Genomic DNA, 72089 nt, shown 5'->3' on the forward strand with positions numbered 1-72089 from the left:
TGAACATCGCTTGGTGTCATGCAGGAATGTTTCTGCAGCCCTTCATTTAGCTGAGACAGAATGGGCTGATGGGGCAGGACAGGTTGCTGGTGACCTTCACAGCCGTTGTCACCAACAGGTGCCCAGCACTGCCCTTGCTTTATCTGTAGGTTCAGCTAGCTCTGACATCACCCTACTACCACCACCTGTGAAAACCAGCCCTCCATCATGGCACCATGGGCAGCTTTTCCTGGTTTCTCACCTTGTTTGTCATGGCCAGTAGTTTCTCACGTCCTGTTCAACTGTCTTTGCTTCCAGCAACCTAGCCACCACCCTGCAGCCCCAATACAGTAATTTGAAAAAAGTTACAGTGATGTTCTGCTAGTTGAAAGAGATTCCAGAAACTTTGACACAAACCAGCTACAGCAGTTTGCCATGATTTCAATAAAACCAAGTGTGACTGAGGTGGTCTGCAGTGTTCTTATTTCACACTCAAGAAAACTGGAGGTCCTTGCCTTCAAGAGACAGCAAATTCAATTGTATGGTTGAGGAAACCAAAACCAAACATCTCATTATATATATATTTAAATTAAGTTATAAAAAAAAGATGGAGACTAATGAATACTATGGCAGAAAGAAATATTAAATTTCAGACAGCCACAAGAATAAAATTTGAGTCTTCTGATGGTAAAAATATGAATAAAAACCCCACAAACTGTATTTATTTCTAACCTACTCCATCCTTAAGGAAAAATTAACTTTCTGGCTTGGGCAGACTTACCCAGACCAGCTGGCCTTGGATATTCCAGGCTAAAATGGCATCAAGACATACCATGCAACATTTCCTGGCTGCTAGAAACAACAAATTCTGTGTAATTCTTTGAGCTTTATTTACCCACTTAGCCCTAGCAGACATCCGCTGTCATTTATTTCAATTTTATCAACTGATGTAGAACACATTGATTCTGTTAGTGCCAACTCTAATCTAGCAAAATGTTGTATTTTGCCAATAACATTATGTGTCAGCAATGGATTTTTCACTTAGTAGTTAACAATTTTCCCTGGCCACAGCTAGTGAATCCTTTCCTGAATTGTTCACCCAAAAGTATACATTGAGAGTGCCTCTATACCATTAATAAATAATATTTTGTCTTACAGGCTGGCCTCCCAGGTAGGTTCAGCAAGTTCCAAGGTCATGGTCCTCTGCTCCTCTTCTCCCCTCCTTGCACTATGCCCTAGTTTCATTCCTGTCCCAGTTTCCGCTTGCTCCATCTCTCATCCCACCAGCAATGCACTCTTTTGACACAGTCACACAGAATCACAGAATCACAAAATGTAAAGGACTGGAAGGGACCCCAGAAGATCATCTAGTCCAATCTCGCTGCTGGAGCAGGAACACCTAGATGAGGTTACACAGGAGTGTGTCCAGGTGTGTTTTGAATATTTCCAGAGAAGGAGACTCCATAACCACCCTGGGCAGCCTGTTCCAGTGTTTTATCACCCTCACTGCAAAGAAGCTTCTTCTCGTATTTAAGTAGAACCTCCTTGTGTTCCAGTTTGTACCCATTGTCCCTTGTGCTATCATTGGTTGTCAACGAGAAGAGCCTGGCTCCATCCTCGTGACACCCACCCTTTACATATTTATAAACATTAATGAGGTCAGCCCTCAGTCTCCTCCAAGCTAAAGAGACCCAGCTCCCTCATCCTTTCCTCGTATGGGAAATTCTCCACTCCCTTAATCATCTTTGTGGCTCTGTGCTGGAATCTCTCCAGCAGTTCCTTGTCCTTGAACTGAGGGACGAAGAACTGGACACAATATTCCAGGTGTGATCTCACCAGGGCAGAGTAGAGGGGAAGGAGGACCTCTCTCGACCTACTAACCACCTCCCTTCCAATACACCCCAGGATGCCATTGGCCTTCCTGTCCACAAGGGCACAGTGCTGACTCATGGTCATCCTGCTGTCTACCAGGACCCCCAGGTCCCTTTCCCCTACGCTGCTCTCCAACAGCTAGTTCCCCAACATATACTGGAACCTGGGGTTGTTCTTGCCCAGGTGCAAGACTCTACACTTGCCCTTGTTATATTTCATTACATTTTTCCCCATCCAACTCTCCAGCCTGTCCAGGTCTCTCTGGATGGCAGCACAGCCTTCTGGCGTGTCAGCCACCCCTCCCAGCTTGGTGTCATCAGCCAACTTGCTGATAGTATACTCTATTCCCTCATTCAAGCCATTGACGAATATATTGAATAGTACTGGTCCCAGTACTGACCCTTGAGGGACTCCACTAGATACAGGCCTCCAGCTAGACTCTGCCCCATTGACTGCGACTCTCTGGCTTCTTTCCTTCAGCCAGTTCACATTCAACCTTACTACCCAATCGTCCAGACCACAGTTCCTCAGTTTAGCTGCAAGGATGCTGTGGGAGACTGTGTCAAATGCTTTACTGAAATCAAGATAGATCACATCCACTGCTTTGCCATCATCTATCCACCACACTTCCTCACCTGCTTTAAAGCTGCTTTTCTATGCAAGACCCCCCCTTAAAAAAAGAAGAAAATCAAACCAAAAACCCTCAAACAAACAACCAAAACAAACCAACAACAACAACAACAAAAACAACAACAACAAAAAAAAAAAACAAAAACAAAAACAAAAAACAACCAACCAAAAATTCCCCAGCAACAACCGTGAATACTGAAATGGTGGAACATACCTTACAATCTTACATACACATCCCCTGTATCAAATGGCACCATGAATGTAACATTCTCCTTACAAATGGAAACAGTTTGCTCCATTGTTCCATATTTTACAACTTTTGATGTTGTCCCCTACTTCCTTCACTTCAAAAGGAACAATTTCACATCAACCTACAAAATCCTTTATCCTCCTTCCTTCTCCTTTTTTGTATTCCTCATGATACCAGTAATTTTGCATCTCTTTTTCACACATCAACTCCAGGATTAATCTATCCAGCTTAATCACTGAGAGAATACTGTTTTCATTGCAAACTTCTTACTTATCAATGGAAAGCGAATTCTTTTCCAGTTTGATTGTAGATTTGGGGTTTAGGTACACTCATGGAATGTCTCCACTTCTTCCCCTTTTTTTCTTTTAACTATGTATCTCATGTTTTAGATGGGTTACATTCAATCCTAAGCACATTACTAAATCCAACGAGTAAACTCAACATTATCCAGCAATGCTGCTACTTAGAGAATGAACATCTCAGTGTATAGTATTTGAAGCATTGTTTTTGAGGATAGAAATATAAACAAAAGAAGCATTGCTCAAATTATTTTACCAGTCTTGCAAACTGATTTTGGGCAAAGCAGTAAGTCACAAAAGTAACTAAATGCTATCAGAATTTACAACTTTCTCAAGAAGAGCAACAATTTGGGTGACACTACTGAAAGTTTAACCTAAACTATTTATGGACTTTGGAAAAAGTAATTTTACTGCCTTACAAATAATAATGAATTATTCAACAAGTAACACAAATGAGAATAAGAAAATAAGAATAAGGAAAAGCACAGCAAAAATAAGTTGTGATTTCAAAGATTATCTATAGCCAGAGAACTATCAAACAGATAGAATAAAGTATACAGAGTAGAATAAATACAAGAAACAAATGTTATTACTTCTTTTTCACAAGAACACAAAGGATTTTCCAGAAAATCAGTTACAAAATAACTGGCTTCTTTTTGAGGACCCACAGCATGGGCTACACTGGCAATAATTTCTAGGTACACTGGCAAATTGAAGAAATTTTTGGACCATGTTCAGGTAGCTTTTGATACTGAACAGTACCTCTCCTGTACAGACACAGGACTCGGCTCTCCTATGTTTAATTAAGGTTATCTGGAGACAAAGTATCAGGCTGTTAAGATCTGTCTATTGTACAAATTAATTTCCTAAACTTCCTTACCATTTTCAAATTAGACTCTAATTTTCCCATCTCTGCTAAAGACACAACAGGAATGTGCTCCAAGCTGCCCAGATAAATCCGTATTACTTTGAAGTGCAAATGGTGCCTAACGATAGAATTTTGTTTGGAAATAACAGCTAGAGCATTTAGCATTGCCTGGTCACACCTGAACAAGGAAATCCTTCCTGCAATAGGCAATAGCTAAGCAAACACAGGACTTCAATTTAGGTACTATATATTCTTTATAGCAGCTCACTAGCACTTCAGTGATCTACTCTGAGGAAGTAAATTTGCATCACATGAACTGTCAGTGGGAATAGGCCAGTGGTGATCCTTATATGAGAGTATCACTGTGCAGTGTGCTCAGATAGTTCTGGTTGACAATAGCACAGAACAAGACAGAAGTACAACAGAAAGCACTAATTCTGCACAGCTTACCAGAAGACTTGTATGGAACTAGCCATATATCACACAAAAGTTTGTTAAGTTTGTTTAATGATATGTTAAAATCCACACTATGCTATTGTTTTTGGACTGTCTGCCTGTTCTTGCAGTTTTCTGACATGTCAGAATAAAAGGCAACACCGTCAACCCTGATGATCCAGAGCACTGGAGTAATCTGTGTAACTGCAGTGATTGGTTTTGAAATCACATCAATGGCACAGAAGAGAACATTTACCTAAGTGATGATCGAATTCTGCATAAGATCAAAGGGTCAAGATACATGTGTTGCTGTTGCAGAATAGGTCTGGCACTGTGAACATTGTGGACAAGTGCTGCTGAGTCCCAGATGGCATAAACATAATGCTAATGTGATATGCGTGTTCTTCACAGAACCATAGCTTCACATTCTTTGAAGACACACACCACTGACATGAATTAGTGCAAATCTGCCCCCTGCAGTCACAAGGCTCTTGCGAAAATGTCTTTCATGTCTCCTCATGTTTTATATCAGCTGATCCTTGTCGTGATTCAGATATACAAAGGATATATGGCACAGATCTTTGGCATTCAGGGACTCTGATTTGGCAGGGAAGCAGGTCATGCAGGACACAGAGAGAAGGTTACTTTCATCACAAGCCAAGACTGTGGGAACTGTTCTAGACATTAGCAGATTTTTATGTAGAGTAAGTTCAGCATGGAAGATGCATAGCCTATTCCATGACAGCCAAAGTAAATAGTGCTGGCATGACTCCCTTATTTCTCTATTTTTGTGCTAGACATCAGAAACATTTGCACATGTGATGGTGACATTTATAAATTCAGTGCATAAAATATCACCTTGCTATTCATTGGCAATACTTACTGTTGCCAGTGATGCTCTTTGATAGTGACCAGTTAGGCCAAAAACTGTTATATTTCTTTTTAGGTATGTCATATTAGGGGAAGGCAGACAGAGAAAAGAAAACAAGACAGAACAAATCCATAAAACTCTTTTAAATATCAGGAGACTTCATTTGTTACAAAGTTATTGGATTGGCATTTTAAATCGTAGCCTAGTTTTCATCCTCAGGCAACCAGATGTCATAGTACAGCAAGAATTCCTGGGTATTTTGTAGTTTGGATCACCGCAGAGAGCCTTTTCCACTTCTCTCTCCATAGCAATTGTACAGGGCTCACATAGCTGCTCATAATCAGCCACAAAAGACACACAAGTATAGTATTAGAATAACATTGGAAAAGCATGGAAGTGTTTTAAATAAGAAAGAAACTTTCACTGTGTTCTGTCAACTTCAGAAAAATTTAAGTCACATAGAACAGTTTTTCCTCTATCTGATGTCCCGTCACATACACAGCCCCTAAAACGGAAAGCCAAAACTTTGTGATGTGTCATTATGTATTAACTCAGTTATATAAGAGGGATATTTGGCTTGTTGGTGTCTGTTCTGTGCACAGAACAAAGTTGTCAGGAAACATCTTTAATTTTAATAGTCTAGGGAATAGGGGAGGAGGAATGTCAATCAAAATAGTTTTTGTTCTTTACTGTGGAATAACACAGTGGTTCTCAATAGAAGTGTCTTTGGATATGAAATGTCAGACACATCAAGGTTATTTGGATGGTAAAAGTACAGTATCAATAAAACTACGTTTTCTTGAAGAAAAGGGCAGGGCAATCATGTTGCACAGGAAGGACTACATAATTATAGAATAATTGCCAGTCTCCTCCTGTACCCCTATTTGAAAAGAAAAAAGCAGAGTGAAATGCATAGTGTTTAAGGCCAGAAAGAATTGCTAGATTATTTTATGTGTTGTAAGCCAAGACATCTTAATATGTTTAGCTACTTACTAAACCTAATAATTTATGAATTGACTCAGTACATTTAAAAAAAAATCTCCATCTTTAATTCTTTTCAATGTTTTTAGAGAATCCAACGTACTTCAATACATTAATTTTTTGAACAGATGATTAGTGGTTTAGGGCCATTCCAAATTCAAATCTGCATAGCACCATCTTCCAGCTTTTCATCTTTATTGTACCTCTCCACAGAAATTTATGAAGTCCTTTTGTGCCTTTCCCTTGGGAAAGTAATTAAACATGGAAATCTGTTCATTACTTTGTAGCTTCTAAAAATCAGACTGAGCCCCTTGAATCTGTCATTCTAACATATACTTTCCAACTCCCAGACATTTGTATTCCTTCCCTGCTCTTTCTCTACTTATGCAACAAATTGACATATGTTGGAGCGGGATGGTTAAGGTACAGATATAGCTATAAAGGTAAGATAAACACTGTGATGCAAAATATTACAAAGGCAGCGCCAGTTTTATACCTCAGTAAAAAGCTTATTAACATACCTAATATGAACCTAGAACCTTCACAGAGTTTTCAGGATGTAATCCTTTATTCTGTATATATGGTCTGTATTCCATATTTCTAGATGTGTAGCCTTAGTTCTCCTAATATTAAAGTGATGTTAAAGCAGGCCTGTCTTATAAATCAGCCTGGGCATCAAATAATTCATGTGATTGCCACATGTTTGCGATTACTTAAAATAGTTGTTACCATCAATAACTTCATACTTCCAAATCATAAATCAAACATATTTAATAGGCTTAAAAACACTAATTTGTATGTAGCCCCTTTTCAAAAACTCTCTTAATTAATAGTGAGTTGTCATTGACAATTCTTTTAAAATGAGTCTATTAGCAATTTGTAATCTGTCTAAATGTGTCTTTGCATTCTACATGGACAAAATATAGAATATATAGAACATAGAAGACAAAATATAAGCGACATTGTGGAAATTATATACTTTATTAGAATGAGAAAAGTGCACATACTGCCTCTTCAAGAACAGCTGCTTGAATTCACTCAGTTCAGCACATAAAACTCATATGGATAAATATGTCTGGACTTTGGAGGGGAAAAACAGTAAGAGTCCTTACTGGATGTTGTGCCCCTAATATAGTTGTTGTCAGTTAGGATCTCATAAACTATGAGGCAATGAAGTAAATAAGCATGCTCTCCTCCCACTTCTAATCCTCTGTTTTTCTGGACTGGCAGCCTATTAAAAGAAACTACACTTTTTTCTTTATTCACATACCTGAGTTTGCATTGGGAGGTTGCAAAAAGGTAGAGAGCATATCTCTTTTAGCAAAGACAACAGCCACAGAAACACAGTGCAGGCTTATACCAGAATGCTTTTTCCAAAACATGTAATGGGATTGGAATACCTTGGTTAAAAGCTGTGATGTTACTGATTTTGTTGTGCCTAGGCAAGTCTCATCTGAAAGACCCTCTTTTCTCCCCATTCTCCAAGTCCCTTCTTTCCTATGATTAGATGCCAGAAAATAATATAAATTAATCTAACTTTTATCAGTGAGGAAGAGTGCTAAATCTTGAAGAGGGTGAGTCAAGACTCAAGGTCACCTCCAAGTCTTTTTGTTACCGTTGTCTTTTCTTTAGTTAACAGGTGTCAGGAATTCTATTTAGGAATGACAGATTTAGCACACAAACAGCTTCTTCTAGTGGAAGTTTTGATGAGGTCTCATCTTCCTTGAGATATTTTGCAAATATCATGTTGCAAGTTATTATTAGACCTTATGTTGATTTAAAAATAAAAATTCCACATGACAAAAATATTATCGTATGTGTGCCTCCTCTGGCTCAAAGCTAGCAATCATCATGATGGAGTAGACGTAAGTTATGAGATTTCCATGGAGGAAAGAACACTGGTCCAGTGAGAGAATGTTATAATCCAGCTGTAGCAATAATTCCAAGTAGCTTTCAGACAGCAAAGTCTTAATAAACTTAAACACTCGTGTGAGCCAGATTTATTGAAGCAACTTCACATATTGTGGCTCCGGTTTAGGGTTTTTTATTCTGGGCAGAGCCCCAGCTGGAAAGATGCCTTTGAATATGCACTCCCTAGTCCACCAGAGAGTCATCACATACAGAGAAAACGTCACATACCTTTTCCTCTGCTCTTCCCTGTCACCCCACTGCATGTATTACCAATGTTAAATAATAATATAGTTCACTATTTTGTGCTGGAAAAGTTAAAACAAACCAAAAGGACTGTGTTTTATTCACTGAAAGAGTACTCATGTTACTGAGCCTACATCTGAGACACCAGGTTTCCTTCAGCTCCCATTTGGGCCTGCCTTGAAAATCCAGAAATATTTTACAGTCCTGTTTATTTCCTTTTTTTTTTTTTTTAATTAGGAAAAAGATATGTATGCTTTAAATTTTGTATCTGCATACTTCATGATACATTTTGTCACTAATTAATGCCATCTTGTACTCACCTCTTTTTGGTCTAACATATTTTTCCCTATATTTCTTCCTCCATAGCTCTAGCATGTCTTTTATTTAGCTTTTACATTTCAGCCATCTGCAGGAGCTTTCGTCATTTCCATGATCATTTGTTTTGTCAAGAATATAGGTTTCTTTCCTCATCCCTGACTTATTCAGAGAAGTTCTTCCATTGGTATCTGCATTTCATTTCTGTTTATAAATTTAAAGGCATATAATTTAATTTTGGGAGTTCCAAGCACCATTCCCTCCTTTCAAACATAAACCAGCCTGGAGTTCATCTCTATTCTTTCCAGTAATAATTTACACATGGGAAAACAAAGCTTACTTCTCTTTCAAAGCACATTAGTCTTCACCATACTGTGAGGTCCCCAGGATCTCTTGAGTCTAGGGAGATTCTAGCTCAGTTCTAGTCTAATAAGCTAGAAGCCATGTGTGAAATACATAGCTTTTTCTTATGCTGATATGACCCCATGTTCCTTGCTTCTCCAAAAACCACTATTTCGATGAAAAGATAAAGAGTGTGACTCAGTGCTTCCTGTTATTATTCAAAGTGGATGATAATTAAAATTGAAAACTGAAAAGAAAGTTCTCTCAGATAGTTATTATTAGTGCTGCCTTCAAGTCATAATAAAAAACGACTGGAAAAATCTTTCAATCCAAAGCCTCTTTAAGCAGGGCAGTGACATTTACTTTGCCACTGTCCATTACATTTGCACTAGGCCTGAAGAACGTTATCCATCCTGGCCCGATGATATCAAACAGCGGGGAACAAACTAGTTCCCTCAGAAGACTGGCACTCAGTTTGGTGTCACACTTCAGCCCTGAGCCTGTGTATGGATTAACTGCAAGAATTCAAGCAATATCATGGTTACACTTATTTTGTTTGGGAAAATACCATACAGCTCTGTAAACTGATGAAATCCAGTCCCGTTCAGAACAGTTTGGCACCATATAAAATTAAAAGCATATTCCTGTTATTCAGATGGTGACTAAATATAAGCTGGTGACTTACGAGCTGTGCCAGTCTGTTATGTACCCTGGGTCTGTGCATGACTGGGCATGTTCAAACATCAGTGATAAGAAAGAGTGTTCTTATCTTTTGTGACTGGTTATGACTTATAAATACACTATGACTGCTTAATGTGTCCTGGCATCTGCACAATTCATGTAAGAGAGGTAAAAGTTAATCTCAGGATGTGTAAACATGAAGGAACTGTTCAAGAGCAGGTGAAATATAAGATCTTTTCCTCCCATCTTGCAAGCCTCAGTCTCTGATGTCAGTACTTTCATTTTTTGCCTTTTTTTTCTGGCATAGGAATGGGAGAGACTTCTTGAGACATAGAATTTAGGTATTATAGGAAGGCATCTTGTAATATTTATATTCATAATCTTATTGAGACCCATCATAAAAATGTTAAAAACTGCCATTAGAAGGCTGTTTTAGAATCTGACAGTTAATTTCATTAGGGTCTTAGACTTTCTAAACATCATCTTGAAGTTTCTCCATAGCCAAAATAATGATAAGTAGGTCACTGACCGAGAAATAAGGTTATCCATCTCACTGTTCAGCCACTAGGATTTCCCATATGCTACTCTATCTTCAGTATGGATACTGCCTCCAACATGGACTAGAATGAGGCTTGTAAACTTTGCTCTTACCAAAAGAACATGATGGCAAAAAGTTTGAAAAGCAATCATGTTAAGAATAAATACAAATGGCCCAGGACAGCAACCTTCTAGACAGGAGAACAGAGGGAGCAAATACTTCAACACTTGTGACTGAGGAGGTGGTTACAAACAGCTGCTGTGATATATTGTTGCCCAGACATAACATGATAGTACCTGCAAAAGCTGTGGGCTGGATTGACTGCTGCAGCATGGGAAACTGCACAATTTTGGTGCTGAAACACACTGAACAATGTAGAAAGAAGAAACAAAACAAATAGCTGCTAGCTATTTGACAACGAATCCCAGGGCAGACTTGGCCTGCTATTCTGTAGAGGGAAAAGCACTGGCCGTGGAAGTTAAAGGGCTCATGAAGCTGACACTGAGGGAAAGGATAGAGCAACATCTAATTTGAGGGGTTTAGTTTGAACAGTCAGTTAATCACAAGAATTGCAATTTGGGCACAGTAATCAATGTGTGTTCTCAATTACTCTAGGCCTGACCATAAAAGCCTCATTTCATACTAGGTTCTTTGTAAAGCAATCATATAAGCTTGCAATAAAAGACCTGAGACAAATGGGTAGCAAATGTTACCATCTCAATTTGATTTTAAATAAGAAAGATGAAGTAATTGTGCTTTGGGTTCTTGCCAAATAGTTAAACTTGATGTGTTACCAGCCAAATTCATTCATTATACCCCTTGGTTTTATGATATGCTTTAAAGTATTTTCTTTTCTACTGGGCTATATTATTACTTTCTCTTCATCCTCACAGAAGGTTTCTGTTGTTCTCAGTGGGTGCGTGATGCATTTTTGCACCTGAAAAAAAAATTTACCGCTTGAAAATGAAATACTCTAAAAAGCTAAATGCACAAGTTTCAAGTTCCAAATAGAAAATTATTTCAAGTTCAACAGGAAAATTACATGTATATGTTAAATAAATAACCTCTTCATAAATTTAAATAACTCCTCCTGAAAAATAGTTTATTTTTTATGTTCTTTATTCCACCAAAACTGCATTGCAGTTTTCCAGTCTTTATATTTACATTATTTGCAATTCTTTCCATAAGTGCCAGTACAAATGTAACTGATGAAAATCCAGAATAGTCATACAAATGTTCCTGAAAGCAAGGTGCATTTCTGAGCAATTTTTTCTGATGTGCAATAATATATATGCATATATTAACAAAGCTTCATAATATAAAATATCTTCCATGGCAAGTAAAACTTCCTCACTTACAGCTTATTCAGGTTTCAGTTACACAGACTTCTGCATTTCAAGTTAGTGCAAATAATGAAAGTAAGAGCCTGAGCAGAATGATGTAAATACAATGGAACAAGAGAAACAGCATAATTTCACCGACTCCCTGCATATGGTTATTACATTTAATCAGTACATCATTAGTATTCTGTATATACAATGTCTTTAAATAATTGGCTTGTCTGAACTATAGGCAACAAATTTACAAATTAAAATAAAATAATGTTTCACACAAATATGGAATGTCTGACAAATATATGAAAATAAAATGCATCTAGTAACAAAATGTTGTAAATCAAAAAGGTAAAAGATGTCTTCTCTGTCTTGGAAGATTTCAAGGCACTTTCTTGGCAAATCAGAATTCTCTCCTTAGTAGAAAGTCTGCAAGAGAAAAGGACATGCCATTTTATAACTAGTTTCAAAACACAGAGGCAGACCACTTAGTGTAATTCTGTTTATAAATCATGATTCCCTGTGGGCTACATAAATCTGAACTCCAGAACGCCAGTGGATCTTGCCCTCCTGTGAACACTAATGAGTTTTGCCATGGCAAATCCTCATCATCGTTGCTAAGAGGTTTAAGTGGTCCATGCTGCTGCATCTTACAAGAAAAGTTTCCTGTGTATGTAGTCACGTGAATTTCTAAATTCTGTGTTTCATCAAATGCTTAACTTTCATTTGCAAGAATCTGAATTGCAAAACCAAAACCAAAACCAAACCAAACCAAAGCAAACCAAACCAAAACGAAAAGGCTGAGAGCCGTGGCAGCCGGGAAGGGTTGAGCTTTGAACCCTGGTCCCGGAGCCGCGCCGTCGCCTGCGCGATTGTCCCGGCAGCGCCCCGGGGCGCGGCGCGGGTCCCCGCGACGGCCCTTCTCCATGGTGCTGAAACTGGCCGCACCGCTCCCCTTCCACCGCCCACCCCTGCGGGAAGATCGGCTTTTCCAAGACAAAACTTAACTTCTGACAGAAATAGACCACGTTTCCTTTTTGTGCCCGTGCACTTACAGGAGGGGGTGGAAAATATTTGCATAATAGCATTGCAGTTCTTTTTTTTTTTTTTTTTTTTTTTTTTTAGGAAAATTAAGCCTATTTCAGTACATGCAAGAGAAATGTTTAAAAGCAGTTGTCAGTTCTTTGAGTGGGAGAGCCTCCTGCTTCAAGGCAATGGAGAATCTCCAAGACTCTCTCAGATGTTAAAGCAAAGGCAAATTCCCTTACAGTAAGCAGAAACTATGACCCTGTCTTCTCTAAGCTAGTGTGAGGGTGGTGAGAAAAAAAGATCCTTTTGTGCCAAAAGGTGGAGTAGAAGCAAACACAGAATCATGCCAGAAATGCAGTGTTATTGAGGGATGAACATATATAACTCCTGTGCTGTCCTGTGTATTTGGAGGGGAGAGCAACTCCTGCTACTCTTCATCTTTCTCAGGAAGATGTTTTCATTCCAATAAGATGTTGGATATGAGCAAACATGAAGATCTGAACCTGGTTTATCTCTAGTGGAAACAACACTCTACTTGTTGGAGCAACAGGGTGAGGGAGCACAGAGGCAGCTGGGAAACACTCAGATCACAGCTCTACTTTTTAATTTAATGATTTATCTATTTTTAACAAAGTAAAGAGAAAGTCAGCCTAGACACAACTTGAAGTGAACACAGTGCACACGAGTTGCTAACATTGCTTACCATTTAAACACTCTCTTCCCCACATGTCATCTCTTTGAGTGTATTTTTGGCAGGCAAATTGGAACACCTGGATTTGCAAATCGCAGCAAATTCTGATCCTTTTTATTTAAAGATGGAAATAGGAAGAGACAGATGCTTCTGTACTGTGACTATAGAGGCAGATCTTTTGACTCATCCTCTTGAAAGAAAAGGGAGAAAAGTATTGGAACACTCAGACGCTTCTCTGGTAGCTCTGAGCCATCAACCCAGAGATGTAAAGGGATATAGATGAGGGAAAAACACACACTAAATAGGTGACAGTGCAGAAAATGAGAGTGCTGGGATGTTTTAGAAAGCTGAGATTTGAAAGAGAACACTAAGAAACAAAGAGGAATTTAGGCTCCTCAAAACAACAACAACAACAACAAAAATATAAAGAAAAGGGCATTCAGAAAATACCCTTAGTCATGAAAACGAGATCCTGGAAAATTAATGAGATCCATAGTCAAGTCTCTGGTTATATTCAGTCTCTGATATATTCAAAACCACCTGCAAGACCTGGAAAGCAAGGACCCCAACAGACTGAAAATAGTTAAAAAAATAAAATAAGAAGATAAATAAATGAGGTCATTTTTTCTCAGCACTGGAATATCACCATATTCTTCAAAGCATTTTCGCACAGCCACCAGAATGAATCCCACCTCCACTTGGAAATCAAATCAGCTAACACTGACTCATATCCTGCTCTTCCTTTCTTTTTCTTGATTAGTATGAATTGAAGTCTTGAAGCAAGAAGAAGTGACATACTCAGCTTCCTCAAACTCCAAGTTTACAGTATTTGTCAGGAGGAGGTGGTGAAAGGAAACCATCTTTGAAGAATTTTAAATAAATTAAATTCACTAATTTTATATATTTTATTGGTATAACCAGTGCAGTTTTTCAAATTGCCTTTGAAAGTGTAACCATCTCACTGATACTCAAATAAATGGAGAAAACAACTCACTTGAAGGTGTTCCCTTTATCAGTGACAATGCTGTTTAATTAACACATTTAATATGCATTTCATAAACAAGGATGGACTGGTTCCTTCCACAGCCTGTTCCTTGAAGCCTTCAGATTTGTCATGTCTTTATGTTCAGTTTACTTCCACCACCATAAAGTGTTATTGACTTTAGAGAAATTGTCAGGAGACAATTTGGAAATGAAAAGTGGTCCCAAAGACGAATAAAGTGATACATTATCTATGAAGATTGCATTGGCAGACCCGAGACCAAGATATTCTGCTTCTTCCACGGATTAACAACAAAGCCCTCTCATGGAAAGGCCTGAAATAAATGTTGATGCAGTCCCCATGCATTTTTCTCTTTCACCAACCAGTGTCCTTTTCAAAATTTTGAACAGTAAGAGGTGACACAGAGCATAATTATGGACTATGGTGCCACGAGTAGGACATTATAGTGGGACTTATTTCTGAGGTGTCTGTGCTTCTATGTATTTCCATGAGGACCCAGTTGGTCCTTAGAGCAATGCCAGACCTGAATTAAGATGCATTCCACTCTGTTAATACCACATTACTATATGCACACCTGATAACATGGTACAAGTGTGAAGTAAATCACTAGACGATTCAACAAATAAGAAAATGAGTGGGAAAAATGATACTTACATAGCAAACATCTTAGGACTGTGTACACAAAGGGCTCATTGCTAATCTCGTTAGCAACCTTGCACACCTTTTATAATCTATAAAACAAAATTACCCACAGCAATAATGAATCTTAGTTGCCAGATACCCTAAAAAATGCATAAAATTAAGTGTAGAATATGTACTACAATTTCAGACACTCTATGCATTGAAATCGTTCTCTGATGGAAAATCATGAAATTATGTGTGCAAGATGCAAAATTAGATTGAACCTTATTCTAGACAGAGCTCTAAAGGAAATATAAGTGATGGCAGCAATTATTTTTCCACCTGATCATTTTCTTCTAAGCTATAGAAGCCCAGTTTCAACCTCCAACTTTATCTTAAGGAATTTAACTCACTAACTGGGAGGCTATTCTCACCAGTAGACTATGAAGCAGTTTGAGGTCAGACTCTTTCAAACTTTTTTATTGTACCATTTAGTATTAACATTGACAGAAATCCATATTTTCCATAGTCAAGTAAATGTCTTAATCATCAGACTGGAGATACTAGTGTCCTATTTGCTATCTCACTGGTGTCCTTGGTTCAAATGGTCACCCTTTCTGATGCAAAGATCTAGATCTTTGGTAACATGAAACACTTAGGTGCCATTTTCTTCCCTTACTTGATAAGTATTTTAATAAAACTTAACAGAAATTGTGACAAACAACAAGAGACTGAATGCTAACCTGGGTTCGGTGCTTCAGGGAATGTTTGTACAGAATATAACTGTGTTAGTAGGAGAAGAAGTAGCTCATCTAGAAAACCTATGGTGGCTAAGGTGTCCCTGAAAGAAAATATCAAACTCCTCTGAAGGGGTTGGAAAAGATCCTGGCTATCATCAGCCTTGATAGCTGTTCTAAACCCTGAGTGCTGTATAAAGTGAAGACAATTCTGAGGATTTAATTCTTCTTTTCAGATCAACAGAACATTTCAGGTTGAATGAAAATCATTGCTGTGAGTTTGGCTGACAAAATGGATTTAAAACCCCCTGCTTTGCTTTTAATTGCATTTTTTTGTTGTACGTTTTGTCTTGCTAGTTGGTCTTAAAAATCAGTTCTTCACACAGTCCTAGCCACAAGTTTGTTTTTAATTTTAGAGAAAAGTTATTTAATTAGAAGAGAAATATTGTGCCTGTGTTTCTTCATAAATAAATGAAGTACTTAGGCAACACAGGAAGATCCAAATAAAACCCATACAATGTGGATCCATGTATTCAAGGTATGCAATATGCAAAATGCACAGTATTTTTGTTATGCAGCATGTAATATATATATGTCTAACCTACTCATATGTCTACTTACAAAGTTATGTGTATGTCTTTTGAGGATCAGCCATGGATTTCTACATTCCAACTTCTGATCAGTGTAAGGGTGGACAGAGACGAGATCTGCTACATCCCCTTTTAAAGGTCAGACCCTTTGAGGTGCTGAGCTTTGGTGAAAGAGCATCTCAGCTGCTCACAAAAAGTGCTTACCATCTTTCTAAGTGATGCAGACAAGAAGTGTCATTATTTTTTCATGTTAAATCCTGGAAAATTTCTAAAGCACCTCAGTCCACAGTGTGCACTTACACATCACCAGTGTTTCTAATTAAATTGTATTACTTCTTTTCCACTCACTTTATTTTAATTGTCCGTTGTCCTTTCTAGGACAATTTCCAAGCAAAATGGAAATCCCTTAAAGAACAAGTTACTTTAGGAAACACTGAAGTAACTTATTTTTAAGGGATTTCCATTTTGCTTGGATTTTTTTTTGTTTGTTTCAGGGCGTTTTGTTTGTTTTATCCATTTAATAATATCTTAGGACACTTTTATTTTTCAGTCTTTGTGATAAAATTACATTCAGGCTGTGTTAAAGCAAAACTTCTGTGACTCTCTTACTGGAATATTGTTTGATAAGAACTGCATGTATCAATAACAGACATGATGAAATAATTGATTTTTTTTTTGTTCTTTAAGAGTGAGCATATATTAGAAAATTATCATCACAAACTGAAAAATGCTCAAAATCAAGTTATAACCATACTATTGAGGGTTAAGAGAAGGTAGGGAGTTGTTCAAGTTTTACCTTATTGCCTGAGTTACTAAGTAGAGCTAAAGGGAGCAGGAAGGAGAATATGGCTTCATATCTGCCCTCTGCACAGCCTGTTTTTTCAGAGTGCAGCTTTCATTTCATTTATGTTAGTCTCACTTTGAAGGAACTCCATTATATGAAGTGCAAGTGCATAGATAGAAAATCTTTGTATATTAGAAGACCTTGGATATATCCTGTACTATAGTTAAAGAGTAACAGTTACAAAAGGACCAGCATATCAAACACATAGTAGGAAAAGCAAGTTTCTTTAAAACAAGTATCTCAGCTGGCATTTCAAGGTATGTTAATTACTACTTACAAGCTGGTGTTGAGCAGTCCCTTGTGTTGTGATACAGTCGATGAAAGTGCTTGCTACACTCTGATGAAAATGTGACTGGCCCTGTTTGAGAGTAAGCAGGAGTTAACCACAAGCTTTCAGCGTCACTGCTCTGCAGCTTCAATGAATTATATCAACGCATAGAATTTCCATGTGTTTTGACAAATTTACATTTAGTCTTTTATTACACTGTAAACAATTATGATGCAATACAATAATAATAATGATACTGAAATAACAGAAAGAAATACTATTGCTACGCTATTATGCTCATGGTCTTAATAACAAAAAAATGGAAATGATGGACTGGATTAGCCTTGAAATTCCACTAATTCAATGTTAACAATAACGTTTCTTATATGGCGAAAAATAGAATGGTGCCACTACAAAAGAATTTTGTTTGCTCAGTAGTCAGTATTCAAATGTAGATGGAATTAAAATTTTATTTCTAAAGATAAATAAAAGCAACATTTTATCAAATATGAGTTTCTAAGTCCTGGAAAGATGAAGTAGCTTCACTTACTAATTCTTCTAGTTTGCACATAGATGGTATATGAAGTTCTTAACATACAACATGGGTGTTGAGGTAGAAAAATGACAGCTGAACCTGATTTCTAGGAACCTGATTTCTTAAAGTAGTCCTAGCAAGAAAGTGCAGACATGCAGAGCGCAGTACGTGTTTCAGTGTTTGGGTGAGGCAAATCCATGTGTGCCCAGGGTGTAGCGTGCTGCATGTCTGTTCTCTCAGCCTGTGCTCCCTTCTCTGGATATCAGTGTCGTCTGTTTGCATTAATATTTGATATGAGTACATAGCCACTGGTCTCCAAAACATGGCTCAAAGGTAACCAGTTGTGAAAGAGCCCTTCCATGATTGCTGATGGCCCAGGGAAGGTATTACTGATGGCATCTGAATTCAAAAGCAGAGCAAAAATGCATTATTTGCATCATGTAACCTGCTTAGCAACATAACCACTTGACAGCTAGGGATGAGTTTCCTGTGATTTGGAGAGAAAACACTGACATAAATTGACAGTGACTGAACCAAATAAATTTAACTTGCATCCCCTAAATTCAGCACAAATAGGAACCCTCAGCAAGAACAGATTTTTTTCAACAATGCTACAAAAGGATCCACAGGAAGCAGGCTGTGTTGACTACACTGTCAGAGGAAGATAAGCAAACATTTCAGGGCAAAACTTATTTATTTTGTCACTTGAAAGGTGGATTATCAGCCTGGTAAAACATTCTAAGACAATTATCTCTGAATAGTGGAGCCAAACCATCACAAGCTTGAGAGAAGATTCCTTTCTATGTTAGTGAACACACTTGGACATTAGATATAGTTTACAGTAATATGTGGATTTAATGAGATTTTTCAGCTGTAAATAGGCTTTTAAACAAACTCACAAAGCAGTCCTTGCAACTTTGGACAAGGAGATTGTTGTCTTTTTTTATCTGAGTGACTAGGCTCAAGAGAAAGTATGTAATTTGAAATTATCCAAGACACATGGAGATAACATCAGCTTTTGTCATTAAATAAATTCCTTGTCCCCTCAGATAATATATGGTTTTCTAGCTTTCTTCCCTGCCATCTAAAATAGTCTGTTAATTTTACTTGTGCTTTACAGAGCACACTGTGTCAGCTGGCTTTTCAAGCTGAATTGATAAATAACTTTATGACTTACAAGATTATTTATGATTTTTCCTATAGTTGAGGACTGTTACATGTGGTTCTTATTTGGTTTTAAAATGTGTCTACTATTCTTGGCATACTAAAAGTGTACAATAATTTTCTTAACCCTGATACTGTAAAGATAATGGACTGTAAAGATAATGTTGATTTCTCCTTCTCTTTTATTTTTCACAACTTTATTAGTTTAGGATGTCTTAACTCTTGAACATATCTGAACTATATCTGAACAGTTTACATAACTGAGATTGATAGAAAAAAGATTTTGATTTGAACAGAATCAAGAAAGTTAGGCTGTATTCTAAGGAAACGTCCACAGATTACAGGACCAAAAAGAGCTATAGAAAACAACAACAATAACAACAACAACAAACAGGCAGAAAAACCAATCACTGGAGATCTTAAAAGCATAATTAAAAAAAAAAAGGTAGGCAGAAAATCTAAACCAACAAAGAAAAAACTTCAATGATTTTGGAATGAACTTGTTTTCCTTATTCACTCCAGCTAATTCTAGTCAAGTAATTTCAGCAATTTTGATTATAGATGCTCAAGTAGAAAAGGACTATTAATTTAATGAATGGCTCCAGAAACAGGCCTTCAAGTCTTTCATGCTCTTTTTCTTTTCTATGATTTAGTATTCTCAAAATACCTTCTGTAAAACTCATGGTTGTTTTTCATTGTTGTTTTCGAGTAATAAAACTTATTCTGTATGCATTATTTAGCTTCTCCAGATTCTTATGTTGAGCTTTATATGGTAGCTGAGCAGTATCCAAAGTTAAAAATGAAAAGGAAATGGACTGAGTATTAACATAACCAAATCTTTCTTGCCTGTCTTCCCAAGCAAGGAATTTTCAGTATTCCTGTGCTACATAGGATAGCACAGTTAGAATCCATATGTTCATTTCCTTCTCATATAGACTGAAAATTGTAAGGTTCCTAATTACTCTTGTTTACTGTAAGAGTCAAGGGCCAGCTGGTGTGGTATGTTTCCTGTAGATGCTGTTAGGTGGCAGTTAGCAGTTGACAGAAAGTTGCTTAAGGTTGTGCTTGTCCTAAAGGATTGAGGACACCTTCCGCAGGTGAAAGACACAACAGATTCTTTTCTTTCTTGAGAAGGACTGCCTGAAGTTTCCAGCAACGGGAAATGCATTTTCCAAATCTCTTTTTCATGCTCCTTCTGCCAATTATTTTTCTCGTTCTTCTAGTTTTTATTTTACTAATCCCAGTAACATTTAAAATCATCTACAGATTTGCAGTGTCATACTCTGAAACCTTCACTTTTCTGAATTCCAGAACATTTGGAACTGGAGAGAAAAGAATCAGCGCAAGGATCTTGCTGTTGGCAAATGTTTTTGTTTATATTCACAGGGTACAATATTTTTCCAGTTACAAAATAAAGTCCCAAAAGTAAATGCATTATAAAACTCCATCTCAGTTTTCAGGTATCAGTACTTGAGTGTAATCATACTAAGCTTTCATATATGAAATAACAAATTATTTTTCTGATTCATTTGCACTGTTTAATCCTTCCTTGTTCTATTTGATTGCTTTGTTAAAATGAGCATCCACATGTGTACATCTTGAGACAGAAGACAAAAATTGTTTCCCTGATACAGTGAAAACTTAAACATTCACATAGTTCTGTTTCTGAAAGATACATGCAGTCCAATGGGGAGTTTTAAAATTAGTGATCTCAAAAATAAATACAGTAGGACTGACAAAAATTATGCAAAAATTACATATATCTAACATTAAAAATGTACTGAATTCTCTTATTAAAATATTACTTGGCAGAGATAGCAGAAAGGTGCTCACACATACCACATTTTTAACACCATACTGCAAATTGTTTGCACGTAGATATACAATGCATTATCTATGACATACAGACATATACATTCAGTACCTAAAACTATTGACCTTGTAGTGTAGGTGCGAATCAACAAGCAATAATACGATGAGAGAAATGAAACCATAGGTTTTAAATCATTAATGTTTTAACTTACCTTGTTTTGAAAGATATTTTAGTCTATTCAAAGAGAGATTCAAACACAATTAGAGTCTGGAAAAAAGTTCTAGTCCTAAAAAATGTAAATTTAACTTTATAAATGTTAAACTCAATGCAGAACCTCAAAAAAAGTTAATGTTGTGACTCTTATGACTACTTAGAATATGCATATGTAGGTAAATTAAGAGCAAGCAGCTGCCTTACCTGTAAAATGTTTTATGAATTTGTCTTTTAGACTGGAATCTCTTGGCAAAATCTCTAAGGAGAGAAGAAAAAATGTATGTAATATAGGAATTACAAAAAAAGCTCTGAAAGCATAATATGCTATGATGTCTGCTGTAAAGAGACCCAGTAGCTTCCTAAATTAACTATGAAATTGACTTTCATTGTTTGTTTGGTTTGTTTTTATCCTAATGTGTGTAAACAACATTGTGAGACATTTCAGGTAATTCACAGCTGAATACCAAATGATCATGCTACAATACACTCTATCAGATTTTCTGACAATAATTTCTATACATCTTAGGTCTGATTTGAGCCATATTTTACAAAGATTTACATAAATAATAAATAAATTATAATAATATGACAAGCATTTGACTACCTGAGCAAATTATGTAAAATACCTAGATAAATATGAACTAAATACCATACTTTGGGCTTTGAAATAACAGATAACTGAGGAGAATTCTCTTTCAGATCATCTAAGATAGATATGAGTGATCCATATTTCCATTGCACTGTTAGTCAAAAAACAACACTCCTCTCCTAGGAAAACTGCTGTGGATTTTAAAATATCCCCTTTCCCTACATAGTAATTTTCCAAAAAGTATAAGAGAAAATACAAGTCTCAGAACAGCCAAAGGAATCAGGCAGAACAGAAATTGGAGCTAACACAAAAACTGTAATAACTATTCTTTTTTTACAGTGTGATGCTGTCTCTGGCTTATCACGGAAACTTTTGATGCAAGTAAATATTCTCAGAATTAGTACATTTTCCCTCAATGTCACAGATTTTCCACTGAAAAACTGTATAAAAAAAATATCTTGCGTGACTGCAGTGATTATTGCAGACAGTGACTGTATATAACATCTGTGTGTCACGTTAAATTCAAAAGAAATGCCTTTCTTAGCACTAACACAAGGAACATGATTAACTTGACACATTAGAACCTGCAGCTGAAGTTATTCACTAAAAATATTTCCTTACCACTAATATAATTGAAAATCTTTGTATTGTCCTACTTCTTTTCCTTTCATGCTACAGGAAGGTGTTGGTTATCTGCCAAAATATTTTTTTACTGTTTTAGGCAGTTTTTCAGAGGTTACATGAGTGTATTTTTAGGCTGGGATTTTAAGCTAAAATGCTGAAGTCTTTACTGCAACTCAGCAAGGTTAGTGGACCAATTTATTAAAGAATTTTTTGAAATCTCAGTTTTAATTTGTTTTGTTATTGCAAATGAAAAATTACCTCTTGCTAATCAAACTTAGAGTTTTAGTGACATGAAATGTCAGGTAGTTTACAAACCCATGAAATGAAGCATACAAAAAGGCAAAATAGTGAAGCAATCTATACAAGTTTTGAATGAGATGCCTCAAGTGGACCAGTACTGACAAATAACCAAAGCCTGGTGAAGGCTGGGCTAAGAACGGGCCCTTCTTCCTCTGATAGAGAACATTTAAAGCCAGGTCCTTTCAAAGTCTGTAGAATTTGCTGTAGGAACAGTAGCTGCCTTTTGCCCCATAAATTTTTTTAGGAAAAGTCAATAATACAGTATACAGCCAAAACCTCACCCCTAAATGCACATAAGGTAAAACAGGAGACAGATTTGATGCTCAGGCAAGGAGCTAGGCATTGCAAGCATAAAATTGCAGCTGTAGCTGTGTCAGTAAGCCTGAGAAGGAGTGCTGCAGTCTCTGCTTCCCACGAGTAACCTACATTGTCCCAAGGTTCATGCCAGCCGGCTACGCTTGCCCCAATAGGGAAAACTGGGTCAGTTGTGTGTTGGTGACTGGCTGAATGATACTGACTGTGTGCCTGTCCCTCTCCTGCTGCGGCTGCCATCCCTCCAGGCAATAACCAGCTTTTCAACATGTGCCCACGGTTCAGCTCTCTTCAAGCGTTCATTTTTCTTCATAGTATACAGCATTTGCTTGGTAAAACACAATCAGTGAGCCCCTAGGCCTCCACAAAGACAACCCAAGCTCATTTGTATAAAAATCACAGGCAGCACAGATTACTGGAACACTTCTGTCCACTGGCTCTAATGGCAAGGACAACTCTGCTTCTACTATGAGTTGCCCAACACAAACACTATTTTTCTTCATCTTGCAGCAGCATAGCCAAGTCCTCCTATCTGTAAATAACTGTGAGGCTGAGTTCTCAAAGTACTTAGTGTTTCAATCAAACTAATGAACATCTTTTTGGAACAGAATATGTATCACTGACTCCTGACCATATCATGCTGCAGCCAGGAGCAAGATCCCAAGTCTGCACAGGATGCTTTTATAAGGCAGTGAAAAATTATCAGGACAAAACCTCTAGGCCAGCTTTTGCTGTCTTCTAACAAACTCTTAGTTGCTTCAGTCACATTTCATGTGGGATCTATCATCTATTAGGAGAGTTTAATATAAATTCTCACAATTTACAGTCACATCCCCACAATGCATTTAAATTCCTTTGACATATTAATTTCACAAGTGAAAAGCAGAAACATGGATATAATAAGATAGATTGGCAAAGCATTACTAAAATAAAAACACTTGGAAGTTACACTGGGCAAAACCACAAAAGAAACAGGAAAATAAAATAATAAAATATTTTATGTGTGAAACCCACATGAACAGGAAATATTAAGTGGAGTGGGTATATTAAACGCATTCTTGCCTCAAGACGATGTTACACAAACTAATAAAATGCAGTGAGTATATACCCCATGGGATAAAGTAACTGTTTTTAACTGGCTGAGAGAATATTTGGACTGTGTCATTCTTGTGCCCAGGCTTACAAAATCTGTACTGCTCACCAGAGAGAGTAAATATGAGTTAAAAGGCACGTTTGCTATTGACTCTGGGTTCATCCTGGGTATAATCTCAGTTTATAATAATAAATAATCTTAGTTCAAGGATTAGTTTCTTATTTACATCAGGCAAGACACACATTAGATACACACTTCTATGTGTGTCCTTAGAAAATTACTCATTTGGGGCAAAATGCTGCCCATACTACACCTCTTCCACAGACAGCAATGGCCATGGACAACTATCATACGGTGGTAGGACAGATCTTTTACTGGATCTTCTGTCTAAAATGCTAGCAATATTTATGGCAAAATCTAGGGACAAGACAAATTTAGAGGATTTTCCAGCCCTGTTTCACAGAACAGAATGGTGAAGTTTATACTGAAAATTTGTTTCTAATTCATTCATATAGTTAATTTTCTCAAGTTGTGACACTACGCAGAAGGTCTCATGCCTTTGGGTAAAAGATGACAGGATCTGCTTGGGTTTTACACCATGCTGGGATAAAAGAGATGATTGGGAGAGCTAGTAAGGTCTGAGCTAAGCAGCAATGAGCAACAGCTGCTCCAGTTCCCCACTCTTTCATTTTGTTGTAAACTTTCCAAACCTGATTTAAATCACTTTTGTTAAGCTAATTCCCTAGAAAATTATTCTGTGCACTTTTCAGTTGTTATTCAGCACCTGGTAGCTGACATGAATGTTTAATTTTTCACTAATTTGGACATGATTAAGAGAGGTAGAAGACTAAATAGGCCAGAGCTCTGGGCTCAGGCATATGCTCAACCTGCAGGATAAGACATTGTTCACTCATGTTGGGTGAGGCTTTTTACTTTTCTGTGCCTTCAGTCTCTCTGGTTTTTGTCTGATCAGACTGCAAAGTTGTGACAGCATATCATTCTGTAACATAAATACAACCTGCGCTTGTGGCACTGAAATAAGCTAAATCCATACAACAGTTTGTTGGCTTGGGACATGAAAATTCCACATCCCCAGGTGATAACACCTTGGCAGAAAAAAATCAAGATCTCAGTTTCTTTATGCTCCCAACAGGCAGCCTTTGTTTATTTTTAACTTATTCAGGGAAACAGTGTAAATCAGCCAGCAAAAATTACTCCTGCTCTTGGCCTAGTGCAGGCCTATACCTACAACATCTTACTGCAGGCTGTACTGTAAGCAAGGGTAGAAAATGTGAAGTAGCAGAGTTCAGGCTCTGCTTCAGTGGCCAAGCCCCTTAATCTTTCTATGTAAGAAAAAAAAGTCTTCATCAAGAATCACAATATTCCCTTTTTGAAAGAATATTCATGCAACAGAATACAAAAACAACAACAAATAACAACAACAAAAATACACACCAAAAAACAAACAAAAACACAAACCAAAAGCAACACCAAAACCAAACAAAAAAAGAAGCCAAACAAAAAGAAACAACAATCCAAAGGTTCCTCAATTACTAACAAAACAAACAAACAAACAAACAAAAAGTAAAAAATCAACTCTTAAACTATGAATGGAAAAAAACTTCTCTACAGTAAATGTTCCAGGAAAATGTAAGTTTATCCAACAGAACATAAAATCACAAATGACATTACTTATCACTATAGCTTTGTCTGCCACATAAATATTTCTCAGATTTACATGCAGCTGCTAAAGTGCGCTCCACAACATGTTTAAAGCTTAGCATTTTTAAGCTGGTTTAATACTTATCTGTTTTATGGAATATCCAATGTTAATTCAGAATATTCACATATCTTAATTCAGAATTACATAGTACAACATTCCTTGGAGCATCATGTTACATGATGGAATAACAGGCTTTTCTTGATTTTATGTTGTTCTGCATTTCAATAACTTAACAAAATTAGGAAGTTCAGATTATTATAATCTCACAGAAATTTGTTTCCAATACAATGCTTAGTTCAAAATACAGTAAATAGCAATGACAATATATCTTATATCTTACAATGGTAATATGGTCCTGATCTGTTTTTTTATTCACTCTGGTAAAGCCATTTTGAGTTAATGTAACTGCCTATTCTTTAGAAAGGGCCATTCTCTAGAACTACACTTCTTACTTTGCTTTTTATTCTTCTCATTCATATTTTTTCTTACTTCATAATTCTTTTCAAGCTGAATTAATATTAATACAAGGCAATACATTTCAGCAGGTCTTGCATTACCAAGCTTATAAACAATTTTTCCAAGGCTAGTATAGATTTATCTAAATTTTACACAACTGTCACATGCATAATCTCATTAAAATCTTAGTTTCCTTATATTGTGTTTAAAGATATTTTATAACTGTGGCATTTAGAAAACAAATGTATTGTTGTGTATTTTCTTCTTTCTATCTGTAAAATAGCAGAAGAAAACCGTCAACAGTAAGATGCAGCTGACTCTTGTGTTCTAAACCTGAATGTAGGCTTCTAAAAATGTTGTTTTGGCATGAAAATAAAGTGATTTTTTTTTTTTTTTATGGTGATTTCATGTCGTGAAACTGTTTACAGTTAATACAGTTAAAACTGTTAATAAAGTTTTAAATAAAAGTGACATTTTGAAGGACAAAATTATCCAAAGCTTCAACTTAAAGAAAGGCTATATTTGTTCATAGTGTAGAAATAAATCTTGCAGTGGTAGAAATATCATGCTTCTACAAATATTGGAACACTGCCAGCAAAACTGTCTCGAGCACCTATATAGACGAGTCCCATTTATTTGGATGGAGCTTATTTTTACTAGAAACACTCCACAGTGCCTAAACAGGACAACTCTTGTCTATTCTGACAATATTACAAGGTGAAACACTAGTAGTAGTAGGTTTGCATACATCCAGCCATGCCAAGAAGGATTCAGTTTATGTAAAAATAAAATGTATGGTGATAAAAAGGATAGTAAAATCTTTCAAATGTAAATGCATAAAGAAACTGACAAATTATCAAAAGAACTTAGGCAACAGACATGAAACTAGATCAGAACAAGATAAAAATACCTAAGTAAAGTGATATACTAGAAAGATGAGCAAATGGAATGACATTGCAGTGCCAGGATGAAAGTACCCTCAGTATGATAGTCTTAAAAATCCATAAAATTTTTACAAAAGAAGTGTATTAAATATATATACACATTTGGAAACCTTAATGACCCAAATCATCTTTCCTCTAAATGTCTTAATTTATATATGTAATAATTTCTACAAATGTTAGAAAGAGATGTACAGACTCAGACTAAAAAAAAACAACAACACACAAAAAAAAAAAAAAAGTTTTGCTCAAAATCAAAAATTACAATAGAAAACTGTGTAAACATAAGACACCCTAGCAGAGAAAAAACAATTGTAATATTCACTTTGTTCACTTTGATAAGTGTATCATATGGTGTTGAATAAAGCGTAAGCTTTTGACTAGAATCTCACACATGGGAATCATACAGTAAAACATCCTGTGAATGAATGGAGCATCAAGCACGCAGTTTCTTCAGTACCCAGGGCCAATTAAAAGCTCTTAGTTTCCTACTTTTACTGTCATACTTCAGCTGTGACCAGATTGCACGAAACTCTTACTTCTAGGCCCATGGCTAGAAAAGGTTCTCATCTTCAAAGCTGAGGGTTTCCAGCAGCTTTGACTGTGCTGGAAATGCTATTTTTTTAATGCTGTTATTTCATTGCTACAAGAAAGGTATTACTTTTTGTTCCACAAACAATAGCCATATTAATATACATGGTAATATTTCTCTGGATTCTCACGTGGTGTCTGATACAGAAGAGACACAGAATATGCAGTTCTCTATTGAAAATATGTGACATTTGTACTCCCTACTTGGGACCACCAGTTGATTCTGGGGTCTGTCCAAGAGTGCTGAAAGACCTTAGGAGAAATTTGTGGTTCTGTTACAACTCAGTTCACAGACTGATATATTTAATGTTTTTTCTATTGCAGTTTCCCATAGGGAGGCAAGAAAAAACATTGCTTTGTGCAACAGGGAGCAAACCCTTTCATCATTAAAATCATACATCATTAAACATTTTATATTATTTGTTTTTTAAATACCTACCAGATGACAAAATATCTTCTTAAATGACGTAATTTAATTGTCTTAGCCTCTTCATCTGTGGTTTCTACCACATAAACTGTATTTCAGCTTTTATTTTCTTATTTTTCTTCCTGTTTTCCATAATTAAAAACTTTATAATAATTTCTGATTGATTGTCTTAACAATTTGTCTGCTTATACACACACCCCCCCTGCTTTCCCCCAATAGATCTGCAATTCATTCCTTTAGACAAGGGAAAATATCTATTTGTGTGCAGTACTCTGAGATGTCACTGTATTATTACCTCTGTTAAGTAAGACACACAGTTCCCACTTACTGGATACTTTTATTTTGAGACTGCAATGTGTACATACTAAGTTCCACAAAGCATAGATGGAAAATGAGTCAATGCTCCAGGCAGATACATTCCTTCCTGTATGTAACACCACTGCCTGAAATCCAAAACTTAACAGACTCTTCCAAGTACTGTGTAATAAAGATTACAATAAATTAGCAAAATTTTTTGCATTTTCTACCACTGTCTGCCCTAGCAGTTGAAAAGTTATCTGGTATCTTAGTATTTTCTGAAAAAAAAGCACCTCAAATATATCTCCAAATCAACACTGCTTGGATTCACAGAGATGAAACTGCTCAAGAGACAATCCTGAATTAATCTGCAACTGCATACCACTGCCATCTGCTGAATGTGGACTATGCTGAATGTACTCACGAATACCTTTCTGCTTTGTGACTGGAGTTTACTAGGCTTCCCATTCACTCCATCTAATGTTCTTGAAATACAAAGTGTACTCTAGAGCTTAAGGGTTACAGTAGAGTGCAATCAAGAATTTATAATTAATGACTTGGTCAATTTATCTTCTGCTTCTCCAAGACTAAACATAAACCGTATTCTAATCTCTTTGGATTTATTTGCTCTCCATAAAGCCTTTGTTCACTACTTTAACGTTATTTATAGAGAATATTTGGAATGCACACTGCGATATGTGACTGTACCTCATCAGTCAAGTCCTAAAATGCTAGTTCTGCTCCCATATTAAATAAATGCTTCCATGCTTATTTCCTTGTCCAGATCTGAAACAGTGCTTCTAAGGATACTGAAACTAGTGACTGTTTATTTTCCCTGATATTCATTCCAGTAATATTTTTTCTTATATGAGCATGGCAAATAATACTCCTTTTAAATGCTGAGTAATTGATATATCCTCAAGTTCTCCCAACTTTAGTTATGAATACAATATCTGGTGTTACATACATAAACTTGAGAGTCTGTATTCTGTAACATTCATCAGGAATTTGAGCAATAAATTGGACAGTGACAACAATCAGTTTAGAAATACTCCAAAGCAAAATCCTAACAGAGTCTGCTTTCATTATGACTGATAAGGTTTAGCATGTCAGTCACCACTGGCAAGTGGCAGAGTAATTCCTAAATGTGCTAAAGATGGGCATAAAAGGAAGCACCAGCTTCTAAAGCTCAGCCAGGCATACAGTCACAATTTCTATTTTTTTCCCCTCTTCCCTCTGCCAATACATCACATGTAGTGCCAACCACTCATTCTTATCCCAGAGTCTCTATTCACCTATGTCACATCTCTCTTACTCATCCTTATCTACATCAGTTTCTCCCTTAAACCCAGGGAGATTAATATTCACATTGCATTCACAGGAGAGTAACTATTAAGTTCTATCAAAATTGCAGCATTGCAAACAATGAACATGTTAAAAATGCACATAGTATTGTACAAAGGGCTCCCTAAAACTGATGATAAAAACAGATAGGAATATTTTCTACAAACCATAGTGAAGTGAGAAAATTAACACATTAAACAGTATTTAAAGAGTAAAGGCATATTGCTTTCCTGATTCAGCATGCCTTACTTTTGTCTGTAGAGCTATATGTGTCCTCGTAATATTTGTCTGATGGATTGACATCTGTGCACCAGAGTTTGAAGCAGATTTGAAGTATTTAGTATTTCTAGTTCTTCGTCCTTTGTATGGAATGGAACTTTTTTTTTTTTTTTCTTAAGATTTCTAAAAATAGTCTTGAAATAGTTAAAGTGCTGCCTTTTTACAGTGACTGGGGTCAAATTGCACTCTCACTGATGCCTGTGTAGTCCCCCTCACTCATCAACACCCCATTAATGTAATTACAAGGGAATTATAGAAGAGATTTTGGACACAAATATTTTTCATCTGTATTGTTATTACAGAGACCCTCAGGTGGGTACCAAAAAAACAGATTACTAACTTTAGACATTTGATTTCAATTAGATATATAGCCTTTATTTGAGTGATGGGGCAGTAAGCTTTAGCAACACTAAGATTCTGTACATACTATAGTATAATACAATACAAATAGTAACACAAAAAAGCAAAGGTAATGTGACTTGAACCTTTTTTCAAGAAGAAAGTAATATTTTTTATCTCTGCTAACTGATAAATGGGCAAGACAAGTCTTACATTTAGCTAGGCACATTCCAGTTCTTTGAAAAGGTTATGAACAAGATTGTAGGACTTGTTTCCTGAAATAGCAGATGGCTGGATTTAATAAATCAAATAGGTTCCAGCCATATTTCTAACTCTGAAATACTAGCTTTAATTCAACAAAAACTATCTGAGTTATGTTCTATGTGCTCTTATACCCATTGGATCATGGCCTATGAGCACCTAAGAGAGAGGAATTTCTCCTGGAATCCCTACTGCTCATGCCCCTGTGGAGTCCTTTTGATTAAATGTTAAGTGTCATCTAAACACCATGCAAACTTGTAAATGTATGACAATGAGCCATGCAAAAAGTGCTCTTTTACCTGAGAAGAAATACGTTTGTTTGCTATAGTATCTTATGGCTGACTTCCTCATTCTTTGTTTATTGCAAATCATTAAATGGAGTTAGTTTGGGAATTACTTCAATTTATTCATTACTACATTACAAAGGAGTACATGGGATTAGAAATTAAATGTCTCAAGCTCCTTGCCTCATTTCTAGCACAGAGTAAATCCATAAGTAACATCCTATTGATTCAGCTAGCTTTTATGAAAATAATGTCCATTATCTAGCTCCTTTTTGGATGTTTCAGATTGTAAACCACTGATGTTTTCAGGAAAAGTAACTAAACATTGGTGTACATTACAAGACAGATAATTTTAAAACAGCTCACTTTTTTTGATCTTTTCAAAACTCTAGAACTACAATTGTGATGCTGCCTCAGAAGGCATTATGTGCTCATTTGTATTCTAAATTTGTGTTCATTTGTATTCTACATTTTCTACAGTGCTGCAGTTTTCTCTCCATTCATCTGTGGTAGGAAGTGAATGAAACTGAAGTTTGTCCTCTTTTTCATTGAAGTGAGACCTTTAGTCCCACAACCCTTGTACCTTTCTATTTCATCTCACAGGACAGAATCAAAGTAGAGTGTTCAGGTCAAAGCTCCTGTGCCATTACAGCTAGTATCATGTTACTCTTGCCAACACAGTCCCTTCCCAAGCACAACCTGTGGGAGGTCTGCGTTCTTTCATGCAAGTGAAGTGAAGTGACACAAAGTACTCTGAGACAAACTTTTGTCTCTAGACTTTTTTGTGCTTCAGGTGAAAGAAATCTTTCAAAAAGTCTTTCACAAAATCAAAACAGTGAGAGGAAATGAAGCAAATACATAATAATTTTACTTGAGTTTGCTCTTCTTCATTTTACTATGCTGCTACTTGAGAAGGATACAGAAGTTCTTTCCTTTATAACACAACTTTCTGACTTGAACTGTACTGTGAGGACCATCTTTGAGACACCATAACTGTTCATCTTGTCTCGGTTTCCCACTCCTTGTGATCCACATTACTGTATTGTACAAAAGTGAAAGAACGTGTGACAGTACCAGAGAGGAGGCTGGAAAACACACCTGGAAGCAAGAGAACAAAAGTAGGAGAAAGAGGCATGGAAACATTCTAGACATGAGGAAGGTGTTTTTTACAATGAGGGAGCCCAGAGAGATGGTAGACCCCCCACCCCTGGAAACATTCCAGGCCAGGCTGGACAGGGTTCTGAGCAATCAGGTCTACTTGAAGATGCCCCTGCTCATTAGAGGAGGGATGGACTAGATGACCTTTGAAGGTCCTTTCCAACCCAAACTATTCTATGATTCTATGATCTTGTATCACTTGTAACACCTACACAGGATACAAGGCATGGGAGAAGGGCATGCACTTATCATTCCTACCTTCACACATCCCTAGGTCATTTCTTCACAAGCTGTGGAGGAAAATTATTTTTAACTAAGTCCTTCCAGTAGTATTAGAAGCAGAAAAGGTCACAGAATCACAGTCACAGAATCACATAATCACAGAATGTTAAGGATTGGAAGCGACCTCAAAAGATCATCTAGTCCAATCCCCCTGCCGGAGCAGGAATACCTAGATGAGGCTACACAGGAATGTGTCCAGGCGGGTTTTGAATGTCTCCAAAGAAGGAGACTATGCAACCTCCCTGGGCAGCCTGTTCCATTGTTCTGTCACCCTCACTGTGAAGAAGTTTCTTCTCAAATTTAAGGGGAACCTCTTGTGTTCCAGTTTTAACCCATTACCCCTTAGCCATTTCCATTATCCTATTATCCCTTGTCTACCATTGTCCCAGTCATGGGAGGGTAATAAAGACCTGTGCATATCCACAGGAAAGACCCAACCAGCTGCTGCCCCTGTTCGTCCCTGCCCATGCCCTGCTCTTGCCCAGCCATTGCACTTCGCCTTCTCCCCTCCCTTGTCCTCCACTTGGCCTCCTCGCCTTGGCTGGTCACCGCTGAGCTGTGAGTGGGAACTGAGAGTGACAGGAATAGTTAGCAGTGATCATTGCTATGAAGACAACTAACGGCATGAACAGTAATTCCAGGGAGGCCTTTCTACCTCAGCAGAGCAATGACTATTTACAGCCTAAAAGGAGTTGCCAGCCTCCAGTTCAACACCCTCTTAAGGGCAACAGATTATCCGTAGAGTTGGCTCCTCTGAGCCTGGGCACTGAACTGTGGAAAGGACATAACCTGAGACTAGAGGGGGCTAACTCACTTGAGCTACAGAAGAAGCATACAATCATGCCTGAAGTGTCAGGATAGGCAGACAGGGAATGGGGAGAATAGCTTTGCCTATGGTAAACTATTCATGGTTTTCAACACTGGTAATATTATATTCCTCCTCTGTTCCTCAAACTTTGATTTTTCTTTGCTTAACTCATAATTTCTGAAGGGAAAGTAATTGCTCACTAAGTCCTCAGACACTACTTTCATTTCTTAGAAAAATAAATCTCACCTTGTTGCTGGTTGACGGACTGCAGTAATGGTAATCATGGGCTTGAAGAGTCTGAACCCTGGCTGGCCATAGAACAGAGATGTTTGCCACCCTCTGATGCCCTCTGTGGTGTGAATGCAGAAAATAGCACACAAAAACTGCCCTATCTAAATCAGAATATCAGTACCTTCCAAGTATGTCCAGAAATACGATACTAAGATGGTGCTCCGTTCATTTATAATGTCATCAGTTCCATGCTGTATCAACAGTCATTCATCATCCAGCCAGAATCTGTAGAAATACATGTCAGTCTCCAAATTGGCTGTAGATCTTTCCAAACATTTTTCTTTCTGTCACTTGTCTACCAATATTTCACTCTGTCAGCAGAACTACTTGAAGGCTCTTAGCCAGGTAATGGAAATGTACTTTAAATTGCGCAGTTGAAGCCTTCTCCAAAAATCTTTCTTGCTGCATGTCAGATTGTCAGTCAGCTCCAGGTAATTTAATTTTGTTTATAGCTAAACAATCCTTTCAAATTTGCAACTGATGCTGCCTTTCTTCTGATAGTTTCCTCAGTCTTGCAAAGCCTTCATGATTAAAGATTTTTAAAATTTATTTAATTGAAAATTTTAAAATGCTAAAGGAAACATGCAATAATGTAATGATAAAGGAAAAATGTTTTAATTTATTCATACAGGTAACAAACATCTCTTCTATGTTCATTAAGGAAGAAATAAATAATTTTTTTCTATAAAGTTCTAAAGCTTTCAGAAACAGTTTTTCAAGGGGATATTTTTAAGCTCATATCTTTGAGATAGAGCACAAGTCTGATTCTGAGATTGTCAGAGCTGTAATCTGAGACTACATTAAAAGGAGGAAAGTATATGTACATCTCAGTGTATGTCTTTGAAATTGGTTACTGTCAGAAACCAATATCTAAATCCAGAGTTCCAGTTTCCATGCTTAGAGTCACAGCAGCCATTGTTTCAATGTCAAATTTTGAAATAAAAATCAACAGCAACTAAGAAAATGCATTCTGTTTAGAGTCTTAGTTTATGTCTACAGTAAAACATAAAGCAGTTGAGTACAAGCAGCTCTCTGGATTCCCGTCTGGTACAAGAAATTATTCTAGGAACTGTCAGACACTCAAATAATATAATTTTGAGAGCTGAAAGACACTGGAAGGAGAGTATGGCCTGATTCTGTTCTCCTTGGTTTCAATAGAAGCAAAAACAGGTCCTCAATCTGTGTGTAATTCACATGATCTACTTAGCTAAACAATTAAGTCACAGCTCTGACATCTGATATTTATTTTAAGTTCTCTGAGCCAGATTCTCTTCACTGAGCCAACCCTTTTTTTCTATTCTGGTGGCACAAAGGCTATAACAACTGTGGATTTTCCCAGCTGGAGATTCTCCCAGCATGAGTAAGTCTCTACCTGTCTGGCAAAACCAACTTTCGTGTTATTTCCTCCTCTTTTCCACCCTGAACCTTTGCCATCTTCTTATACAAAAGAGGCTTAGTTAGAACCCTCATTACCATGCTTCAAATATTCTTAGCCTTAACTCTTAAAATTAAACTTAAATTAACTAAATTTAACTCTTTAAATACTTAACTCTTCAAATTAAAGCTATCTGATTAATTTTAGTTTAGAGGCTGTTGTAACTAAGATGAAAACATAGTCTGCTATGATGCTCCTTCTGTGGTATTTCAGAGGGCACACAGTTGAGGACCTGTCCAAGGCATGTTACCAATGAGACGTCTCAAATGCTCTGAACCCTTAAACTATAGGTCAATCCTATCTGTGAAGGCCATGCTTAAGAATTTAAACATATTGCAAGGTCATCCTTAAAGTAAAGACCCTCAATTCAAGCCAGACATCTTTCTAAACCCTCCTCTCCATCCCAAGAGAGCAGAGGCTGTGTTAAGGGGTACATCAAAGACATGTTCAAGTAAAAAAAAAAACCAAACAAACAAAAAACCAACCAACCAACCAACCAAACAAGTTTGATTAGCATATTTGTTGACCATTACCTGAGTGGGGAACCTTGTGATTAATGGCTGATGCTTTTACATTATTTTAGGTGATGTGCCCAATGACAAAATCTTTAAATAACACTAGTTTAATGGAGATTAAAAACATGGGATGTAGATTATTGCTGCTCTTGTTTGAGTTTACTTTAGGCAACATCGCAGAGTGGAACTGATCTGCTAGAAAATGTGAATCGCAGTGGAACAACACTAAACCACTGTGAAGATAACACCAGTTACTTATACTCCATCCACCCCTTTGAATATGTTTACTTCCTTAAGGAATTGGTGAAGGATTCGACTCTAGTCTTGAGATGGACTCACATCCTAATCACTTATGCCTGTGCTCATGTTTCACTACCTAAAATCTGGAGCTCTCTGGAACGGAAAGCTCCTCTTCTAAGGTCTTAGCTTCAATGAAGACTTACAATGTTCAGTAAATAGCTACCTAGCACATTTGACTTCCAGACACGCACCATGATACAATGGCCCAGCAAAGCAGGTCCACAGCTGTGTATTAAGATTTTTGGCCAAGGAAATTACTCAACCTGGGAGGTAAACAACATCAAAGAGTGTAACATTCAGAATGCAGTGGCCCCTTCTGATTCAATGCTTTCTAATCAGCCATTTTCCAATAATTCATTAAGACTGGAACAAAGAGGTTGAAACACTGGCTTCTCCTAAGGCTTCAGCCAACCGTAATGAAATCATAACAGGATATATTTACAAGGTTGAATATCTTGAACTCAGCTATAATAATGTTTCTTACTAATTCTTCAATAGCTGCTCAGAAAGCATATTTGTATTAGTTAATCCTTGCCTGTGGAGACCTTTATATTTGTTTTGCAAAAGAACATTAAGAAGCATGGCTTTCTTTTTGTTTCCACTCTGTAAATCCCTGTTTCCATCAGAATATGCTGTGGGATCAAGGAATAAGCCAAATGTAGTATATATGATTACTTTTCTGCTATTATTATTAGTGAGCACTCTAGAAAACAGTTAGAACTGGAATGTGTATAGATCTAGATTCACATATTCTGACAAGTGTTACATTTGAAAAAGAAATAATAAAAAGCATTTAGCAACTATGCTTTGCATGGCGAGCCTCTTGAACAGCACCACACACATGTATAATTCAAAAGCACCCTTTTTCTTCTTTTCTCCTCTGTCAGATGTGAACATGGAAAACACTGAAATACATATCTTATTTGAAAAGCAAAATAACAATTACAGACCTGATGCATGACTTTATGCAAAAGAGCTCTTTTTTTTTCTAAGAGATTCTAATAAGCACGTTAGGTTATCCCTTGAGCAATTCAAATAGGAAAATGTATGGCATTATGAAACCCTCGTTATTTTGAATACTAAGCTGTGAATACGTACTTCACTCTTTCCAAGAGGAAAGATGTATTACAATACTAATTGTTCACCAAACTACAAAAATATAATTCACTGAAAATAATGAGAGATATAGGTGAGACTGATCAAACTATTCAAGGCATTATTTACTGAAACTATCTTTTCCTATTCATAGGTTTTGGTTTTTGGTTTTGTTTTTTTTTTTTTTCTGTAACAGATAACAATTTCCATTCATTCATCTATCAGCTATTTGAAATCATTAAACTATCAAGGCAGATATTTCATTTGAATCCAGAAACTCCAAATTACTCCTGGAAAGTTATTGGAGAGCTCTTGACTGAAGGCAGAACCACTCTTAGAATGAGATATAGAGACTACACAGTTATAAATCTGAAGAGGAAATTCACTTCTTGCAATTCTGCAGCTCTGTATGCAAGTATTCTGTTTTAGCTATCATGGCTGCTAATAAATGTAGATTCTAGAATATTTGCATAAATTAAACACAAGAACAGCTGCAATACATCAAAAGCAATATATGAAATTGTCGAATCATTTGAATGAAACTGATGACATGTGCTTAACTGCATACAAGCCAAACTCAGCAGTGACAAACATAGGCAAACTCTATCTAAGTGAAAGGAAATAGAACTGAGTTTGCCAGAGCTTAATTAGACCCTGCTCCTTTTGAAATATGAATAGGCTCCAGGTTGATTGCTGTGCAAATTGTAATGTTCAATTGTGCTCTATATTTCCTGTACTTATTTTAGAAATGTTTCTATTTCTTTCCAAATTAGAACAGATTCAGAACTATCATAATAGATTAATAATACACTGTTTCTCCCTTATAAGTACTTTATTCTAAACTGCCATCTTAAAGGTGTTCCCAGTGAACATATGCAATGTTTATACTCAGGCTAAGGTCACTTTACCCTCTCACAGTTACATAAGGAGACATTTTATTAGTGATAATGGGGATCAAAATGTTTTCTTTGAGTGCCACATATAAATGCATTAAAGATAGTGAGCTATTTAGACATAACTGATACTGGAGAGCTTATATTTGAGGATCAAAACCAGGTGTAAAATACATGCAAACCATACATTTCAGTGGGCCAAAATGGGTTGAGCAGAAAGTGTTGGCCTTAAATAAAAACCAGAAAACACTTTCCATATCCTGGGAGAAAGCAAGTTTAATGTTTTTCTGTTTTTCACTACTACTCTCCCTGTTATAGTATTCTGGTACTTGGAGAGTGTAACTGCAGAGAAAATCAACTGTTACCCTCAATATTCAAGAGGATTTCTGTCTATTTTAAGATAACATTTATCTTGTTAGTATTATTTAATCTCCATATTTACTCCTTGTTTCACTCCTTGCTCTGACAAGAAAGGTATAATTATCCCAGACAGAAGTAAAGAAGCAGCAGCAAAACTTCTCTGAAGGTTCTGCTCGTTTCTGGGTCAGTGGACTTCAGTATAAATGTGCAATATGGATCTGCTCTAAGGATTTTGAAAGGCCTGACTGCAGCTTAGATAAGGGATCCTCTATATTCCCACGCAGCTGAATCATGTACATACACATGGCAAAACACCACCATGCAAGTGATGCAGTTACCTTGTTCATGAGCAATACATCTAGGTGTTAAATTTGCTGTGCCTGTGAAGGTCTTATCCAACACAAATTATTTATTTTGTAGTAATCTCTTTTCTGAAAGTCTGAAAATCGCCTGACATCTGGAAAAGTGTCTTCTTGATGAATAAAAGGAGGAAATCTGTGTATATTAACTTTAAATGCAAACTTGGGGATTTATGATCTAATAATGGGAAGCACAAATTCTATGGGGCTTCTTGCTAAATTAGTACCAACCAACAGGTCCATTCAGACTTTAGGCTCACAGCATAAAACGGAGCCTGCTCTAGATTTTCTTCCAATCCAGAAGATTTCTCAGGACACCACAACAAATCCTCATATTTATAAGTTTTGGCCATGAGTCTTTGTCCATCTTGTAAAAGGTCTAAAATTGTTTTTCCTAAGTTTCCTTTGTTGAATAGCCCAATTTTTCTGTGAACCTGACTGAGAAGGATAAGGATGTGAATCTGAAAACTCTTTCATGTCTAAAAGATCTTAATGCTAAATTTGGAAAGAAGACCTTCTTGTAATATTACAAAACATTCCTACTTGGATTCCAAGTGTGAAGAGATTACACTTTTTCTCTTATTTTTTCTCTTATTTTTTCTCTTCTTTTTTTATCTTCTTTTTTCTCCATAAACTGAACCTTGTCTCTTGTAGGACAGTACCCCACACAGAAATCAAGATAGCTGTCTGAGACAGAAACAGTCTAAATGTCAGTACCCTAAGGACACTGAATTAGATAATAATAAAGACGAGATAAGTTCTATGATTAAATATGTCACAAGACATTCTCTTTCTACTCCAGACAAAATTTGCTAGAGCTCTAGAGTAGCTGACACCTCACTGCATCTTGATAGGATCAATATTGTGAGATAGATACACTCTATTTTTAATGTTTTACCCTGCTTGATTCTGGGAATTCTGACAGAAGCATCCAGAAGCTCATGTACACCATTACAGTTCCAAGACAGCAAATAATCTGTACATGGCAGCTGAGAAACAGTCAGAGATTATACAAAGCCTAAATTGAAAGCCAGCAAAAACTGATGCCTACAGCAGTCTGCATGAGGTGCTGTGGGTCATCATTTCTATGGTAATCAAGGGACTGGCTCTGTCACTTAGCTACAACACTGTTGCTATTGTGCCTTTATCTAGAGATAAGAGACCCATCCGTTGTACTAGTACTGGATGGTGACAAAATTATAAATTTTTCTTAAAAGTATTTTTCTGAAATAATTCTCAAGCATAGCATAAAAGAACAAAGTTTATTTTCTTGCAAAGTTAGAAGATTATTATGATGTTCATAGACGTGTATGTAGATGTAAACAGTCTTGTATATGATTAAAACTAAATAGTAAATTATTAAAATGTCAGTGACAAGTCTCTCACATTAGGTATGCTATGTCATTAACAAAGAAAAAGCAATTACTCTGTCACGATTACAGTAATAACATCACAGCTATTCCTTCAGCTATTTTAATCCAATGGGATTTAAGGGTTTTACTAATCTAGTGCATATATCCAGTACTGCCACATATACTGATAAGGATGCATTTCCTAATGCTTCATTTCAAAGGTTCCTTCTACAGAAACACATCATATATAGCTTGACATCACATACAGTAAGGGTTAAGGAAAAAATGGTGCCTAACTGCTTTCCAGCAGGCTTTATTTTGCTTCTCACTTTTATGTTACAGTCTCAAATGAAAAGGAAAACATAAGTAGAAAAACCTTCATTAGATTTGCATCATGTTACTCCTGAAATTTTATAAAATCTGCAAGGAACATGACAATAAATACTTTCCTCATGCAACTTGAAATATATTTTCCTTCAAGCCAAAGAGGCAGATTCTGAATTATGTAGTAAAAGAAAATGTACTAAAATGTAATCTAATAAATTTACTTGAATTGACAAAGAAAGATTACCAAAAAAAGTTTAAATATTCTTAGTATGTAAAGTTGTGCCTTACCATATGTGCTTTCTGATTTTGTAACCATTTTAATTGGATTTTTAAAAACAAAATATTAGGATTAAAAAGTAGCCACAATTTGTAGCTCCAAACAGTATTTTCCATTGATGTCAAAGTCTGTATTAAACAAACACATTTTTACGTGCTGTTTTAATAAAATCAGTAGAGCATTGCACATCAATGACTTTTTGCCCAGCAGACATAATAAAACATAGGAGAATATAAAAATGATCACTAACCAATCAAACCTTTGGATGCTTCATGTGTTAAATCTTGTTTATACCCTAAAGAATTGCACCCTCAGTACGTAATCAATAGTTAATCAATTCTCTCACTGGAGCAACTGTTTTCCAATTAACTGACATTAAAAATGCCCCAAACACAAATGAATAGCCTGTAGGACTTCCACTGAAGTGGTAATGTCTAATCCACATGTGACAAAATATAGCATGCATCCTTAAATTGAATAGAAAAGCCTAACCATCAGCTGAGGCTAACACAGGAGATCGGCTACACCTTTTCCAGCAAAATCTTTCCATCATGTCTTCACCTGATTTCTGGTCATTTTGTAAGTTTCGTTTTGACATGTTTTCTTCCCCAGAGCTAAGTTTCGGTTGTGGTCTCATAGTCAGAGAGTATATGCAGTGGATTAAGTGTCAAAACAAACAAAATGTCCCAGAGGATGTATATTTTTCCAACTAAAAAAAATTGTATCTCACTCTGTATAATACTGCTCATGTGTGCATACATTCACAAACCACTACATTATTTTCTAACAGTCTGCTTTAATAATATTTAATTTAATTTATTTAATATTCTCCCTCATCATCAAAACCAAATGTATGCAACAAATCATCAAAAAACATGCATTTGTCAGTACAACATCAGCTGACTGCTTTTTCTGAAAGAGAAGGTATTTGCAATGGCTATTAAAGTTCACTTACTTGGTATGTTTTAAAACAAGTCTTACAAAACAGTAGCATAAAATTTGCTCACCTTTCAGTATTTTTTTTTTAACTTCAATGAAAAGTACTAGGTGAATACCACTGAAAATTTTAGTTCTCTAGGAAACAGATAAGTGTTAATAAGGGGGATATTCCACCCCCCCACCCCCCGCTACAAACTACTTTCTGGTCACTTGGAGAGATCTTCTGTAAAAATAAAATTATTCCAAATCAGACAGTGACACTACATGTGCTTTACATGTGGAACGCGGTACTCCTTTGCAGCCTTCCAGTGGTGATTTTCCTAGATGCTGTCTCTTACCCAGGTCCCTCACTGATTATGATGATTTGTTTATAGCTTTGCACAGTGACTACTACTATGCAATATTTTTTATGCTGTTTTAAGCACTTTGGAAAATACACTCTACATTTACATACCATGTTTTGGACTTTCAAATCATGTGTAGGTCCAAAGACCAGATTGTTCTCCCTTAAATTGCCCCCCAAACCAACCTATTAGAAGATGAGTGTGTGTACCTATATATATATATATATATGTGGATAATTACACTTCTCATCTTTTTAAATCTTTCTCCCTGTATACGTATTTGAAAATCAAAATCATCTCCAGACATAGAACCGTGTGTTCTCAAGATTACAGCCTGTTTCCCAAAAAATAAATGTACTGCAAAGCCTTACACCTGTGCACTACCATTCTCCCACCTCTCAGAAGCCTTCCCCAGCATACTTACATTTGAAATAACAAACCAGTAAAACACAGAGACCTACCATTCTTTTTTGATTGAACAATCAAATTGTGTCTACACTAAAGAAAAAAATATGAAACATATCAACTCTTTGGTTTGCTCACAGCTAGACTAATTCAAAATGCAAGCTATATTTCCTGAGTTACAGACTGTTATGCACATGGATATACTTTGACATGAAACTTTTTATTTACTCCCCTGTATATGGAGGAGTCCTGGTGTACTTCAGGTCCAATTGTGGTGTAATTCAGCAAAATTCTTACATTCACTTTTCTGGGACTAGAACTGTGCATGTTTGTAATTGTGTCTTTGGTAATGCTAAATACACTTTTTATAAAAATATTATATACAACTAAAACAAAACCCAGAAGATCTCCTCATACTGGATAAAGAAAACATCATTGACTTTTTGTATGCAATAGCTCAACAACAAAAAAACAAACTTTTCCTTATGCTGATGTCCTATCTTACTCCCAGCATGGCATACTGCCATCCAAAATGTTTGCTGTCCAGCATCCTCCACTTCCATAAGGTTTTTCCCTTTGTGTGCCACAAGAACGCAAAGTGTCAGGTCGATACTGTAAGGCATCAAGCACCCTCAGTTCGCATTGTGATTAATGGAAATGAGAGAAGAGCCCCATTTTATTTGAAGGACTCCTTTGATGGACTTCTTTATATTTTAACCCTCCATGTAAGTAACATGTATTATAGGTAACATGTAGGTTGTATTTGCTCTCTCACTCATTAGCTGTCAGGGTTGGTGCATGGGCTTTATATTCTCCATTGTGGAAGATTTCTGGCTCATCCTAGATTTCAGATGCCCTCTGTTCAGTGGCCTAGCTCTACTGCCTGACAGTTGTGTTTGCCAAACACACAATATTGCTATTACAAGGCACATCACACGATACACTTAAAAACCCAAGCATTCAAGGAAAGAAATATAGCAGCAGGGTTACAGGTCATGAAGGCATCACAAGCATGAAGGAGTTGGACACAACTTGCAAGGAACTGAGGGTTGAAGGAATATACACTCTGCAGCATTTGGGAAATCATTACATTAGGAACTAAGAAAGTCAGTACGCAAACTAGAAGCACTGAGATATCGGACATCTTCCAGTTTGGGGAACACAAAAGTAACACTTTCTGGAAGGAAATGCTAGTGATAAGTAACAGCTGGCCTAAATGAAAGGCAGTAAATCAAGGCTCATTGTCTGCACTTGTCAGAATTAAACATATTGATGTCTGGAACTATGTATTTTTTACAGGAGACTGTAAGTAACAGGTCATTAAAAAGCAGCCAATATCAGCTCATTTAGGAGAAATTAACAGAGAAAATTTAAGGATGGCTTTGAGATCAAATTACTATTGATACATTTAATAAAAAGTAATTTTTCTTCCTCACCCAAATGAAGTACTATATAACAAAAACCTATCCTGTCTACTTGTAATTTAGGGGTAGAACCGACGCCTAATCTTGGTACCAGCAGAGATCATCATGATTTTCACAGAACTCATTGGGACTGTTCATATTTCTGCATCATGGTGTTCTGAGAGCCTTTCAGCCCCTCCGATCCTGCCTCAGTAACCATTAGCTCAGGCAGCATGGTCCCCTGTCGCAACTAAACTGGTTCCAGTACCCAAACTAGTTGCACTCTTCCATGGAGACTGCCATATAGATGTTCTGCTGAGAGGAGCAATGTCTGATGATCCATTGAGTTTGTTAACTTATGAGAATATATTTTCTTTTAACTACTAGATCTTGAATATGCAGAGTTATAATTTATTTGCCTATTATGTCTATCACAACAAAAATAAAGAAAAATAAGTCCCTTAGCCATTTGGAATATAGATTATATTAAGCCTCTAAAAGCAAAATATGTTTGCCTGGTTCTTTTCCAGAAAAGCCTACCCAGTAACTTCACTGTAAAAATAATTTATTCAAAAACTTTCAGATGTGGAATCAGGAATAATTACTGTAAGCCAACAAAACTGATTTGCATTTTTTGATATTACAGTTGTTCTTCTTTTAAATAAATTTTATCCACTGTTTTGCTACTTTCTAAGGTAATGTGTGTTTTGATTAACATGTGATTTTGGAGAATATAATCTTTATTAACTCTCATCTTCTTTTAAGCCTCCTGAATGCCCAGCAATTCCTCTTCACACAATATACTAAAAGTAAGTAAGTAAGTAAGTAAATAAATAAATAAATAAATAGATAGATAAATTAAACACCCCCTATTTTATTAGTAGGAATAATAACCTGACAAAACATAACTATTACAGAGAACTCTGTGTTATGCTGTACTACATATTTCAATTTCCTAGAGACCAGGTTTACATTCCTCAGTGGTCTCCTTTTTTATTCCAGATCTGTAATTACATTCACTGAAGTAGTTTAGTATCTGGCACAGTATGTCCTGCAGAATTAGGGACTTCCAGGTGTAACTATCACTACACTCACAGGAGGTTTTCTAATTGAGTAAAAGGAACAAAACTTTTCTTATGCTTTACATAAGGCTACAAGTTTTTGATTCAACTGTAAACTAAACCTCAAACTTATCTTTCAAATCTAACTAATTATGAATAACCGTTAAATTAGTACCATGTCGTGGGACAACTTATGGTTTTCTTCTGCTGATTTGTAAGAAATTTTGGCATAAAACTGATCTCTTAACTCTAACCTCAAAGTTCAAATAGTTTGCAAGCCAAATTCTCTTCTCAGATATGTTATTCTAAACCTGAAGTAGGTAGGCTCAGGAGGCTCATTTGAACATACTAGTAAATTGAGAGCAATATTTATCTTCATTCTTTCATACTTGAAAAATAGCTAATCAAAATGTTTTAAAATGTCTTGCTGGTCCCCCAGCACAAAGGCAAATTCCAGCCCCTTACCCCCTGTAACTTTAGATAGCCCATTTCTCCACTGTTGTGTGGAATATGTAAGGAAAGAACAGTTAATGCAGACTTATTTATTTCCTAAGACTTATTTAGATCTAATTACATGGAAGCCATTTTTATTCTTCATAAAGTGTTTGGATAAAAGTAACAAAGAAAATCTGAGAAGAATGACAAACTATTCTAGTTGCCCCAATGTAACATTCAAGAATAATCTGATACTGAATCCTCTCTTTCTGAAAAATCCATATTTGGGTTCTTCATAAAAAAAATTGCCACACGCATCAGAAATAGAAAATAATTATGAAAAGATTGCCCATTGAGGAGCTTTCATAAGTAAGCTTAAAAACTTTATGAGACTCTTCTCAGTGGAAAAAAAAACAAAACAAAACAAAAACCGAAACAAACAAATAAAAAACACAAACAAATGAAAAAAAAACACAAACAACAAAACACCACACTCAAGCACAGAAACTTCATGGAAATCAGGCAAGTAAAGGATGTTGTTGTGACAGAAAATTTAATCCCACTAGATACACTAGAAACAATAATTCAAAGGAACAACTTGTATTTTTAGTGACATCCTACCAGAAATCCTACCAAAGATGAAGATTGCTTTTGGTTAGTTAGAATACATTATTTCTTCTGAATACACCCTTCAGAGTAAATGCTCAGTCTCATTAATCAGGTCACCAAGAAAAACAGGGACAGATCTGTGTGAGATAAGACTTTTGAACACGGAGGGATAAGAGGGATAAGAAGTTAAGACTGATAAAGTGATGGTGAAACTGGCATCTTTATTGCATATGTGAATGTCTGTCTGGGTCCTACAAGATACATGACAGAAACCTTCATATGGCCAAGAAGCACACGACACAGAAGATACCCCTGATTATTAAGGGAAAAAAAAAAGACCTGGAGAGTTGTTTCCAGGCAGGTTACAGAAGCCCATTGCCCAAACACAACAGGATGGGTTTGTGTGTCCATCCTATTTCAGTGCTCTCGTGTCCCTTTGCCCCCCAGTGAAAACTACATGAAGTAGAGTGCAGCTGTTATTCCCGTGACACAGCTCTAGCCCAGGACCTGTCCTTGGATTGCCTGCATGCCACATTCACACGGGGCACCACAGACCAGCCACTCTTGCTTTTACATCTTATTTACGTATCTATAACTGAGTGGTACATGTAGGATGTCTGACAATTAGTCTCTCACCTTTCCTCTTCCAACCTCATTGAAGACACCTTATGATGCCATTATGGCCTGGGCTAAATAAGCAGGTCCCCATTGCAGTAAGGAGAGAGGTCCCATCCCCTCTCAAACCTCTCCCCTGGTCATGTGTTGCAGCCACTTGCCCTGTGCTGCTCCTAAAATTCACTCGGTGGCTCTCTAGGCCATCTCTCCTCACTATGCAAACAGCTAATTAAGCCCCTACAATGAAATAAAACAAAATAAATGTGTATGGGGAGGTGTGGCTCAGTGAGTTGAATTAGCTCATCATGTGGTTAGTCTAAAGCTGAAACTGGTCTTGAGAGAAAGAACAGGACGGGACTCATATTTCAGCCCTCTTGTATTCAGCTCATTGATAATACAGAATAACATCCTCAGAAAAAGAGATAAAACACACAGAAATTATGCTTCTTGCATGCTGTTTTGTATATAGCACTGTTCTGGGTGCTTTTTGTTTCAAACAGAAGCAACTGAGCTGCTCAGCTTTCTTTTAAATCAGACACCTGGGTTTGATTTTCAGCAACAGACAACTCAGAAAAATAACTCCAGTTTTAAATGCTTCTCTGAGTACTCTGCTTAATACAATGCCTTTCGTGACCAATGGGAAGATGAGCCATTCTCCTTGGCTGACACTCGGGTAGGCACTACCAGCCAGGGTAAAAAGTCGCTGTTAATTTGTTGGTGACTGGCGTTATATGAAAAGAGTTGCTGACTTGTAAGAAAAGCTTTGTTACAGTTCTCTGCCTCAAAAAACAAACTCACACCATCACAACTGGTACTAATTCGTAACCTTCCTCTACCTTATAAAAAATTGAATTAATATGAAAACTTGGCTGTTACTTAAACTGCAGATGTGCCCTTTCCAGGCTGGAGAGAAAGCTACCTTTGTGGCTGCCCGTTGGACAATGTACCTACACCAGGGACAACTGGAGAACTTCTCTAAGTGTGTCCAGCGGTTTCACTCCTTTTGTATACAATATAGTTACTAAAACTAACAATTAATAGAAAACAAAGCCTTATTATGTGTAGCACTGATGAATTCAAGAAAATTTCATTTCAAAGTTATATAAATGTTATTACATATTTATACTTTCTATTTCAGAGCTCAATACAATCATTAGTTAGGAGTAAACATCTCAAATGGGAGATACTGTTGTCCACAATAGACTTTTTCCTCGAGACACCTGATACCAGTAACTGTTGCTCTCAGGTTTATACTTTTATTCTCTTGAAAAGGCTTCATGTATTCTACCTTGAAAAGACCCTTTTACATTTTTTTCATGGAAAAGTGTACACTGAGGGTTTGCTCACAGCACACAAAGAATTCAAGTCATAGTAAGTAACCACTCATGACCAGTCATGTTGATAACCAGAAGCATCTTTTCCAGTCAGAAGACAAATCTGTAGCAATCTGGTTTGGGGTAGCTTTCCCTTTACTACCAGAAACTTAATGCTTTTGAAAAAGCAGGAATATCTGGAAGTTCATTGGGACACCACAACCCCTTACTTGGTACTTGGGGCAGATCACACTCAGCAGAAGCTTCCAAAGCCAGAACATTAACTACCTTTTTGCTTGATTTGTCTTTTTTTCAGTCCAGTTTCCTTAGACTGTGCAACAATCTCACTGTACAAGGGCCTGCCATACCAATCAGTTACTCACCTACTAACTTCTGAACTTGTCAGCTGGCTTCAAGTTTTTCCAAAATGACGTTTAATTTCCTTTAAATTAGACCACTGGACAGAGAAAAGCATGTCTACCAGTGTGACCTAGGAGAGTTGCATCTCAATTTCACCTGTTACCAGCCATCAGCCACAAGGGACACAGCCCTCCAGGGACTCAAATCCCTAAGAAACCAAACTTCCCTAATTTCCCTCTACAGCCAAAAGACAGTCACTATAATCTCCTTCTTGCTGAACTGGCCAATTCTAACCCACACAAGGCCCTTGGGCAGCTCCACTCTAGTAGGAAATGTTTTGCATGGCTCTGCATCAAAACTAGTTGCAGCAGAGGTGACCTGCAGAGTGGTCTCCTGACCAAGCACAGTCTGTGAATATCATCTGCTTGTCGCAGCCAGGACTGACCTGTGCCAGTGCTGGATATGGCTCCCTACCCTATCCAAATCCTCTGGAAGGTGAAACAAGCCCCCATGCCCAGCACAGTCCAGGTCTCCTGCACCTGTCCCTGCAACACTAGAAAAATGCATCAGATGGGAATCAGTCAAGTTGAAGAGGAAGTTAAAAGGAATAAGTCCAGGCATCTATCTCTCAGATTACTCATTTTTCCTCTTTATTCAAATCAGAAGAGCAGTCCTAAGTTTGGGGAGAAACGGGGCTCCCTCAGTGCTGGTTGCGTTGCAACATAGGGAACTTGGGAGGTCTGCCTCAGAGGGACTGTCGATCAACCGCAGCCACAACTGACCTCCCAGCAGGTGCTGAAGCCCGAGTGACCCTCTCCTGCCCCGTGTCTCGCATACTCCCACAGCTGAACTGCCGGGGAGTGGAGCTGGGCTGTGCTGCCCTCAGTGGGGCTCGACCCCAGCAAAGGCAGAAACTTCCCCGGGGGCTGCCTCCTCGGACGTGGGGAGCGCACCTCCTCTCACCCCTTCCTGCCTGCAGCGGGATGGCGCAATGGAGGAGCCGTCGGGCTTGGCCCTCGGAGGAGGCGGCCGGGACAGGACCCGGAGGGGACTGCATCCCTGGGCTCCCTGCGCGGGGCAGCGCGGTGGCTCTTACCTCCGTGGCGAGCGGCTACGAAGAGCCGCGGGGGAGGTGGGGCAGCGGCGACGGCCGGGGGCGGCCGGGGGGCGGCGGCGATGGCGCGGGAGTCGGGCGGCGGGGAGCCTCCGCCGCTATACCGCCGGGAGATCACCCGGTCCCGCCGCGGCGGGCGAGGCGGCAGCGGGCGGCCGTCGTCGCCCAGGGCTTGGAGGAGGAGGTCGAGGAGCTCCCCCCGCTCTGCTCCGGCGGCGGGCACGTCCCGGCCCTCGGCTCCCAGCGACGGCGGGGCTGAGGCCAGCAGCAGGAGCACGATGGCAGGCAGCGCGTGGTGTTTCTTCGCCCCTCGCATCTCTGCGGCGCTGGGAGGAGGCAGAAAGCGAAGGCGGTCAGCGCCGGGCCCGGCCCGCATCCCGCCCGCCCGCCCCCCATGCCGAGCCCGGTGGCACCCCCGCGGGTGCGGAGGCGATGGGATCCCGCCCGCTGCTCCCGCACGGCCTGGTCGGGCGAAGCCCCACGGAGAGGCAGCGGAGGCGGCGACCCGACGGGCCGCCTCCGGCTGGCCCCGCTGCACCTCCTCGCCAGCCCCCGATCTGCCCCGCCGCGCTCGCCCAGCTCCCCGGAGGGCGCATTTACAGGCTCGGATTAGGGGAAGGGTATTAAACCCGCCGCACATATTTGCGGTCCGGGGCTTTGTAAGGGATTTGCTGGGTCCCTTTGCCTCCGGCGTTCCCGCGCCTGCCGTCACCTCCTTCCTCCGCCGGCGGAGCGAGGCGGCGGGGGAGTCCCCGCGGGGCAGCCTACCCCCCCGCCAGAGCCCGGGCAGTGCCACAGGGCGGTTTTCGGGCGAGAGCCTATGGACGGACAACTGGATGGAGTTCCGTTGGGGGTTACACAGGGAACTGCTGCAAATCAGGGTGTAAAGGGCAAAAACAATTACAACAGGCTGAGGCTTCGAGAGTAGTGCTTAATGCCCCTAAGTAAGCTATTCTAATTATAGCAAACGGTTAGGATTAAGGGGGAGGGAGGAAAATTCTGTTATTTGCAAACTGTTTCATACTTGGCCTCCCTTGCAAATCCTCTCGGGCGAAGGAGTTAATAGGACCGGCAAGGGAACCGGCTCTCCCCGACGGCTCCGGGATCTCCCTCCCTCCGCCGTCTCCGGGGCGCACGGCAAACCCGGGGAGACACCGGGGAGCGACTCAGGCTTCGCTGTAGTGGGGCAGCGACACCCCCCCACTCCACGCCAAAGGTCCCCTCGGAAGGGCCAGCGGGCGGCTGCTCACCTTCAAGCGGAGGCAGGTCTCGTTGAGTGCCTTCGGGCTGGGGAGAGACTTCCTCCGCCGTCGCCGGAGAGCCCGTGTCCCCGCAGAGGCTCCGCCGGGCACGGAGCGGGGATGTCGGTGCTGCGCCCGGAAAGGGGAGATGCGCTCTCCAGGGCCATGCACTTCTCTTATATAGTCCGCACCGGTGTACTCATTTGAGTACTATCGACTTTAGGTGGGTGGCAGTCGATGGAGACACCTCTGGTAATCACTCTTGGGCTCAGAGAAGGTCTTTTCTGACAAACTTCCTCCTCCCCGTTTGTCCCCCGGTGGATGGCAATTGAAAGCTGCGTTTGAAGTGGCTCTGATCTATTTGTGAAATTAGATTTCCCTGAGGACTGGGAAACGCTTACTAATAAAGCTGCCGGCTCAAGAGATTAAGATGTGCTTTAACTTAGTGAGATTCCCTTGGGAATACAGCAAGAGAACTATTTTCCCCCCCTTTTTGATTGAACAAAGAAGCTGTGAGGGAAGCCTAAAGTGTGTATAAATTTGTTTCTGTTTTGTTGGCAAGGAAAGTTGTAGACTGTCTTTGGCGGGTGAAATCACAAACTAGGGACCTTGTAAAAGTCTGTTTCTCCAAAACTTGCCTCCAAAAGCCATAAAAGTGTAAGCAAATATTTAGTAAATGAGATCTTGACTTTCAGAGAGCAGTGCATACCAGTGATCTGGGTGTAGATTGAAAAGAAATACAAATTTGAAAATTATACCAGGCTATATTTCACATTTTAACAGAATTTTCAAGTGTAACTCTTTGTCGGAAAGTCTTATTAAGATATTTACTTAATAAGAGTGGGATAAAAATGAAAAGTATTTGAGACATCCCCGAATATGTGAAAACGAGGAGTTTGGATCTGAAAGGGATTTAAACTATTCTGCATGTCTGACATATGACATTTTCCTACAAACTCTGTTTCTTTTCCAAAATTCTGCAATTCATCCCCTTCTCTGCTTATCTCAGGCAGCACACATGCAGGGCTGTATCTCACAGGGGCTGTGCCATTGATGATGATGGGAAGTCAGCTTCTTCCCCACATCCTCCTACTCTTGTGCCATCCTCACTCAGCTTTCCAGAATGTGATACCACAGACATCAGGGATAAAACGAAATTTACTTCATGAAGTGTTACAAAGGGTTTTATCACACAGGTTGTTTTAGAGGTCAGTGTACAGCACTAGTTAAACTGGTTTGACCTCTGTATTCCCAGAGTAACAGAAGGGAATCATAGAATGGTTTGGGTTGGAAGGGACCTTAAAGATGGCCTAATTCTAACCCACTTGCCATGGGCAAGGACACCTTCCACGAGATCAGGTTCCTCAAAGCCCCATTCAGCCTGGCCTTGAACACCCCCAGGGATGGGGCATCCACAGCTTCTCTGGGAAGCCTGTTCCAGTGCCTCAGCACCCTCATGATGAAGAATTTATTCCTTGTACCTAATCTGAATCTACCCTCTTTCAGTTTAAAGCCATTTCCCCTTGTCCTATCACCACATGCCCTTGTAAAAAGCCCCTCTCCAGCTTTCTTGTAGGTCCCTTTTAGATGGCTGTTATCAGGTCTGCTCAGAGTGTTCTCTTCTCCAGGTTGAGCAACCCCAGCTCTCTCAGTCTGTCTTCATAGGAGAGATACTCCAGCCCTCTGATCATCTTGATGTCCCTCCTCTGGACTTGGGCAGGTTCATGTCCCTCATATGTTGGGATATCTAAAGCTGGATTCAGTACTCCAGGTGGGTTCTCACCAGAGTGGAGTAAAGAGAGGAATCACTTCCCTCAACCTTCTGGCCATGTTTCTTTTGATGCAGTCCAGGATATGGTTGGCTTTCTGGGCTTCATTGTCAGCTCATGTTAAGCTTTTCATCAACCAACACCCCCAAGTCCTTCTCCTCAGGGCTGTTCTCAATCCACTCTCCACCCAATCTGTATTTGTATTGCCCATCTGACGTGCAGGACCATACAATGTCAACCTCTTTCTCACTACATGACTTCCTGCTTGTACCTCTTTATTGGGAGCATATAAGGAGTTTTATCTGGTCAAGCTGATGGTTACATTGAGTGAAGAGGAAAAGAGAGAGGAGCAATAAATTGTGAAATAAGGCAGCATGTTAATTTACCCACTCCAAAACAAACCAGAAGTTTCTCAGCATTTTTGTTTGTTTGTTTTTATTTTGTCCTCAGAAACACATATTGCCACCACAGAATAGGACTGATTTCTCCTCTAGAAATAACCAAAATATTACCTTGACTCGAGCACCTCTGCCCACCCTCATAACTAGTCATAGATTTGGTTTGCGTCTTCTTTAAGACCTGGGTGCAGGTCACAAAGGAAGGGAATCTATGTAGCGCTGTTGACAGAATATTTTTTCTGCTCATGAAAAATCAAAGTCTTTATTGGGTGTCTGTTTGAGGCAGGTAGCAGAATTCTTACAAGAATTGAGAGCAATGTTGGAAAAGTCAAGCAAACATGTCCACTTCTGTCCCCTACATCCCCAAAAAAGATCTAAGAGGTCTGCAGACTGCTGTAACAGACTATCCAATCTTGATTTACAACATCCTGGAACTGCTAGTTTAGGAAAGTTTGTGACCTTGAGCAAAGGTAGTCAAATATGTCACCCACATGCAGTGGATTTCTAAGATACAAATACTAAGGACATTACACTTTGCTTTTCATCTTACATGATGAGGATTTAGAGTTTTAAAGCATCATGTTGGAACAGAACTAGGCCCTTTACCATTGTGAGCCACCCAGTTCTACCTTTCTTTATCTATACTGTCATTTACTTCACTCCTTCAGAAGAGTTGCATCCTTCTTTCCTTGAATTGACATTATAGCCATCCAGAGGGCAATAAACTGTTTCTTAGTTACTGTTTTAAATTAAACCAAACAAATATGTTGTTTGCTTCATTTGTTACCAGGACTTTTTTTTATTATTTTTTTTTTTTTATGTTCTTGTCTATTTGCAAAAGAATTAATAAGAAGTCAAGGAAACAAGCGGGTGGGTGTCCCTGCATAGTAGCTTGAGAGGCAGATCTTTCAGGCCCTGAAGTTACTGCAGTGATTCTCATTCACTGCTGTGAGAGTTGGAGCAAGCCTTAAAATGAAAAGAACCAATTAGAACCACAGCACATCTAAATAATGAGTTTTAAGTAGCTTTTTCAGATTCTCTCTATGCCCAAGAGCCTTAAAGACTGATTTAAAAAAAAAATGTTTTCTATGATTGTGCAAAGCCTTGTCTCTTTTTGAATTGTTTTGGTATTTGCATTCTTCAGAGAGCATTTGAGAGAATGGCAACTAGAGAACAACCAGAGGAAGATGATTGTTTTACTAATCCCAGGCAATCCTGGCAGGTTGAAAACCCATTCCCAGGTCGTAGTTACATTGGCCTTTTTGTTAGTTGCTCTGATGGGCCTCCTCATGACTATATGGAGAAAGAACCTCAGCATGAGATTCACATCAAAGAGAGCACTCTATCTAATTCAGGAACTGAAAACCTGTCCATAGTGAGCCTAAGTAAATTGGGCTATTTGCTTCTTGTAGCCAATGGATTTAAAGAATTACATCACTTTTTTTTTTTTCTTTTTTTTCCTGTGGCAGGTTCTTTTTGTATTCTGATCTGTCTTAGCCAGAAGTCTATGTCTGACTGAAGTTAAAAGCAAACTAGTTAAATCAAAGTATCATAGGGCTGACAGGGAGTTGGAGAGATGATCTAGTGCTTTCCATTGCCCAAGGCAGAGCCTACTGTACCTATGTCATCAGGGCTCAGTAAGAAACCTAACTTTTAATTTTTCCTGTCAAGCTCAACACTTCAACTCAAATCCGTTAAATGAACAATTGGTAAATGCTGGTTTAGTGGTGACATTTTACCTCAGGATTTACACTGAAGTATAAAAATTATCTAAATGTATTCCCAAGGTACACACTCAAATAAAAGACAGGCTAAAGCAAAGATTTAAAATTTAGAGTTCTCACTGTTTCTAAATAAATCTGTCAGCCAAAGATTTCCACGGCCACTCAGTTAAACCAAGAAGAAAAACAGAGAGTGAGCCTGATTCTGCTGAAGTCCATGGGAATTTTCCTGTTGACTTTGTTGGGCTGGGATTTAATGCAGGGTTATTAGTAAAGGAGAGGTGAGGAAGTGAAAAATTACCTCAAAAGTATGAATGTATTAGCCAAGGCAAAAATTTATAGATGGCTGCTGTAATTTCTGATACATAATAGAGTATTCCAGCTGGTTTTCAGATCACACTGTTTCCCTAAAATCAGAGTTTTTAAACTATCCCATATATATATATATATATATGTTGAGGCTGATATACTGGATTCTGCCTCAGTGCAGAGTATTTGGTCAGATTAACTCTTGAATACCTTTTGCAGTCCTTTTTTTCTATGAATCTGTAGATTTTTTGCAAGCAGTTCTTATGGCACAAGATATGCTAATGAACTGGCTGATAGTAGAAGGATGTACAGTTAAAGAAGTAAAAGAGTGTTACTAAAAGAGATGTGAGAATCAGTGTGCCATATATATACTAATTTAAAACTTAGCGCATCTTGCAACTTTCTGCTATTTTTTCAGCACTCTTTTGTAGAAATAGCCCAGCAGACAATTGTGGTATGTTCTTAATTGAATTTTAGGTGGTAGCTTCAAATGTTTATTCCACAAAATAAAGATCCCCGTCTTTCCAGTTAAAAAATAGCAGATTAGTTTTATTATTACAAACGTATACTAAATATTTTCTACTACACAGCTATAATGATCTTTACTGGTGTTATCTTTAAGAAATTTTATGCTGAAGTCACCATCATTTGGGTTTGGGGGACATTTGGCACATACAATTAAGATGTAACTTTAATTTTTTGAGGATTTTTGGCTCCCTTGTATATTGGACGGCTCAGCTGGAAACACGAAACAGCTTCTAACTGGGATATATCAAGCAAACACCCAAAAACTAACCCACAAGTTGTTCAGCAGGAAGTTAAGAGAGGATAGGGGAGAAAGCAAGGAAGAGCAGAGTTCAGCACAAGTGTGAAGTAAGCCCTTCCTCCTTTTTTTTCTTTTCTGAAACAGTTACAGTAGTGAAGGTTTTGTTCCTGCACCATCTGACTGATTGTCTGCAGCTGCGACTCTTCAGCTGAAGGCTATATATGGGAGAAACCACCGTGTTCAAAATTAGAGCCTGGGTCTATGGATGTTATTTCACAAGAACCTAATCTGTACAGATTCTCTCTTAGGCCAATTGATGCTAGGAACTTAGGAGCAAGAAATGAACATTGCTTTCCTTTAAATTGTTCCCTGGACAAGATCTTCTGCAAACTTTCCAAAGAAGAGAAAGTGGAGAGATTTTAAAACCCTGACAGATCTCACAGAACCCAGGAGCAGTGTTGTAATGAGGAGAATGGGGCTTGAGGGCTGAGCAATAACCAGTCTGACCCAAGGACCCTTCACAAACATTGTGACATGGATGATGGAAAGCAATTGTTTGGATTACCGTGACTCTGAAGACTGACAGTTTACCTTAGAAAATCTCCAATAGTTATTTGGTTTATTGTCAGGTTCTGATTTTGACCAGACTTGCATTTAAGAAGAAAGTAGCAGACACCCACCAAGAGTCCTGAAGCAGGCACCTGATGTTATCTTGCCACATAATAAGGTCAAAAATAGGTACTAAATGGTCCCACTGGTTTGAGTCTTTCTCTTTTGAACACAATCCTGGATTCTCAGCTGTGTCAGATGTACTGCAGAAGATAAAGTCCTGTTTCTAAGTTAATGACAGCTTATTACACCTGCCATTAAAGCTGCTAAAATAATAAAATTACAGGTGACGTGGGTCAAAAATAAATCTCTTGCCTGACGCAGAAGGCATCTTCACCATGTGCCTTTTGTGACAGCAGATTCATGGCAGCAGACAGGAACTTACTGACAACACCAAAAAGCTGATTGGTGACCAGAATAACTGTGTATGTGACATGGGTTCCTCGAAGAGCTCTGTCTAGCCAGCAGATCCATAAAACAGACAGATCCATTTCCTTTCAACCAAACCAAAAACTGAGCGGCATTTTCAGGGGTTGGCAGCTAGGACAATATCAAGTAGAAGATCATACATTCAAATCCTGGAGTCTCTGATTCAGAAAAAAAATGTTTAATTTCCTCTCACAATGAGACCCTTCAATCAGGGGAACCTGGACCTAGGGATTTTTGGAGGCAAAGATTCAATTCCATCCTTCACTGCATATGGACAGTCACTGCAGATGCGCTACATCAGAGTGGCCTGAATCTAGAGCTCACTGACCCCCTACGTTCAAGTAATAATCTTTAAAAGAAAGAAAATTTAAATGGGAATTTCTTGTCAGTGATGAAAGAGGAGGCTTGACAAATTTTAGAAAAAAAATGAACTATAGGGATCACCTCAAATGAAAAAGCCAGCCAGCTCAGGTTCATGCCACCTCCAGAGCAAAAGTTCCAACATTCAATGTAATTCCCTACAGCAAAGACTTTTTCTGTTGATGTATTGAATCAAGGATCGATTTCTGCAGTGTTCTATTATGGATGACTTGTGATTTTTGTTATATTTCTTATCTGATTCACACTGATGGCATCAATGCAAGAGACTTCTAAGAAGCATTTGTCTTTGCAGTACGTGACAGTTTAGTCAAGAACTTAAAAGTTAACATGGCCTGAATGCAGTGGATTAACAACTGGTTCGCTGAGATGCTTCATAATAAAAATGCTAGTGGGGTATCCTCATTTAGTTGAATAGAACACACATCAGTGTTGATTTGGGAAGAGATTTTCAGCAGGAATTTATTTTTAGACTGGCAAGTAATAAGGAAAACTGGTCTCTGCTGCAGGCCAGTATGGGTATTGGGACCAAGAAGACACAGTCAGGATGCAGCCAGATGCAGAGTGAAGTTTTGTGTGTACAGATTGCTATCTGAAAAACAGTTGCTCTCCAAAAACAAAAAACAAAAAACAAACAACAAACAAACAAACAAACAAACAAATCATAATTCACCAAAGCAATGCTGTTGTGTCCAGAAAGAAGCATCTCAACTAATACAATTTCTCACTGACAAGACTGCTGCTCAAATCTTGCACTTGAATCACCAGTTCACACCTTGGGAAGAATAATGAAAACTGCACACAAATAAGCAATATGCTTTTAAATTTGGGGAAAATACATTTAAAATAAAATACTCAAGCTTATCAGAGACTACCTTGAGCTTATCCTAAAAATATCTGTTCATAAAAGAGAAATTTGATGTTAGGGAGCTCTTTAATTTAGGAACATGAGTTTGGAATAGACCATTATAGTCATTCAGTCTATAAACCTGAAATTCTCAGCAAGAGTGCAACAGAGACCTACTTCAGAGTATAAAAATGCTCTCCACATGATCTCCCAGACTTTGGATGACATGATACTTTAAAATAGTCTAGAGCAAATTTAAAATGCCTGTAACAAACCAAAAACCAAATCTATAGTGTCTGAAGCAACATCAGGGAAAAAATCAAGAACAATGCCAAAGCCTTAAGGCCTTGTAGGACTAGGGAGCTTTTAAAATAAACTGACTGGAAGAAGCAGGTCATTCCCTGGCTATGAATGCCAGAATGCTTCTGCCTACCTGATCTAGAGGAAAAATTTCATGATGACTCCAGCCCTGGTGACTGACTTGTATCAAAGCCTGTGATTATGATACACTAGTTAAGCAGCTGAGAATGTAATGAATTACTAATGGTTCTTTTTGACATACTGTCTCCAACTGTGAAAGTCTCCAGTGACTAAAAAGAAGGGAAAAATACCAATCCTTTCCTTCTCTCCCCTTCCTGCAGCAAACAAGGTATCAAAGGGCTGCCTAAGGAGTGTCCATATTTTAATCAGGTGACTAGTGAAAACATGGGGTTGAAGCAATGGCACTGGAATAGGAAGCAATGATCCTATAACTTCCAGATTCACTTGGATACAGCTGCTGGTTATTTTTAACACACTACTTCTAGGTACAGTATGGTTGTTCATAGAGGCAGTGGTACCAATGGCTTTATTTATTTATTTATTTATTGTCCCCCCAGCTTTCTTATTAATTCTCTAAAACTAAATAGCAGTTTGAAGGAATATTTGATAGTAGATTTTTTTTTCTGTTTTTTTAATATTTCCATCCTTTAATAAAAGTTAATTTCTAAAAGTCTATAGCAAATGACAGAAAAAAATCACCTTATGACAAATTATATCAATGTCTTTGGGCGTTATGAATAAAAGAAATAAACTCTTTAATTTATTAACATCAGGTTTGAAATTCCTTTAAAGTCCTTGCTATATCGTTGGTCCCAACTAAAGTTTTTGATGATCCTGAGTGGCACTAGTAATTACACATTGTGTAAAAGTGTTTTTTTCTGAGAGGTGTGAGAAGAACAAGCATTTCATTTTGTTTTCCCTTCTCCTGCATTGTAAGATTGGATCATTTGAGAACCCAGCTCCAAAATCATACCAAAAAAACCTCTAAATTTTCCTACTCCTTTGCAGTTGTGCTTCTTTTTGTCCTCTTTTCCAATTCCCTTTCTGCTGTGATACTCCTAAATCTGAAATATTCACCTTATCTATTCCTTCAACTGCCTCAGTTTCTCCTTGGTGTACATTGGTTGATCTTGCCTTCCTCTTTTCAGCCATCTGTCCCCCACACTGTTGTTTCTCTTCTCATTTAAAATGACACATAACACTACAGCTGAAATATCAAACGTTCACTCACCCTTCATATTTTTAACAAACAGAAACCCATATACTAACTTATTTGTTACAAAGGAAAAGAAGAAGAAATCATACCAAACACACATAAAATTTCTGCTAAAGATTTGTTTCTTGAAACATGAGCTATGATGATTTAATAAACAAGGTAAGTAACACTCTATATTTTTTATGTTCAAATTTTAATAATGGTTGGGTTTTCAATTGGTGGTGGTGGCTTCTTTTTTTTTTTTCTCCCTGCAGCATTCTTTTTTTAAATTGACTTGGACATTTTTAAGGGAATAAAGACTGACTGACAGAAAATCAAGCTGTGTTAATCCAATGCTGCATTGTTGTTGGAGATTATTTTCAGTTTAGTTGAAAACAGTATTAAAACTGGAAGTTGTGCTGAGGTTGTACATTCCTTGTTCTGACTTATTGCATCTTTTGCCACGAATCCTTGCAGTGTGACCCTGTGGGAACAGAGATGTGTCTGATATCTTCCTGTGCACCACTGAAGAGGCTCCTCAGTTCAGATAACTGACTTTACCTCAGTGTCATCTCTCTGTTAAAACTAGGGATCCTGTAACAAAAAGGGAACTCTGCTGGAGTAGAAAGGATGAAATGGAGCAGAATTAAAAAAAAAAAAAAAATGAAAAAAAAAAAGAAAAAAAAAGACTTATCAACCCTTCCCAATCGCTGTCAGTATTACTACAACACACACCATGATGATGCACTACAGCTTAAGGCAGCCCTGAAGATGCTCATTTTGCTGCTTGGAAGTAGTGTTGCCTGTCACGGTGCATACGACTCCTTTTCAGACTCAGGGAAGCTGCTGGCCCTGCTCTGACAGACAGCAAAATGCAGGTGCTGGCAAGCAGCCAGGGCATCTGATTCCCAGATGATGAATCAGAGGCACAGATATAGGGGAGGCTTGCCCTGTCTAAGGGAACGTCCCAAGGCACTGAGGAAGGGTATTTATTTGTTTTGGTTGGTGACTGCTTTTTGGATGATAACTCTCTTTTTGGAGAGGCATTTTACCCAGTACTCAGTTTTGCTTCTCAACACTACTCCACTCTTCATAACTGGAAAGTAACATCAATATTTATTATATCTTATTAAAATGTTTCTTTGTTTGGCCTTTTTTCCTGAGGCAGTGAATTCTCACCCAGTTACATTATTTTAAAGTAGCTTCAGGCACAATTTAAACCAACGTAGTCTGGAATGGCTTCCAAAAAGATCAATGCCGTACACTGCAAGTCTCTAGCCACCAAATTTCTGCCCTTGAGCTGCTAACTCTCTTAGGCTGGCACAGGAGTCTAGGTGGTTGCTTGCTGAACTCAGTCAAGATGCTGATTCAAGCTGAAATTAGGTCCTGATGGCTGTTTTCCCCATGCTGTGTAGCATACACAACTCCTCTTGCAGATTTGAATGAGTGAATAGCATAGAGATGTCAGTAAGGAGCTGGTAGCAAGGGTGAAGCAGGACTGAGTCTTCCATAATCAATGTTGACTTAGAGTGTCCACAAATATATGCCTGCAGATGAGACTGTGATACCGTCTGCCCATCCTAACAACACTGGAGTGCATTTGTTATTTCACCCATGTTGAGAGATGTGTAATAACAGATAAACTTATCCTCGTATTTCTCTGAATATAAAAGCCAAGGCAGAGGGAGCAATTCATTAGTGCTCCTGCTAAGAGGCAGACATCTGCATAAGATTACTTTTTTCTACCAGACTTAGCAATCTTACACTCATTCACTTGGAGCTCAAAGCTTCGTGTGTATTAAAGATTTTAACTACACCATTATATTCATTGGAAACCTGTCTCTATTGGGTCCTTTGCTTTCTGAACTATTGGCTTTTTGAAGGAGCTCAGTGGGCAGTGGTGGACCTGCAGTGCCCTTACACAAGCAATGGCTAAGACCAAATCAGAGTCACTGAGATTCTCATGTAGGTTGTCCAAGGCAATTTGACTCTCCAGAACCCTTAATATTTAGAACTAAGAAGATGTACCTGCAAAGCTTTCCTTCACTCAAGTTGTTTTTGAGCAGTCTTTCACTGGAGGAGATATGCCAAGATGTGCAAATGGTTTTCATCCTATATAGAGAGCCTACATGTGAGAGATGCTAGAGGAGGGCATTAGCCATGACAGCAGCAGTTTGTGAAGATCCAAGTTCAACCCCACTCACACCACAAAGTCCAGGTCTCCAACCTCTGAGGCACTGTTTGATATGAACCCACAGAAATATTTCTAAATGTTGCAAGACCTCTTGGCTGCCCTGCCTTTTCTTTGCTTTCTAGTTTCTTATCCAACAAAAGCTGCTGGACAGTGAGAGGAACTAAAAATCTTTACAAGGGATGTGCTGCTCTTCTGCCCCTTTTCCAAGGAGTTTCAGAGAGAATCAACTCAGCAGGAGGTGAGCCCAGTGCTGTGCTTGCTACTGCTCTGTCTCTCCTGCCTCATCTTCTGTTTTTTCCTCCTCCACAATTCTGATTTCATTATCGTTGCAAAAATTTGAATATGTTGCTGAGCAAACTGCACAAGGCTCCTGCAGCAGCTGTGAAACTCACCTGCTAGGCAGCACCAAGACATGCAAAACCCAACTGAAGGCTAGGAAGAGGCTATATTTCCCAAGCCCTTTCTTCACTCTCCTTCTAAATAGAAACTATAAAATAGATTTCAGCTATGATTCTTTAGAGGTTTTACAAAACAAACAGGATGCTTTAGAGGGCTTACAAAACACTGAGAAAAAAACATGTTACTAGAGCTAGAGGATATAAGAAAAGCAGATTTTCTTGGCCTGGACAAAGACCCTTAGCTGTTTGAGAAGGAAGACTAAGAGTAGGGATAGCCTTTCACACTGCCTGCCTGCGGCATATGGACCTTCACTAAATTTGATTCAAACAGGTTTAACTTATTTGGATGTAAGCTCTACTAAATATTTGGAGAGAAATTCAGTTTAAAAAAAAAAAAAAAGCCAACCCCCTCCTTTTCTTCTGTATCGGCCATATCTTCTGTGCCAGCTCTGTACGGCAGAAGAATAAATACTGCAGGCAATACTGGAAAAGAAAGAAGAATATAGATATCATTGACAAATGGCTCCATTGACACAGCTGAAGAACTCCCACTCAGCTATCCAAAGTAGCTACCTATCTAAAATGAGCTTTGCAGCTACTTTAATCCCTAGCTCAATTTTCCTCTAGTAGAAGATTACTTAAATAACAAAATGATGGAGAATTAAAGAACAAGCGCTTCATTGCTTCATTAGATGCCTTTGCCTTTTTCAGTCCTGTTCACTTCATTTTTGTCTCCATAATATCTTTTTATATTGTTGAGTTCATTGTCAGAGACCTTCTCTCTTGCTCTCTGTGGAAAGCTTCTTTTCTACTATAATTATTAACAATAATATCACTGAATGAGTCAAGGAGAAAATTTAAGTAGGAAAGATAACAAGCTGAGTGGAGGAGGTAGAAAAAAAAATGTTGAAAGGACTGTTGAGTGAATGCAGAAGCAGTGATGCAGGGAGGAGGAAAGATGCAAGGTACGGAAGGGTTAAGAGAGGAGGGAAAGAAAGTCTGAGTCAATGCAGAGTAGGAGGATGTGATTAAGAAGAAATCAAAAAGTTGAATGTTAAAAGGAAGGAAGAATTTTGTTACAGTGAAATCAGAACGGTAAGAAAAAAGAAATGGAAAGACAGAGAAAATCCTGAATAGGCTGAAAGAAGGAAGTGGTATTCCATACCATCTCTATAACATGAAGAAACTGAAGCAAATGAGAAGAAATGATGAAATTAGAACAGACTGGGTAGAGAAGAAAAACAAAGATAGTGAGCTGGGGTAGAAGAAGAAATTAGAAAAATTAAAAAATATTTGTTTGATATATGGAAGGCAAGAAGCTAAGTGATGTAGATATTGATCTGAATAATATATTTACCTTGTTTCCTATGGAAAGGAAGGAGTCTCTCCACAGGGAAAGTTAAGTTGGATTTGAGCAACAGAAAAGGGGAGTCAAAATCCCAAACTTTTTAAAGTGAGGAAGGGCATTTACAAGATAAATACTACTTTAAATACTGGTAATTTATGGACAAAGACCATCATCAAAATGTCACAAATTCATACCTACAATATATGCAGATAAGTCTGCATACACATTTCATACACTCTTCTCAAATATGAAGTGTCTTAAATAGATTTTGTTTGGCATTTGTTAGTTGAATTATATGCTCTTTACTAGTTGAAAAAATCCCAAAGTGAAACATTTTATCTGGCATAAGGTAATATATTGGCCTTTGGCTTGCTACTGAGGTGCGTGAAAGCCGATGAACTTGGTTACACAGTTGTGTAGCCACAGATGATGCTCTTTAGCTATTATCTACTCATGCAACAATCTTGAGCTTTTATAAATTGACTCTGTGCATTTCTGAAGCATGACACATTCATAGCTTTCTAATGTTTAAAAGCTAAAGACACTGGCTCATCAGGAATTCCCTAAAAATTTCCCCTATTCTTTTAGATCATTCTTATCCTTCTGAAATGCCCTTCTTGCTCCTTTTTTGTAATACATGAGTACCTTTCACTGTTATTAGCTTCCAGTACCTCTATGGTTCTCTTTTCATTTTCCTTGAGCCCTATTTGAGCACTCTTCTGACACACCTCCATATCTTGAAAGTGTGTTGAGCATGCATTAATGCTGTCGTAGCTAAAGGACACGTTTGAGAACAGCACATGTACACACCACAGAATCACTGAAGCTCATTAGTTTTTTATCTCTGAAGGAATACTCTTCTGTCTGAGAATAATGATTAAACAGGACATACAGATGCTGCAGGAGCCTGTCAAAAAATTCAGCAGAAATAATGGAGATTTCCAGGCAGTCTGCCCTGACCAGGCACTAGCCAGTTGGCTGGCAGTGGGGTGGGCAGGTTGCCGGCTCCCTAGATTCCTTCACTTCCCTGTGGGAGCAGCTGGTTCCTCAGGCAGCCAACAAGCCAGCGTGGCAGCTGGACAGCTGAGCATCCAGGAAAGCAATCAGAGAGGTGGAAGCAAAGGAGTTTGGCAGCTGGCAAATCAAGAGAGACATTAGAGGGATCTCATTCCCATGAAAAGTGTCAACTTTCTGACTTTTCATTCTGATCCAGGAGGAAGTATATACACGTGTGTATATGTGTATCTATATATATGTAAAAATTTTATATGTCCACCTGTGTATATGTACACTTATTTTTAAATGCTGTTTCTTGTGAGAAAATAAATCTTTATTCCAGCTGGCTGTAATGAATTGTTCCTGTCCTATGCCATGGAGTTTATAAGTAGGCAACTAGAGGCCAAAATTAGGGAAGCTAATTTCAGAGAGCCCAGCTGATTAAAGGAAATGTCATGACATTGTCACTGTACATTTTACAATTAAATATGATCCAGAAGATGGGGTTAAATTGAGGGAGTGTAGCATTTTTTTTCCTGTTTTAAATAATCATCACTAAATGCTTTTAAAATCTTTATTAAATATTAAGAAAATAGGAAGGCAAAATAAATAAATATAAATAGTATATTTATATTGGCAAATATGTATGTCTGTGAAGTAGGACTTGCATGTCAGTAATATTTCTTCTTACATTTCTCCTGCTCCTATTCTTTGTAAGAAAAGAATTCCTTAGTTTGTCAGTCTTCAGGAAAAAAAAAAAAAAAAAAAAAGATAAAACATGAGCTGAGAGGATCTTGAGGTCTTTCTGAGGACTTTCTGTTCCTGGTTCTTTAAGCCAAAGGGTAGATCAAAAGAAAGATTAAAGAAAAGAACAGGCAATGTTGTGGTCTGTCACTAGTATGAACATAGCTGCTTCAGAGAGAGGAGCAAGTTCCCTGTCTTGACAGCTACTGGAGGAGGTGGCCAGCAGAGTCATGAGGTGGCCAGCTGAGGATGTTGCTTTCAGCTGGTCAAAAGCTCAAGTAGCATGTGGAAGGCTGCAGTCCTGGCTGGCTAGACCAGCCTTCTCAGATTTGGTTGGCCAATGTTTGGAGCAGAGGAAAGAGGGAAGACTGAGGCAGAGACACACAGGTGACTGACCAGCAGGATAAACTATGTAAAGCTACAGTTAATGCTTTTCAAAAACTAGTTTTCTCCCTGTGTATGTATGACAAGTGGAAATTATAACAAGAAAGAGGTGAAATATAAAAGAAGCAGGAAGTATCTTCATTTCAAGATTTGGTTGTCTTGGATGTGGAAACCACTTCTTCCCCAAAGCTTCAAACGCATAAAGAAAAACAGTATTTTTTTTTCTTTCAAAGAAATATTTTTTCAAATTGTATTTATTAGACAATGGCAAATTAAAGTCATGCTCCTGAAAAAAATAACTTTAAACCAAAGTTAGCAATATAATATTTCTTTTATCAATAGTGAAATGTTTCTTCTCTTCTAAGGCATCTAAATAACTCAGTACAGTAAACCCACAACATAAATACAGCTATCGATGCCAGCATGCTTTGATCTTCTTAATACTGGCAGGCCTCTGTTGCCTCCCACTCTTGGTTTTGTTAACAGCAACTTACACAGCAATCCTTTTGAGATAAAAGGATTGCAACTTTATGAAAATATTCTCTTACAAAATTCAAACATTCTTAAAGCTTGTCAGGCAGCTTTGCTTGCCTTGTACTTCCATGGTGCATGACTCTGAAATCCTTGGCTTGTGCTGAGCACTTTCCTGATGTGAGTAGCAGTTCCTGGGGACAGTTGAGGCCATTTGTGAGATGATGCCAAAATCTCTTGCTCTGCTAATCTGTGGGTATGACACCACCTCCTGTGCTCACTTTGCCACTGTGGATGCACAAGACCCGCTCAACCCGTAACTTTTTTTTTTCAAGGGAGGGTCAAGTTTCTAAAGTTTTATTTACTGTTCCAAGAACCTGGGAGATACTAATTTTAATGAATGAAAAAAGAATTTTGAATCAATATTCTGCTTTCATATAGAATATCCAATTTCTTCTTAATTGGCGAATCTTATAGACTCATTATTTAGAGAAAAAAGATGCCAGTTGAAGTAATTCAAATCCCAATCTGTAACTAGCAACGCAAATAACAGGGATTAAATTTGAGGCTTCTGAAAAAATACATCTGTTAGCTTGCAAGAGGACTTAACTTTTCTCAGCATTCGTAGGAATGTTTCTAAGCCATTTGCCAAAAAATAGAACAAAATTGATTTATTTATTTGAAATTTGTTATGCCTAATTCCCCAATCTAGGGTCTAAATAATGTAACAGATGTATAAACCTGGACACAGGAAAAAAAAAAAAAAGAAAGTGTTAATTGTAACACATCTGCAATTATGGCATCACTCGTGGTAAATTTATGCTTTTGTCTTTCTAACATAAATAGCTAAAACTTCTAATAAAGTTAGTGACATTGAGCCTTTAAAGATATGTTTTAAATTAGTTTTGAATTATTTATTTACAAGCATGCAGATCTTCTGAACACTGGACAGTCAAAATAAAGGTGTTGGAAAAGATTACTTAGTTTATTATTACATTTGTTAGTTCTGTATACTTAGTACCTTCACTAAAAGCTGTTCAGACATTGGAGAAAAGTGTTTTAGATACTGAGAAGAGGTTGGTCATTTATGTTGCTTTGCCTTAATTTCAGAGATGCCTGTAGGGACAATTCTCCTTTACATGTTCAAACAGGTAGAACTCTCACACGGCATTTCACTGGTTTTTTTTCTATCAAGGCCAATGTGATAGTGATAAACAAAAACGTGGCAATCAGTGCCTTTTATTGAGAAGACCTCACCGTACTTTTTCTCATAGGAATTTTGCCATGAGCAAGGAATTCGTCCTTCAGGCAACCAAGTTATCTCATAGTTGGTAATTCCAATTTGTTAATCCCCTGTATCTCTCCCAGACAGGTGTTTTCTGTTAGAAATATGAGCGCAGTCTCATATAAATCATAAAAATTGAGACCTGTGTTGTAATAGACAAAAACATCCAACTAATATAAGGAAAAGCTAGCATAAAGGCTGCACATTTCATGTGGTGTAATACTCTAATTTAGAAAAAGTCATAATGTGGGTCAGTAGGCTCAGAAGATATATTACTGTCTTTAACAGTGTAGCACGCTCAATTTCAGGTAAACTATGTAATTTCTGGTGCTTTGCCTTAGTGGGACAGTAACGTTACCTTAATTGTTGCCAATAGATGGCAGTGATCACTCAGTTTCTTGCAGGAGTAAAAACTGGGAAAAAAAAATCGGTGTCAGGAGATGAGTAGGTATTCAGGCAGATCCTTCTGTAAATCCTGGAGTTATTGTTATTGTACTTTTAACCAGAACATTACCATACTTTCACATGTTCTGGTATGAGGTAGTCCTTGGTTTAATGAAACCTCTTTTGACGCCTACATTGAAACCAATTCCATGTCCTGGTATCACGGGCCATTAACCATGCTGGAGCTGGACCGAAGCCTTCCCAGTAAACTATTCACCCCTTTTCAGGAGGCAAGTAGACAGGTGTACTTCCTTCACTACCATGTATTACATGGTTTGTAGATATCTCTTCTCTGCAGCCTTCCCTTTCTGCTTTTCTTTTTCCTTTTTGGGGCCAGCTACCAAGGGTGACTCAGCAGGCAGTCACCACATTCTTTAGAAAGGTACACTCAAGAGCAGAGTTGATGAAGAATAAGCTTTAAGGGATGAGAATGGCAAATTGTCTGAATAAATCGTTTTGTGTCACTGGTGATGTAATGAATCTCCTCAGCTTGTGTATGAGATAGGTTCAAAATTTTTCCTTTCACTTCCTGTGAGCAAAACAGAAATCAGCTAGGATTGCTATGCCATCAGTGTGAAAGCAACAGAAAAACAAATCTTCACCAAGTTGCTGTTAGTTTTTTTCTGATCCAGATGCTACTTATTCTGCACGAGTCCTCTGTCACCCTCAGCAGTGTGACAGCATTTTCTTGAGTGACTCAGAACACGCAAACATTCATGTTCACTCCTCAGTCAGCTCCTTGGAGGTCTGAGTATGGTGAAATAAGCAACACACTCAAAGTTTTCTCTTCCAGCACCTGCACAGGTTGCTGAGACAGAAGGTAACTTCAGATCAAATCTTATCTCTGACAGATGTGGCTTCTCCATCATATTTCAGTCCATATCAAACTATCCCATAGCTTTGGTAAAGAAGATAACTACTCTCTTTGCTTTAACTACTCCCTGTCCTGGTTTTGTTAAAAACAAGACCAGTTCTCTTCTAGTGGATTTTCCTTTCAGCTAAGTTCTTCTAAGTACCTTCTAAGTAACCGCACTTTTCTGAATTTAGCTACATGTTTTCTCAGACAATGTGCTCCAGACTGATAAAAGTGACCAATGGAATGCAGAAGAAGCCCCATGTTTAGATTTATTGCTATAACCACCAAGGACAGATAAGATTCACACATTCTGTAAGTGAGAGGGGTGTATTTGCAAGGAGGTGCAGACAGGACAGGTGACTAAAACTGACCAACCGAGTATTCCATCCCATACACATCATACACCCTATAAAAGAGGGACATCATGAGGGTGTTGCTCTCTTCGACCATGGCCAGCATCTGAAGAGGAGCCTGGCTGTTGGCCCTTCAATCCAAGGCCTCAGACCCTGCATCCCTGAATCCAGTTCTGGTTTGCTGTGAAGTCCCACCCAGGACTTCGGGGTGCCTGCCCTGCAGCTGCTGGAGCCACGCCAGCTCTGCCCACCACAGGAGGACTTAAACACTGTTACCTGAGATATTCAAGACTGGGGTTTGTATATTTTGTATTATTTTCTCTATTTATTAGTAGCACTAGTAACACATTTTAATACTTTTCCAACTTGAAGTCTCTCTCCCTTTTTCCTTCCTATCACCTTCCCTTAGAGAGGACTTTTTCCTATGTGGAGAGGGTAGAGGGTAGGGGGGATTAACAGAGAACATCTGCTACAGTTTATTGTCACCTTGCAATTAAACTTTGACACTCCCACAGCCAATTTCAGTTATTTACTTTCCATTGTCTTAGAGGAAAACAGACCCTTCCCAGCCATTTCTTGAGTCTTTAGGAGTCTTTGAATTGACTAATCACCATAGATCCATTAAAGGACTTTGACATTTAGCTCCTGCTTTAAATACATAAGTCCAAATGGCAGATCCTCAAAATATCATACGTATCTGTCACTTGCTCATGGTTCCATCTGTAGTCTGAAGGCACTTCTGTTTCCATAGAGTCTTCTAAATTTTTGATGGTCAGCCAGGAATCAGCACTCTAACAAAGCTCCAGCAAGATTAACAGATGAAGACTTCTCTTGCTGAGGCAACTCTCAGAACAGTATTCACACACATGTGTTTCTCAAAGGTGAAGCAACAGCGGCAACATGTTTTTACTCATTAGCACAGTGGTTACAAATTTACCTTGAATGGAGAAAATCAAGGTTAACTCCCTTTTCTACCTGAGAACTGTTCTGACCAGAGTTCTGAAAAGAACACCCTAACTCCAGGCTATAAAAAGTTTTGAAATGTTCCAGCTGATCCAATCAATATAGCTGAAAATTTACAAGAACAGAAGCTGAGCCCACTCCTCCTCTTCCCTAAAAACTTCCCAAGCCATTAACTCATTTCCTCTTTTTGTTCCTCCCTCTTTTCTTCCCCATTACCATTTGGATTACATGAAGTAGTACCTACAGCATAAGCATTAGGAATATGAACATCATAAGAAAGAAGTACCTTCTATCCAGCCTTGAGCTAAGGTTCTAACATCCTAGAGGAACTAGTGATAGCTGAAGATCCATGTCAGAGCCTTACAGAAAGACAAAAGAGGTGTCTCCCTGTACTACTGCAAGTACCAACTTGAATTTCCACTTAATTTCTAGTATAACCGATTTAATTCATATCTGGCACATTTTCCCTAGTGGCAAAAGTCTCCTCTACTCAAAGGACTAGGTGCTCCAGGCCTCAGCTACAGTACATTGATTAACATGGACCAGTAAATATGTGAGTACAACTACTTACTAATTTCAGTTACAGTGTCTTAGGATGGGAACATCTTGGAGTTTTAAGACAGATCACAGTAGGGTTGAATGGGTGTTCCTTACCAGCCAAGCTTCTACTGCATTATTACAAACACTTAGCTGCTAATTTCCTCTACATGGCTCAGTAATGCAGTAAGGGCTGTGAAGAACTGCAGAGAGGCTACATCACTGGATGAAAAAATGAGAAAGTTCAATGTAAATAAATGGATAATGGTTCATGTGGGGAAAAAGAATTCTAGCTTTTAAAATTAAACTCTGAGCTGACAATAAGCACTCAGAAGTAAGATGCTGGAACTCTGAATAATAGCGTAATGAAACTTCAATTCAGAGAACAGAAGCAGTCAGAGAGAACTTAAATCAATTGTAAAGAATTAGGAGAAATGGAATAGAGAAGAATGCTATAGAGCACAAATTACCACTCTGCCACCTAAAAATCTTCAGTTTCCTCGGACCATGTGTGTATTCTGAATCTTTCATCTCAGAAAGGACAAAGTAAAACTTAAAAAATAGTTAGAGGTGGACAATCAGACTGGTCAAAGGTAAGGAATGGGTCCTACCCTGAGGACCAAAGAAGAACTCTTCAATCTGGAAAAGAGACAATTGCGGGACCTTATGCCAGAGGTCTACAAATTCATGAGTACCACAGACAGACAGGCTGGATTGTTCACTTTGAAGTTTAAATTCTGCTTATGCAACCTGCATCCCCATTAATAACAGGCAATTGCAGATCTTCATCATACCACAGTAGAAAGGGAGTACAAAACCTAAATACAGAATGATACTTGAACTTAACTCCAACCCCCAGAAGATAACTGCTAAACACTTCTCTCCAAAGGCTAAATTAATTTCCCTCTGTTCTTGTGCTTTCTCTAACACTGCTCTAGCAGCTTACTTTTCTACCTGAGGCAGCCCTGTGGTTTGTCAGATCCCTGCCTCTTGCTTTAATGTACCTTGGTCCTGCTTCCACTCCATACTCTGCATTGACTCCTTAATCTAAACCATAGAAGCATTCATTATCTTGCCTCGTCCATCATTGTAAAGGAGCCGTTAAGAGGATTTGAAAATGTTGGGACAGAAATATCAAGAGGAATTCTGAACACTTTGCAAGGGAAGAGGCAGCAAGAGTTGGATGCAGTCTGAACACAAGATGCAAGGAAAAAAGAAGATACTACAGCCAGACAGAGACCAAACAGAAAGCCAGGAATATTGCCAACAGCAGCAGAGAATAAGGATAAGGACAACACTGCAGTGGAACTTAAGACAAGTAAGAATCCTTAATTGGATAGGAAGGCTGCTGAAGAGAGATGAACTTAGAAATGAATGAACCAACGTAAAAGACAAATCAGAGATTGGTATAACAATGCCAGCTAGAAATGATGGGAGCTAATGAAGTCATCTCCACAAGAATTTTTTTTTTTTTTAATCTTTGAAAATAATCACAAATTTTATTTTTCAGCCTCAAGCTCGTCTCCTGAGGGCTTCCCCAAAACTATGAAAAGTGCCATGGGTGGCATTGGAAATAGTTTGAACAGGTTAATCATTATATTATATATTAGAACCACAAGTAGGTGCTTCAGCTGAGGAGGTCGTGGAACACAAACAGTGAAAAATAGGACAAAACCACCAGCCAGCAGAACATAAAAGCCCAAGGGGAGGGATCCTTGTCCCAATCTATTTTTCCCTGCAGACTAAGTGAAGAGGGAGTCACAGATGTTCTTCCAGAAATACCATTAACATTACATCCTCTTTGCAAGGGCAAAACACATTTTAGGATTTATCTGTCTTTCAACTTGTATTGAAGAGAGTGGACTGGTCAAGGGAGAGGAAGAAAAGTAAGCCTGTTCTGCATAGATTAGTATGCCACAGGCCAGTAGCACATTATGTGGACAGGTTTGGGCGACTATGAATTGCTGTAGTCTTTGGTTTCACACTGCTGTCTGAAAGCATAGAAAGAAGACAAGGCAGAATTCCCTGAAATGCTGTCGCTGAAAAGAGGCTGTAGAAAAACTGTTACAGCACCAAGAGAGGCAGACCACGTTCTCTGTATTTATCGGTCTCTACAGAGCTCCCAACAGCGATATTAACACTAAGTCCTTGGTTTAAGTCTGATCTTCA

The 72089-nt window shown here is 38.3% G+C and overlaps 1 protein-coding gene across 2 annotated transcripts; it reads right to left on the reverse strand.

Annotated features, from left to right (window-relative positions):
• Positions 1-11316: 11316 nt before the first annotated feature.
• Positions 11317-50579, reverse strand: ALKAL1 (ALK and LTK ligand 1). Of its 2 annotated transcripts, XM_065053532.1 has the most exons (6): positions 50215-50572; positions 48947-49290; positions 21259-21312; positions 17339-17419; positions 14924-15000; positions 11317-11975 (listed from the first exon to the last, which is right to left on the reverse strand). In XM_065053532.1, exons 2-5 carry the CDS (start codon positions 49278-49280, stop codon positions 14936-14938), a joined length of 534 nt encoding a protein of 177 aa, XP_064909604.1. In that variant the 5' UTR covers positions 49281-49290; positions 50215-50572; the 3' UTR covers positions 11317-11975; positions 14924-14935. The 2 variants fall into 2 exon arrangements, with proteins under 2 accessions (XP_064909604.1, XP_064909605.1); XM_065053533.1 differs by lacking the exon at positions 14924-15000 and having other exon boundaries at positions 50215-50579.
• Positions 50580-72089: the final 21510 nt, after the last annotated feature.

Source organism: Columba livia, chromosome 2 (assembly GCF_036013475.1).
Source record: "Columba livia isolate bColLiv1 breed racing homer chromosome 2, bColLiv1.pat.W.v2, whole genome shotgun sequence".
Classification (NCBI taxonomy): Eukaryota; Metazoa; Chordata; class Aves; order Columbiformes; family Columbidae; genus Columba; species Columba livia.

Excerpts from the sequence above, each read along its gene's own strand:
- ALKAL1 (XM_065053532.1), bottom strand. The coding sequence starts at position 49,280 with ATGCGAGGGGCGAAGAAACACCACGCGCTGCCTGCCATCGTGCTCCTG. Across the intron at positions 21,313-48,946 it reads CGTAGCCGCTCGCCACGGAG|AGATTTTGCCAAGAGATTCC; the intron begins GTAAGAGCCACC and ends TTCTCTCCTTAG. Across the intron at positions 17,420-21,258 it reads ATTCATAAAACATTTTACAG|GGCCAGTCACATTTTCATCA; the intron begins GTAAGGCAGCTG and ends ACTCTCAAACAG.